Raw genomic sequence first — 72,089 nt, forward strand, 5'->3', positions numbered from 1 at the left:
AGTGCTTTTTTTGGAGACCATAAGAGGAAATGATTAAACAACACAGCTCTTGAATGTAAGAGGAGATGCAGGAAAGAAATGCTCATTGGCATAATGAAGGAGAACACTTTTGCCCTCAAGAGCTCTACAAATGGAGGAAACAGCTTGGACCTAGATCCAACATGACCAGGACAGCAGACGTAATAATTCTCTTGCTTAATAGCTTTAAAAGTTCAATTTAATCTTATTTTCTCATGATTTCCTGCTCATGATCCTACTACCAGAGGTTAGGTATACCTCTGACCCAGTAAAATGGTATTGCTATTGCAGAGGTATTTAAGAAACATCATTCTTCCTCTTCAGGATCAGACTGATTGTTAAAATTGCCTCTAAACAAAATGTAAATGTACCCTGAAGTCTTGACCAGGATATTTGGTCTGTTTTGTAAAATGCAGATTCTTATCACTCTCTTTAAGTGTGGATAAACTGGATTCTCTCTGCAAAAATCCCAGTTTGTGCTAGGAGCTAGGATTTGTTCCCCTCCCTGTGGACAGTGGTGGACACTGCACCTATTATTTTTGCAGGGCAGAAATGTGCCTTTTGGTGAAAAACAAACCCAAAAAGAATCCCATCTGTTCATTTTTTAAAATCCCTCACTCTATTAATAGTGCTAAAGAAAACATTTTCCTGGTGGTTATGAAAAGAGGTTTAAAACTTTACAGGGAACACAAAAAAGCTCCATTTCATTTTTCAGTGAACAGAAAGCATTTCAAATTCTAAGTTCACTGGGATTGTCAGTCATGTCTTTTCTGCATGCATTGACATGGACAGCAGCATCTCCCTGTTAGTCCCCTCTCCCTGTGTGCCAAGGGTTGACTGGAGCCAGAAAACAGGACTCAGGAATGAAACCCCAGGCCCTCTGGTGCCAGCACAGCTCTGAAAATACAAAAGAAGACCCTGATACAAGTGCCTTAATCTGTGTAGCATGTGTACTGCCAAGGAAACGGTCAAGTCCAATGGGAATAACTATGAACAAGAACAGAGTCTGGCCTAATTTATGTCAATCTGTGCATGAATGCTTTGCTCCAAGAATAACAAGAGCAAGACAGCGAATCTTTCAAGCAGTTACATCAATTTCCTGCAATAATCTGAGATCTGAATGCTGTGGTTACAACATAGGAGCCCAACAGCAAACTGCTAGACCCACCCCCTGTTAGGAAACAACTGCACATCTCCTGGGGCAAGGTAAAGAGGGGCAGCACCTTTAATTCACCAGGTCAAGTACCCTCTTGGGAACATCAGGACACACTGCTGTCACAGACAGAAGACACCCTGCAAATGCAGGATGAAGACATTGGTGCTCTCTGCTGCTGCTGCAGTGCCTGAGGGTATGAGCTCAGTTCCATGGAAATCCTTAGCAGCACAAAGAGAGGCAGCCACGTCTCTGCTGGAGCCTACTGCAATTCAGCAGACTGTCCTTGTGCTAGATGACGGACACACACAGGGTTACTACAGCTCAAGCCTGACAGGTTTAAAGTATGTTTTTTAAGGTTGCATTTCAGCTGATATGTTCTTAGGCCTGGCTGACTGTTTCATTGCATAAATGTTTATGCGAGCAGAAGAGTGGGAACTGGAATACTAGGATGGGAGTTTCCCTTTGAGCACCAATGTGGGAACACAAATTTTTTAAGTGACAGAAAACCACTGTGGGTTTTTTTTTTAGGGAAAGCAACACATAGGAAAGAAGACATCTTCTTACTATATATATAACCTTGAAAATCAGACCATGTCCCTGAGGTTCCTAAATGAAAACTGAGTTCTTCGGAAAACCACTTCCCTTTTCTTTTCCATTCTCTTCCCTCTAGTAGGCATAACAACAAAACAAAGTAAAATCAAAGCTGAGTCCTTGGCAGTTGGGCAATATTACAACAGAACACAAAACTGCGCAATACAAGCTTCAGCCTTGTTGCCTCTGTGACTGTGATCCTTGTTTGTGGCTTAAGAATCTGGATGCCAGATTTCTGAGGGTTTTAGAGATAAACAGTGAAGTGCAGCAAGGAAGTCAACATGCAGTGAGGAAGAGCTGTTATGAGTGAAACCTTACTGGGTGAATTAGCATAAATAAAAAAAATTATCCCTACCCCTTCTGAAAATAAATTTATATAGGTATACAATTATTCTCTGCTGCTGCCTGTCAAAAAATGTCAGGATTGAACATCAAAAAAATGACAGGAAATGCCTGTCAGAAAAGGCAGCTGGAATGTGCCTTCCTAAGGGAAAGAAATTTTACTGTAAATCTTTCTTTCTTCTTTGAGTGATTGCAGAGTCTGGCTTTTTCCTCTAAGTTGCAAGCATGACTTTGCAAGCTCATTCCCCCAAATCTTTAAGCTAAAATTTGAGTTTATGATTCCATGTTTTTTTACTCAACAGTGCATGTGAGCAGTTGTTGCTGGCAATGAGGCCTGGGTGGGCTTTCAGTGAAAAGTTCATTAAGTGCTTTTTGGATAGAGATGGATTAATGGACTGAGACTCCAAAAGTGAGTGCAGATAAAACAGTTCCTGCATTTATCAAATCTTTTAAATAAATTCTCACTCACAGTTTTCCCTTTGGGTCCCATCCAGCTTTTAGGTGAAGGAGAAAGTGATCACATGTACTTGTTGAGATTCTCATTCTTCAAGTCCCCCCGAACCTCAGCTTTGCTCTTTGCTGGAGCACCTGTCTAGTTCAGCCTTTCCAGAAAGCTTGATCTGACAATGAATCTCAGAGCAGACCTCTGCAGTTCCCTGACCCAAATCAGAATCAAACAGCTCCTAATCCACTTACCAATATATTGTAACCTTTTGGTTTTTGGTAGAAGAAGTGCTTGATACAGTCAGAAAATAATAAAAAGTGGCAAAAACTCAATCTTCTGGAATTTAGAGAATATGGAGTTTATCTGTAAATTCATCTGTGAATTTACATTCTTCACTTTTCATTGCTAGCGCACATTTTGTATAAAACCTACAGATCTATGCTTTGTCACATGGATACAAGCACACTGGGCTTTTTTGTGGGGGTTATTTTTTGGGCTGCACAGTGTAACTATTGGGTTTAATGCAATGCCTCTGCACTCTTCATGGCAAGTGGAAAATACCAGGTTTTCATCCACCTTAAAATATTTCCAAACCCTGAGAGCAGAGAGCTTGAGATCATGAGATTGTAATATCCTTGTATGAAGGCTTGACCATCCCAACTGCTGATGAGAGAAACCTGCAAATCAATGACACCCTTAGACATCATTACATATATTTTCTTCTACTTTTTTTCTTTTTCTTTACTAAGTCCAGAGGGCTTTCTTGAACCAGTCTGAAAACTGGCTCTACTCAAAGGGAGCTCCCGGTTATTTTCAAGAGACTTTTTTTTCCCATGATGAAACAGACATGCCCAAAGATGTCCTTCCCATTTCCAATATTTTTGGATCCATTCAAGTGAGTTATCCTGAGCCGCCCTTCTGTACACATGTGGAAAAATTTTAAGCACCTTCAAAATTTGTTTAGGTTTTCTTTGTTTCTGCTATGAGAAGCTGACTTTGTTCGAATGCCACCTGACTTCTGCTGAGATCAACAACCATTATATGGATTTCCTCCCTAGCGCTCATTTCTTTTTCTTGAACAAAACAATTCTAAGACTAGAATATAAAATACATAAGAAGAGTTATACTGGATCACACCAAAGACCCCTGTGGTCCTGATTCCCACCCATGTACAAAGCCACATACTTTAGAATATGCATAAGGTCAGGACAGAACTGCAATTATACTGATCCTGGATATAGTTAAGTTTTGTTGCTCTGGAAACATCATAAGCCACAAGCATTTCTCTATGAATTAACCACCCTCCAGATGGAACAAGATGAATTGTTTTCCATGAATTTGTCCTGTCTCCTTCTGAATCCAGGTAAAATTAAGCCTGCAAAGTTTTTGGAGGAAGGAGCTCACTCCTACATATTATGTGGAGAGCCATGTCCTTTCCTTTGTTATGAACATGCTATCCCTTGGTCTGATTTGGGGTTCCCTAATTCTTCCAGTGTGAGAAACATTAATTTCCTTATTTACTTGCTCTGTTCCTGTCAGGATAGACCTCAGTTGTATTCCTGTCAGTCATCTCTCTGCTTGAACAATCCTGCTTTGTTCCACATCATCAAAATCCCAGTGTTATGCACGTACAAATAACCACAGGGCCCTAATACCAGTTGTAGATTCTAAAAGCTACAACAGCACAAATACTACAGACAGAAAAATTGACAAAAATCAAAAGGAAATCTGACTAAATAAAATCGAACATTGTTCAAAAATAGTATTACAAATAACTGAAGGAAGCAAAAAGTATGGAAAGCATGCATTCCTACAACCTTCCCTTCAATGCAAGGCAAAGATCGCTCAGTTTCCATTTGCATTTCAAAATATCTACTTTCAGAAAAATGTGTGGGGATGGCTGCAGAGCAGACATTGATGTTTTTCTACTTTACCAAACCTCTGGTCATTGTGACAAAAAATCACCCATGTACAGCTAAGCTTCAATAGAAAAGCTGACTCTGTTCTAGGCTGAATGCATCAGCCTTAAGTGTCCCACTTTTCCCTCTAGTGCACTATGTGGGATTTGAAGCACCTTGGAAACAGCAAAAAGTGAATCTCATTAATCATAAAATCCTCTTATGACTGGACTGACAGCTACTGTGAGAAATGTCAGCCTCACACGACAAAGACACAGAGAAGAAGATTGTAATGGAAAATCTGCCTCATCTGTAGCTAGAACATCATGTATTAGAGGCAATAATTGGCCTTACAAGCAGAGAATAATGTCATCATTATTCTTACTACTTGTCACTTTAAATCTTGGTATTAGATGATGTCTCTAAGATGTTCACAGCTAAAAATTTCTGGCTTCAGTCGATGTGAAGAAGTTATCCCCTGTCCATTTGAAGAGGAAACTGCAAACAGCCACCTCTATATAGGACCTCTACCTGGAGTGCAATTTCACTGTGAGAAACTGGCATGCTTTAACTATGGCTAAGCATACTATGAAGTCAACATGAAGCCCTGTGCACTATGAGTTTTTGATCACTAAAAGGACGATAACCTTAATTTTCCAGTTAGATTTTTACACACTGAGAATAGGCCCCATTACCTGGAAGAACAGAAAATCTGTTACATACAAAATTTTCTTTGTACAAGACTAGCACTTCAAATAATTCAAATTCTTAACCTGACAAAAGGAAAAGTGAAGAAGTGCTTAAATTAAACTTTGTTAGCACCTTCAGTACTTCTGCTGTGTGAAGTCTTCTACATCTGTGGCACCTGAGCTGCTCCAAACTCTGTAAACTGAAAAAACTTGCATTCTATATATGTTGCAAGTTCTTAAATGGAAGGAGTTAGGCACTGGAATAGGGATGGCATGACATGACGTGACAGGATGTGGTGCTTCTAAGAGTAATTTTTTAATTTAATTAGAACGTACCCTAGTGATACAGGAGCTGTTGAGTGAACTCACAAGGCCTGTTTACAGCAGCATTCATATTAAATGAGCATACATTTCTTCTTGCCTAGGAATCTACTCTCTGATTTGCAAAGACTTCAACATGGATGCAAAACACCAGAAAATACCTACTTTAGGCAGATGTACACAGCAAATGGCAGGACCTCACTTCTGCAGAAAATGGCTTAAACTCCTGATACTAACTAAGAATTTGGCTACAGAAATCAATCAAATGTTGGCCTCTTGTACAATTCTGGACATTGAGCTGATATCGTCCTCACTTTAAAGCTAATCTCTATACTCTCTGGGTGTCCCTCTCAAATTAGTGTATTTTTCTTTGGTGATGCCCCTCATTAAATTGGGTCTGGACAAACTATCCAAATAAAATTGTTCATCCTGTAAAGAGTCCAGATCCAGCCACAATACCTCTAAATTTGCCTGAAAAAAATTAATGGGAATTAACAATGCAGTCAGACCAGAATAGTGTAAATTTAATTTAGAATAAATTTAGGTGGTCAGGACTAAGGTATCACTTGCCAAATATTTGCTGTGATGCTTGGACAAATCTTATTTGTCCAGTGGATGCAAACTTTTTTATCTCTATCCTCCTCCCCATCTTTTGTTTGACCTGGCGCAAAACACTTCAGTTCTGGGTTGCTGGTGTTTTTTTTTTCTTTAACCATTTCCTGCCCTGTCAGTTTTCAAGTACTTTGGAAATAGATGTCATCTCTTAGTAAGAGGACAATGTCTGTCATCTTCCTTAGAATCTAAAGCCAATGAACTGAATCATCATGGTTTTCCTGGAATTGCCAGGTACAGAGGAGAGAGATAATTCCTTGAGCTACCTGCAGGAAGCTTGCTGTGTGAATTTTCAAACCAAGATGATGAGAAACATATTACCACTCTCTAGTCTCATCAGCCTGGCCATAATAAATTAAGATAATATAGAAAACTATCTTCCACCACTACCTTCTGATAGCATCATTAGTTTTTTTTGACAGGAAATAATATCTATTTTTTACTAAATGGGCTATTTCCTGACAATTTATGCTGATTTAGTTCAGATGAAGTTTTCCTATGTCTTGAACAAGGCCAAACAGCCCCTATTTTCAAACTAAATTATCTTCTTTCAGTAGTGAAGTAGCTGAAATTCAAGCAAGTCTGTACATAAAGAACTGGAAATGTAACGTAAAAGCAGATGAGGGGATTTAATAACAGGCAGCATCACAGTTACCAAATAATGAGTTCCTTTAAAATCTAATTGTGTTCCACGAATAGCAGGGAATCAAAAGTGGGCTTGTGTAACTTCCTTGCTTTTGTACTTTATTGGTTTTCCTCACTGAAATAAAAGGACTCCTATCTGATGAAATGCAATTAACCACAAGGAAAATTTGGGGTTTCTTTCAAATTCCAGAGAGCCACCACTTAAGAGAAAAATAAAAAGACTTCTGGCTAGCATTATAATGAACTTCATTAAAGTCAAAGCAAGACAGAGCTGCGCTGTGCTAGAGACCTCATCTCCAAGGTGGGCTCTGGCCTAGACAACAACAAGTGCAGTTAATAGGTTTTTGCTGGAATAAAGCCATAATGTCACTGGCCAGGCAGACTTGTTAAAGCAAAGTAAGAGGAGAGAGTGGCAGGACAGTGCTGTGGTACTTCCAGTCTTCTCCACTGTGTGACTTCTCTTAAGCACTTTACAAAACAGCAACTTAAATGGACAGCACATCTTCCTGTAGCAATGCTTGGTGTGTACCCCAGAAAAGAGACAAAAAGGTATTAATGAAGTAATTTTTTAATTGTGTTTCCTTTTATCTGAACAGTGTCTACAGTGTGTCAGACACTATCTAAATTAGGCCCACAAACATATAATATTTCTTTCACTTTGGGACAACTTGTGGTATGATAAGAAGCTGAGAACTGGAGCACCCAATTACTGTAGGCTCCTTTGGAAGCCAAGATTGTCAAACCTGAATTCCTGAGATAGCATTACTATCTATATAGTTAAAAGACGAGTAATTTTTCACATTTCTGAAAGCCTTGCCATTTGCGATTGCATAGCTGCAAACTGGAAAAATAAATCTGTTTCCCAGATGAAAAGGCATTCTCCAAATTCCTTACTGAATGCATTTCCCACAATGACAGCGTACTTTACAGCTGAAGTATAAACATCATTCAAACAGAGGAGACCAAGTTGGAAGGTTTGGGCCCTGAAAGTACAGTCTGTAGTGTAAGGAACCAAGGAAATGCCAAAACCCAGTCTGCCTCAGCATTTTAAGGGAACAGTCCACCTGGAGAAAAATTACTCTTCAGGATCTAGGGTGAGACGTGAGGAAGTTGAAATACAGACTCGCAGCATGAGTTAAATGTAGCCATGGACAGAGGCATAGTGCTAGTTCAACATCAGAGAATTTTCCTTCTATAAGCTGTTGCCTGTTTTTCTCACCTGAAAATGTTCCAACTAGGGTGACAGGTAACAGAAGTAAAAGAGATGGCTTTTATAATGGCTGCCTTCACATTATGCTGCTTTGCTGGCGATTTTGTAAAAGGCTGAGGATATTCTGCTATAATGCCCTTGTCAGAAAAGCAACAGGAAATCCAATCATGGACAGAACAGGGGCTTGTGGAAAAAAGAGCTCTTTGCTAGCATTCTTGAAAGAACATGCACATTACTGCCACTGAAAATAGTCTACCCTTCTTTTCATCTTCCTCTGTGGGCTCCCATCTCTTGTAAAGATCTCTTTGTCCTTGTAAAGCTAAATATAAGCTGCCTGGCTTTGCTCTTGCACACTTCTCAGAGCCTGCTCATGCCCTAATATTTACCTCATGACGTACCTTGGGAGCTGTGGCAGCTTCTCAGTGCCCTTCAGAATTCCATTGTAGGAGGATTTCTAAGGATTGTTAAGACTGAGACTGGTCAGATGAGGACATTCGTCCCATCTGCAGTCATTAACATCTACATAACTACCACGCTGTTCTCAGAACTCCCTTTTGCTGGAGTTATTCCCAAGCTGACCTGCAGGGATAACACAGCAATATTTGCCACACTAATGAAGTTGTCCCCATCCTTTGTGTCATCTTCTGGCTTGTCTGTCTATCCCTTGTGCTTAACACTCAAACTGGATGTCTTCTGGAGCATGATGCTTTATTTTGGGCCGCCCATAGACAGCTACACAGCAACAACATGGCAAAGTTCTTAACCCCAACATCCAGCAACTTTTTAATAGCAGGTCTGAATTTCAAATGTGGTTGGTGGTTGATCTGATTGTTTTCAATCTTGAGATCAAATGAGATGTGGAAATGTGTGAAAGGCGTCTTGAAAAAGCACACACACACACACACCCACACCACGTACATCTATATATTGATGACATGCTAAAGGCAGATAGCTAATAACCCTAAATGTGCACTGGAAGTTTCCTGTCTCACTTTTCCATAACCCAGCACATATACCCCTGTGAGTCTCTGGGTAAATATTTCTAATCCAACTCTCCCGTTCCCTTATCCTTTCCTCTGAGCTTGGCTAGTGCTCTGAACCACTATGTCCAGGTGCTGCCAGAGCCTGGAGAGGCTGAACCACTGTGCCTGCCTGCAGCTGGAGAGGGGTGAGCAGGCACAGCTAGCTAGGGGCAGAACACTCTGCTTCCTCCTCCCTTGACCAACAGCAGAGATGGGTCCCGCTGTTTGCAAGGAGACACACGGCAGCAGGTAGGGAACTGTCCATTCCTGTGTCTCACAAACAAGGTAGGGAGGATATTCTGCAGGCTATGGGCTTCCACTGGTTTTGAAGTTCTTTTTGTGATCACTGTGGAGCCAGCCACAGGCAGGGATTGATGGTGAGGCAAAAGGGCCATTTTGCTCTGGCTGCACCAAGAACCAAAGTCAGAGCCACAAAGGAAGGCACCATCCCTTAAGTCAGGCTGCAGCTTATAAAGTAGCTGGAGCGTGGCCAGCAAGTCAGAGAGGGCTGTAGGAAAGTGTTACAAATCTCCAATACCTGTGGAAAGTTCATATGACCGGGAATAAAGAGGGCAAATCTATGAGTTGCAGGTGTTTTGTAACATGGATGAGGGTGTCTGTGGAGAGAAGACCCTGATGGTGGCCAAGCCTCCCTGCTGTTGGAAGTCAGGCAAGGCATATTTGACCCAGGCTTTCAACCCCAACCACACTGGATTTTTTAGTACTATTTTAACTGTCCTTTCTACTCTGGAGAGAAGAGGGCAAGGAAGAATCAGATGCATATGACACACTTGGATGATTCAAAGACCCTTGAGAAGAACTGAAACACACAAATTAAATTTTTCTAATTTGGACAAAACATTCAACAAACTAACATTGTCTCTTGGCAGATAAAGATCTTCACAGTTCTCATAAAAGTTGGATCCCCTTAATACGGGCTCAGAATTGTTTTGGTTTGTGAGTTGACTTGCAGTTATTTGCCTTTTTTCTCTTTCTGGTTTTGTATGTGCATGGCGTGCTCAGCCTACTCTGCTGAGTCAGACGTAGTGGCAAAGATTTTTACACTAGACAATGTTCTAGTTAACCTTTCTCATGGTCTGAGGCTAAACTCTGCAGGCTCCATTGTGTTCTGAAAAGCTACTTCAAGCTATTGTGGCTATTTTCCAATTTCTGGCTTTTTTCCAGAAGCATGATTGAGTTTTGATTTTTAAGACTGCTGATATTAAAAAAAAAAAAAAAAGTAATAATTGCCAGTAATGAAGGGAAGTGCTTGAATTAGCACAGAAAGTCAAACTGGCGTTTTTAACATATAAACCAATCTGCAGTCAAGAGCAGACTTCCTGCTTTGTCTTTGTTAATTTTGATAGAGAAGGTTATAGCTGAGGGTGTAATTAATAAAGTAGAGCTCTACAAGTGCAATCAGAATTCCTGCTATAGTTAGAGAACACTTGGGTTTTCATTAGCAATAATACAAATGCAGAACAAAAAAGAGACCAAGATTCAGTTACAGAAAATATTGATGACTATGCAAAGTCTGCATTTAAAAGATCAAAGATACAAATTTCTTAATAATTTTGGGGATTTATTTTCATGCACCTAAGCAGTTGCATGAGCGAAACTAAACTATTCCTTGCATTAGCGATAAATTATAAAGGATCTTCATTTTTCCCAATTTGCTTTACTAAACAAGCAACAGTTATTTTCTGGACTCCTAGGTAATGCTTGTTTGATAATGCATAGTTAAACAGACTTTTCTTAACACTGTCAAGACAGTGCTGCGGTAGTAGAAAGTTAATTAGTAATATATTGATGTTGTAAATACTGAGTATGTTTTCATCACCAGAGTAAATTCCTTCGGGCATGCAGCAACATATGATGAATTCATCATTAGAAAAATTTGAAAGAAAAAGATTTGGGAGCTTTTACCATCCTTCACAAAGCTGGTTTTTATTTTACATTACATTTGCCTAGTATCCTGGCTTACAGAGCAACAGAGCCGTTGGAGTGGTTAGAGCAATACCAGGGGCCCGTGGTTTGACCTTCTGCATGTTGCTAGGTAGTTGTTAGGGATGAAACACTGCCTGGATACAGGGCAGATGCCATTTCAAGGGGAATCTGTGCATTAATGAAAGAGGAAGTTAAACAATGAAAGATCTGAAGGACAGAAAGATGATATGTGAGCTCAAAATTTGGAGATGCAAAGAAAGCAGAACTCACTGGACTTCTGCGTGGTAATATTAGGGCACATCACTATGCCCTAAATATAGCAAGAATGACTACAGGCTCACTGGAAATTTACCCAGTAGCCTATGCCACTACTAGAATTAAAATAGTAAAGCTAACTTAAAAATCTTATAGACTTAGGACACATGAAATACTTTAGTCGAATGGTAGCTCTCATTTAAGAAACAAAACAATGAAGCTATGGGTAACAAAAACCTGAACTTTAGCTGGTGTAACAAATTCTCTCTTATCTTCAAGTCTTAAAGACCCTAAAGCAACATCTTTAAACACCAACAATTTTATATTAAATTAGAATTTTCTAGGGTGTAACAAAAACCCTGTTAATTAAGAAAGACATAACATAAACAAGCAGTTCCAACTTAAAAGTTTAAAACAAAGGGGAGACCTGTAAAGTGCTACTTGACGTAAGCAGTAAAAAGTTGAAAAAGTTGTGAGTTGAAAAGAGAACAGAAATAGGAACACTTTATTGCTGAAGTCCAGCATGCAAAGACCTGCCTGTGGTTGCAGAGAATGTTTTTGGTGATGGAAGTAACTTCCCAAAGTGTATCATTAGACAAGTGAGGTTTTGGAGCTGTACACCAAGTAGTTGTTAAGTGCTCTAGCCTGAGAGCTGACACTGCTGGAGTGGTTAGACCATTATCAGAATACTTATTCCGTGACTCACTACGCTCATCATTGAACACTATGTAGGAGAGGTCCATGGGCCAAGAAGATGCCAACAGCCTGGAAGATGAACTCCTCTTCCGTCTTCATCCAAGAGGGAGGAGGGTGACTGCTTTGGGGGGCATCTGGCCATGGAGGACCTGCAGAGACAGCTGGGACCAAGCTCTCATGGCCAGAGCCATCACACTGAGCTCCTCTTGCCTGCTGAGAGCTCCACTCCCTCCTGAGGAAAGGTGAGGTACAGGTAACTGCTTTTACCTGACTTTGAAGTGTTCTTTGCAGCATTAGCTACTGTTTCACAGAGGCACTGAGCACACAAAGCAGCCTCCGGGCCTGCTAGGGCCCCGTGGAGGGAAGAGGCTTAAAATGCCAAGTCACGGTGAAAAAGCAAAAGAAGCCCCTCTCTTCTGCCTTTTGCACCCCAGTTTATATCTCTGTAACCCCACATGTCACTTCTCCTTAACCCCTGCTATGGGACAATTTCTGATCCCCTCTAGCCCGATAGAATGGGCTGCTTTAGCCCATCCTGGCCAGAAGAGCCATCGCTGGGACCCTTCACAGACCCCAAACCATCGCTGTGGAACTCCAGAGCTGCCTTCTGCTCTCTCACATCTGCCTCCCGGCCAGCCTGCAACGGTGCCTTAGCAGCAAAAGAGCTGAAATCATAAAAGATAAATCACTCAAGAGCTGATATCCTGTAGGCTTGCTAAGGTTGCCTGCGGCTAAGAGCGGCTTGGGTACTCGGACAGTCTGTCCCCAAAGGACTGAGCTACCCGGCCCGTGCTGCCTGCTCGGGGGCAAACCCACCCAGCAGGGAGCCAGATTAAACTGCTGTTCCAGTTATGGCATAGTAATGGCATTGTGCACTTTATCTGTCCTATCCATCAGTTATGGCATAGTAATGGCATTGTGCACTTTATCTGTCCTATCCATCAGTTATGGCATAGTAATGGCATTGTGCACTTTATCTGTCCTATCCATGACACTACATTTGAAACATCCTACACAGGAGCAGCACCTCCCCACAGATAGAACTACATCAAGTGTAGCACACTGCTCAATGTTATAATTTACAATGCACTTTCCATAAAATTTATAATTTCTGGACTTTTTTCCTTGGGTGTTTTTTTTGGTTTTTTGGGTTTTTGTTTTGTTTTGTTTTGTTTTTTTGGGCTTTTTACATTTTAGATTTACATGGCCTCAACTCTTAATCTGAGAGATATACAAAACAGTCAAGTGGGGTGAATATTTAAAACTTTATCTTTTAGCTGTAGGTATGAAGGCAAAGGTTATTCAAGTGATTTATCCAGGGTCACAGAGACAGTCTATGAAACTGATGCTAAGCCTCCTGAAACATTGGGCTGATTCCTAGGTTGTCACTGAATCTTCTTTCTTTTCACTTGCTTTTCATGTTCCACTTTCTTACAAAGAAATGTTTAATGAAGCTGTCACAAAACCAAAATAGTCTAGTTGGGGCAGGATCTGTCACTGTTTTAACAGTTTAACTTGCAGATTATTCATCTCAACTCAACTTTCAAAGCCAAAACAAATGAGAGACATTAAACCTACATTGACCTTTTGGACCTTTGTGTTTAACAAAGCAACTAGCGTGCAGACAGACTGTTGTGGCTCTCATATGTATTATTGTTTCTGTTGCCTTGAAAAGATACGTGTGTGTTCTTTCACAAATATTTGGAAAGGTCATTTAGACAATGCAGACCTCTGCATCTTCTGTTCACAAGCTGTTTTTAACTTCCTCAGACCACTTTCCTCTACAAACAATTGTGTATATAATAATATGGGAAGGTAATTTTAATATATCTCTAGGCATTTGTATATGCATGTCTGATATACCAAAATCTAGTATTGTCTCTCTATCCTCATGTGTGAAATTACATCAACAATTCTTCACATACATTTTCGAAGGAATCTCATTCCCTTGGAATGAAAAATATAGGCAAATACAAAGTAGCATTATGTTTAAACCCATCTATGGAAAAGGCTAAAGCACAACATGCTTTCATTGCAGCAGGAAGTTTCAGACAACTCCAAGTGGAAGTTGTATGCATATGTCCTCTTTTGAAGAGCCCAGCCTAAAAGGTTCTACCTAAACCAGTCTGCTGTAATGCAAAACCCTTCCAAGAATATTTCTTCTTTTCCCAGCTAGCTATTTTTTGTCTTCTTTCCCTGTGCATGTTTACTGATCACTTCTCCCTTCACATGTGTTTGGTTTGGAAACCAGACAACTTAATTCCATGCTTTTCCCATTGAGATTTTGCTAAGATATTGCTAAGATGAGAAACCTGATTTCTTCACAGCTGGTCCTCACAGTGCTCCTCCTGTGACCAGAGTCACAGTAGCTAATAGTTACATCTCATATACAGATTGTACAGCCTTTCTATAATGCTGAATATTTCTTAAGAAAGAAAGCATCTTGAAATATTCAGAGAATATGAAACAAAATATTTCCCAAAATGAAGTTCCTCAAAATCAATAGTACTGAAAAAATAGTGAGTAATAAGACCTGGGGAAAAAATTACTTCATACAAATAAATTCTGTCCAGGTGATTGCTCTTCTGTTTGACTTTGACCCTTTTCTATGCCTTGATTTCCTTTTCTCTCTCATGTCTAGCTGCTGAGCCCTGCAGTGGAGGGATGCACAATGTCAGGATCACTCTCTAGGATTCTCAGAGTTTTTGCAATAATAGTGTTTTCTTCTTTTCTAGTGGCAGAATTGTCTACACTGTGGCTTCATTAAACATGAAGCTTTAGGGTTTTGTTGCCTGTTGCCATTGATAATCTCAGAAGGATCTGCTGGCTTTTTTCTGTGTAGCTGACACTGTTTCATTTTTATTGCATGGAGAATTCATCATTGGATTTATCCCGCTGTCAGCCTGTATCTGTAAAGAAAATGGAGCCTGGACTCTAGCAGAACATAGAATGATGTGTTCATTATTGCTTCACTCCTCTAGAGGGAACTCTTACTTTAAATCTCTTCATGCATTTCTCTGTAAATGCAGTGGGCTGACCAAGATGAGGGAAGACCTACAACCTCTTTTGCCAGAATGAAACTTGGCAGAAACCAGCAGTGGTTGTCTTCAGGTATAATGATTTGCAGTTTTACCAGAGCTCCTTTCTTAGCATGGCTTGGCACTTCCATCCCCAAGAAACATGCAGGACACAGTCTTAAGGATGGCCCAGAGAGCTGGATTTGGATCGTTTCCAGTCCTGACATTGAGTGTGCAACATCAGTTCTTTGGAAAATTTTGTCCTGAGGGTTTAATGTAAGAGATTGCCTGGGGGAGTGGGGAGAGGACTGGGGAGAAGTGCAGAGTACAGCAACTGTACTGCAAACACTTCTAACCCACACCATCCATTTGTGAAGCTGTCCTGTTAGCTGCAAAGGCTGAGGCCCATTTTCAGACCTGAGTAGGTTTGAAGATCCATGGCTGGCAAATAAAAAGAAGAGGATTCCTCTGTGGGAGGAACAACTTCTGCATTCAGAGGAGTGTGCAGAGTAGTCTTGTGGATATCATGAGGTCTCTGTTTTGGGCTGAGCTGCTCACAGTGGATGAGAGCAGTCCTGTCACAGGATCTCAGAAGAGTGACTGGGTAATAGGACAGGCTTCCTCCCACTATCTGCTCCAATTCTGCACCTTCCCCAAAGACCAGTGTCAATCTGCCAGCTTCTCTGATTACCCTTATATGGAAAAGTAATAAATCACCACTTCTGTTCATATTGCCTTGGTGCAGTGCCAGCCTTCCTACACTCCCCAGATGTCTTTATAGGGAATAAGCCATGACAGAGTGCAGATGCAAACCCATGAGTGCAACATTGACTAGCTTACTTCTAGGAAAAGGGAGAGCCATGGATATAGAAGAGCTATGTTCCGACTCAGCATCCTCAATAGCTGTGTATTATAAGAAACAAGATGGAGAAAAGTGGATAACTAAGTCTGTTGGCACTTCACACATTGTCTGCATTTTGCAGAATTCTCCAGTCCACTAACTTGGCCCTCCTGTGTGAACTACTTCCAAAATTCTCTAGGAAATAAAGAACATGCCTACTCATAACTTCAGTTATGAACATTTGCAGCCTCCCCCCTCCACTGGATAGATCAGTTGTGCTGGACCCAGAAAGGAGAATAACAATAAAACCACAGCATTTTGCTCTTTTCAAGTATTTAGGTAAAAAAAGTTTTGCTGTAGGTAGGAATTTCTAATTTACCAGCATTGGTTCATTAGGGAATGGCATCAAAACAAGTTAGCCAGGCAAGAAAAATATGACAGATCAGAGAAAAATTGCCCATGTTCCTTGTTGTTAGGCAGCTGTGAGGACTGACTCATGCCAGTGCTGCCAAGGGGTCTAGTGTGTGATAAATTCAATTGTAATAACAAAAGTAATCACAGGAACTAATCTGATTCCACGAACACTTCAGCTGAATAAAGTGAATGATCAAGGAGTGGGTAAGGGTTATTCTAAGCAGCATTTATACCATGCCTAACATCTCAAATTTTCTGCCTTCTGATTCCCAACTTCTGTCTCATTTGTTTCTTCTGTATGGGTCCCCTGAAGATCTTGTGCATGTACCAGAGGGTGCCTAGTTCTCTCTTACTGCTGAATCCAGCACTCTTCTACTCTGCTTCATTGCTCTGAGATAATTCATGACAGATACATCAATGCCAGAGGAGTATGCTCTTCTCAGGGAGCGAAAATGGATTAACAGACCAAAGGTGTACCAGAAAACTGACAGTCCAGGGGAAAAGTTGCTTCTTCTACTTTAAACTGGTTCTGTTCATACTGCCTTTACAAACAAGGATAGGACATGAACCCCGAACCAGTCCCTAGCTGGTGTAGGTTCAGTACTTTCTGTGTGGAATAGTTTCATTCTCAACATATATTGGGACCTTATCCTCAGGGCTTCTCAAGCAATTGTTTCATTATTTCTACTGTATTTGTTCTGGGACAGCCATTCCTTTTCTGTGGCAAGAAGGCCCTTTTTGCAGATCACCATGACAATGCCATACTGTCAGGTAGCACATTCGTGGGGGAACAAGAGCACATTGCTCTTGTTTGAGCATGCAAGCCTGCTGAGACAAAGCTGAAGGACTCTCAGGTATGGGCAGCACAGTACAGTGCAGCATACACAATTTAGAACAAACTGTGCTCTCAACAGTTTTTTATTTTCAGAGAAAAGTCGAGAAGCTACATCAAATGTATGACATGATCAGTGAGGGCTTGAGCCCAGAAGTTAAATGGGAGAGAGCAGAGCAGCCGAGTATGTACAAGCTGCTAAACAGGCACAGGCGTACATTTTCTTTTCTATGTCAGAGGCAGCTGGCTTGTCTTTTTGCAATTGCAGTTTCTCTGGAAAGCCTTGCAGAAGCAGGTGACACGGTGAAGTTCGTGTTTTGCAGCAGCAGACAGAGCAGTCATATATGCCATTTCTGGTTTGGTGCAATTAACCTGTCCTGCCTGTGCTTGCATGGCTGTGCCTTCCTGAGGATTACAGCCTACCTCTATTCATGGTCCTTTAATGAGGACTTCTAATGGTAAACATGAGAAGGCTGTTGTCTAGTCAGGAGGGAAGCAGAGGGGGGAAGTCCTGTCCTTCTTCTGTTTGGGCAACCCCAGAATGCAGCTTGCAGAGTGCAGGAAATTCATGCTCTCAGGATTTATGTTCTTCTGACACAACATCATATCCATTATCAGAGCACCTTCCTTCTCTAGCACAGGGGAAGAAGAAGCCAGAAAAACAGAATAATCTGCAAAACCTAAGGAAATAGAAAGATGCTGGATTATGAATCCCAGTTTATCATGCAGCCTGCTACTAGGCAGCTGTACAGGACATTATCCCTACACCTTCATGGGGCCCAGCAGCTCTGCCTGCTGGAATCAGAGGAGAAGAGGGCACCTCTCCCATGATAGCATCTGTTACCTGGCACTAAGAAGTCTAAATTTATAGCCTTTGGAATGTGATGACTGGTCTTCCAGAAATACAGTGCCCCTGCCTCAGGAGCAATATTCCTTCAGCACGGAACAAATGAGAAAATTTTTCATGAGCTGAGAAACCATTAGGCAAAACCCACCAAGTGTGAAGACTAAACTGGTAATTAGCCTCTGTCTGTCTCGTCAGGGTCTTGAGATCTGAGATCCTTGAAGTCCTTGTTTACCCAGAAAGATACTTGGGCTGTGTCTACACTGTAAGACAGAGTGGCTCTCGCAGGGAATCTTGGTACACTGAATTGCCCTGTAGGACCAAGAGAGAGAAAACCAGTTAAGATTCATTAAAAAGCCTTAGCTTAAAATCTAACTCGCTCAACATGTTAACAAATGAACATTCAAGGACAGTGTACCTTGGTCTTCTGTATAAACAGTTTAGCAATAGATAGTATCATTTAACATAACTTTGTACCTGCATACAGTTGATATATACCCTTAGATACAAAAAATTTACTTCATAGTTTATCCAGAACTCTTCAATTTTTAAACTGAAATCTTCAGTGTCATTACTGAGAGTTTTGAATTTCTGTTTGAGCAAAAAGTATTTAACTTGTTAGAACAGAAAAATCAAAGTTGTTGCATATCTACCCTCCAGCAAATCTCAGGTTTTCAACAAAGAAAAGAAAAAATATCAAAGGGCTCACCTACTGCCCTCTTCTAGGCACAATGAGCAGAGAAAATTTACACACAATTTATTTTAACCAACTCCTTAGGGTAAACCTAAGGACCAAGACATTAAATAAATCTTGTTTATGTGTGCTAGAATTGCTATAATTTGAAAGGTGAATAATATGAAAATAGGACTATTGGCTGGAATATGTGAGAATATCTAGACCAGGCTACAGTTTTACCAGCTGGTAATCTTTCTCTGACAGTGAATAGATGAAGCACCTGCCGAAGAAAGCAAATGTAGCAAAGATTCCAGAAGATGATTTCCCAGCCTGCAGTCATATGATGCACAGTTATTTCCAGTACTACAGGCAGTATTGCTGTGCATGACAGGACTAGACAGACTTTTCTTCAGAAGTGATATCTGATCACTGCTGAGCCACTTACTCTTGTGTCAAGGTTTCCCACCTTTAAACTATATTTTCTGTGAAATATATCCCTTATTTTGTCTTCAGATTTTGGTTATATCACAGATACATTGCTGTCACCATCTGGACTGTAGTTGCAAGGAGGGAAAGTTCCCACAAGCATCCTCAGCACGCCAGGCTACATTCCAGACTGCTGCTTGGTGAACCTGCTACATTTGCTGGCCACATGGCATGGATATTGTGTATTGTAGAGAGTAGGATCACAAAAATATGTCCATTTTCCTTCCAGACAGGAGCTCCTCACCTGGCAGCAGCATGGCTGGGAATGATGCTGTGAAAAGGCACAGATAAGGAGCCTGCAGGACCTTTTCTCTACCTCCTAGGACTGCAGTCCTGGGACACTCTTGAGATCCAAGGGGCAGGAAAATCGTTTCAGGTCACTGCAGAGCTGTTGACCTGAAACAGTGGAGCAAGGACCGGGAAGAAGTAGGAAGAGCCCCTGTCCAACAGTGAGATAACCAAAGCACCTGCCCAAGTGTTAAGCCTAAATTTCATTCAGGAATTACCTCAAGGCACTGTAGAGATGCTCTTCTGCTCTCCTCAACACTGCAGGGTTCAGACTTTCGGACTCTGTGTTGATGAATCTAGGAAATTATGGAGTCACCCAGAGTGAGAAAAATGAAGAATGTCAAAAAAGAGTATTCCCTGCTCTGTTCCCTTCTCTTCCCTCTTCCTTAACTTGATCTTGAAAGTAAGCTGATTTTTACCATTGTACCTTTATACAGTGATCTCTGGTTTTGACACACTTGGATCTGAGGTGACTGCAAAATTCTTTTCTCCTCTTAATTACATTTGAAGAGCCAGACAAGAAAGAGGCTAATGAATTAATGTTTATGAGCACTGAGAAACCTGCTTAAAATTTCTGAACCATCCATGGTCTGTGTAGGTGAGTTATTTAATCTACCCCACTATCTCTGTTCTGCATTTCTTAAATATACTCTATTAATGATTGTTGGACATGCAAGCTTCAGGAGGTTGTGGGCCCACAAGAACCTGGATAACAAAGTGGAGGGAAAAAAATTGGAAATAATATGCTAGTCCAAACCCATCCTAACTGGCAGTATCTAAGAAAAAAAAAGTTGGTTTTTGAGCTCTCTCAAAAGTTATTCTCTCAACCTGCCTGTGTCCATGGCCAAGAAAATCCTTTCAGAAATGTTACTTCCCTAAATCAAGTTCTCAAACAGCCTAGCATCTTCCTTCAGCACCAAACCTTGTGCTCCCTCCTGCAAAAGGAGCTGTCACTTGCAAATAGCCCTCCTGGCCCTGCAGCAGGAAATTGTCTGAAAGTAACCTTTCTCCATAGTGTAATTCCCTTCTTGTGTTAGTCTCACAGGGGGCTGCAGCTGTAACAAGGGAAAAGCTGAGCAGGGAAAGGAGTTTAGACGAGTCAGTATGCAAATATATATAATTATGTATATTCTTATAGATTATGTGTATATGTTGAGGTTTTAGATGGAGTAGTACTGCAGCCCGCTGATCTCAGAGACTTGAAGCCTTGTTTTCCCCTGGAAGCAAAGGAAGGTTTAATTTCCATGTGGGAAGAGATTGTCATGGGTGCTTTGACAGGTACTTGTACATCTTACTCTTTACTCCTCTGTTTTTCCCCAAGTGTCTCATTCTGGGAAAGCTTCTGCAGAAAGGAAACAGCTAGCCTGAAGATGTAAGTGGGTTGGATTGAGACCACAAAGGAGAGAGGGGTCAGGAAGGCACTGGAAGGAGCTAAGCATTTATTTGTATGCTAGGCACAGGGGACAGGATATATTTGGGAAGGTGGGTAACATGACAGGGATGCAGTGAGTAACTCCTCACCACCCACACATCCCATTTGCATACCATTTTTGCCCAGCCTGTGTTGCTTTCAAGTTGCTGTCTCTTCCAAAGCCATAGGCTGGCCAGTCTGCCTGCTGGTGCTTCCATGTTGGAAGGGAAAGGGAATATCTGCAGAGACTGTGGTTTCCCCAGGGTTGGCAGGTACCCCTGCCACTGTTAAAAAGAGCAACTGGCACTTTAGCTACTTTTACACCTCTCAGAAAGCTCTAGATCTGTTCTTTGAGAATTTCCCCCCCCCCTTCTAGCTCTCACCAACTTATCTCCTCACCATGGGGCCTCTGAAAGAGACAAACACGTCTCCCAGGAACTGATAATGTGTAAGGGCCATTTTCAACATATGGTCAGAGGGAGACATGAAGCCTACCCACAGCTCTGTGGAAATACCCCAGGCTCAGAGCCTCTTTTCTTCTTGTGGGAAATGTGCAAAGGAGGTCTTCTAGGGAGCTGCAATCAAGGATTGATCTCTCAGAGAGAAGCAAACGCTTCTAAACCTGTCCCCCTGATTCTGCCGTTTACCAAGAGAGCAGAAATTGCTCCAAGTATCTGAAGCAACCCACTAGCAGCTCTGTGCAACCTGAAGAGCTTGTGCAGAGATGCTGTAAATTTTGTTTGGCCATGGCTGTCAGGAAATGGACACAGGTGTGTGTGTACCTTACCTTATATGCACTGTATAGTAATTGAGCAGAGATGTGATGAGAGGTCCAGCAAAGGGGACTGGAAATCCATTCCTCTCATACCAGCAGGACCTTACACATCCACAGGGATGTTACAATGCCAGGCTACTGCCCCACCATGCATATCCCCAGGAGCATTCTTGGTAATGCTGCAAAAGGACATTTTCACCCCCAGTTCTACTCAGAGGCGTTTTTCATTCAAAGATAAAAATTCTCTGATCCTAGAAACACTGCCTGTCAATTGAAATTTGTGAAAAATGAAAACGAGAAAAGGATCAGATTCCTGAGTTTACTGTTATGTCGTTCATGCTTTTAAAGAAAATGGGATTTTCCTCATGCTTCCTGAGGGGGAAGAGGAAGATCTGGGGTTAGTAGCAGTCCAATACAATATGTCTGTATTTGGTAAGGGATTTGGTAAGAAGCTGAGGAACTCTGACGTAGCTGTGCTGTGACTGAGTAAGAAGGACACTGCCTCTGCTTCACAAGGCTGGGAGGGTGAGCATATCCCTGTACTGCACAGCAGTGACTAGCTTATCTTCAGCATTCAGTCTTCAGGGTACTGACTTACTAGGAAAGCTTTCTTACCCACCCCCACCCCTCTTCCTCTCTCTTTCCCTCACTGTTTTTCAACAAATGTGAAAGGTGCTGATAAATACTGCAAGTGAATGATACAGTATTTACTTGTTTACGCTCCCCTTCATTTGTGAATTTGTCTCAGCATTGTTAAAGAGCAAGGATCATTCTTTTATTGCTTTTTCACACAACCTGAAGCCCAAATATTGATCAGGGTCATCTTCTCCTCTCTGTTAACTTTTGTTGCTTCCAGCTGCTCAGAGTTTTACACTGGACTTTCATTTATTTATGGAAGATTTATTCTGAGGTTTGTACTCTGTGGTGAATTTGGCAGAGGCAGCAGGAACACAGCCGTGTTTCTAGTCAGTCTCCATGTACTAAAGAGCTGTATGCCTGGCTACTCTGCTTTGCTACACTTCACACCTCTCTACCTGGTGACAGTAGCGTTGACAGATTTTCTTCTGCAGTAGAAGATGGTACGGCACTGAAGTTACAAAATCAACGAAAATGCTTAGGTAAAGACAACAGAAATATTGTTCACAGGAGTTTCCTTGTGATGTGCTTTACTGTGTCAATCTTTCACAGAAGTATGTGGTCACACTTGGTCCTGGATCCAAGCTATTCCTTTTTAAGTTTTGCATCCACTAAATGTTTTCTGAGATAGCTACTGTCAGCTTGCAGCCATCTTTCCTTGAGGCAGGGAGCTGTGCAATGTCTTTCCCAAAGCAGTGCCTGAAATCCCTGTATTGAGTGCTATATCAATGATTTAGGTGTTCCCACACGTCAGGATGTTTCACTTATGACTGACTGAAGATGTGACAGCTGGGTACAGCCTTGGCTTCAGTGACGTGGTGGAATTCAGGATCCTGCATGGAAGAAACAAAGCAACAATCAGGACTAGTACCCTAAATTTCTGGAGAGCTTAACTTTGGCCTCTTAAAGGACCTGTTTGGAGGGATCACATCAGGTACAGATCTAGAAGAGAACAGGGCCAAGAGAGCTGGTCAGTGTTCAAGCATCACCTCCTCCAAGCTCAAGACTGATGAATCCCCAAGAGCTCCCAGCAAATTTTAAATGAAAGAAATTATAGGATTTATAGGATGTGGAGAAAGGGACAGGCCATGTGGAAGGACTGTAGGAGAATCTTCATAGTACACAGGGATGTGACAAGGCCTGCTTGGAATTGAGTCTGGCAAGGGATATCAGGGACAACAGGAAGGGTTTCTTAAGTGTATCAACTGCAAAAGGAAGAACAGAGAAAATGTGGGTGCTGCTGCTGAATCAGATGGCTGTCTGGGTGTTGGAAGACACTGAGAAGGCAGAATTATTTAATGCCTTCTTTGCTTCAGTCTTTCCTGCTGAGAACAGCCCTCAGGAATCCCAGACCTCAGAGGTAAGAGGAAAAGGTTGGAGAATGGAAGACTTGTTTGTAGAGGGTTGGGTTAGAGATCAGCTAGGCAGATTAAACATCCATAAATCTACAGACATGATGGGATGCACCCATGTGTGCTGAGGGAGCGAGCAGATGTTGCTAAGCCAGTCTCCATTATCTTTGAGAAAGCACTGAGTGGGAGAGATGCCTAATAACTGGAGGAAAGCCAGTGATACTCCCATCTTCAAAAGGGCAAGGAGAAGGACCTGGGAAGCTACCAGCCAGTCAGCCTCACCTCCCTCCCTGGAAAGGTGATGGAACAGATCATTCTGGAGGCCATCACCAAGCATGTAAAAGAAATTAAGATCATCCTTACTCAGCTTGTTTATCAACAGCTCAGATGAAGGGATTGAGTGAGCCCTAAGCCAGTTTGCAGAGGATACAGGACTGGGGAGTGGCTGGCACACCTGGAGGCTTTGCTGCCACTCGGAGGGACGTTCATGGGCTGGAGAGCCGGGCAGAGAGAAACCTGATGGGGCTCAACAAGGGCAAGTTTAGAGTCCTGCACCTGGGGAGGAACAGCCCCAGGCAGCAGCACAGGCTGGGGTGGCCTGCTGGAGAGCAGCTCTGTGCAGAAGGACCTGGGGGTCCTGCTGGACAACAAGCTGTCCCTGAGCCAGCAGTGCCCTTGCAGCCAGCAGGGCCGGTGGAATCCTGGGGGACATCAGGAAGAGGGTGGCCAGCAGGTCAAGGGAGGTGATTGTCCCCCTCTACTCCACCCTAGTGAGGCTCATCTGGAGTGCCTGTCCAGTTCTGGGCTCCTCAGAACAAGAAAGACAAGGAGCTACTGGAGAGGGTCCTGTGGAAAGTTGCCAAGATTATTTGGGGCTTGGAGCATCTCTCTTATGAGGAGAGACGAAAAGAGCTGGGCCTAAGTCTAGAGAAGACAGAGAGGGATCTCAGCAAAACATGTAAATATCCCCAGGGTGGGTGCCCAGAGGATGGTGCTAGACTCCTTTCAGTGATGCCTTGGCAGGGGGCTTGGACTCAATAATCTCCAGAAGTCCTTTACAACCCTAACTATTCCTTGATTCAGTGACATATATAAACCAAGAGACTGGAGTTAGGGATCTTAACTGTCTCTGCTTTCATATGATGGCCCCTCACTGCTTGCTTTTATTCATTCTTTCAAAGTTAAAATGCGTAGAAAGTCTCAAAAGGACTTGCATCATATTAAGTAAAATGTTCAGGAAAAGTATTGTTGGAGTTGTTCTCAGCTCAAATGCATCACTGTCCAAACTTGACCTGCAGGGAGCTCACAGTTAATCCTCTTCTCCTGGAGTCAAACAGGTTTTAATATAATTCTGGGGATTTATTAATCAAATTCCCGTTTCATATCTTCAAGCATTTCTTCCACAAACAGTTGAATTTATTTCCACTCACCATTGTTTTATGTAATGTAAGAAAGTCTAGTCTGGTGAAATGGTAGGAAACTTGTACTCAATATAATGTTTATTCTATGGACTGTCCTTCCTGCCATCCAATATATAGTATGCTACTTAATTGAATAAGGAAAGTGTTTCTCTTCAAGGATGTAATGTTCTTTGTCTCATCTCTAGAAAAATTAAATTAAGAATTTAAATACATCTATGTAAAATATATATTTTGGGGTTTTTTTCTGACTAATGCTAGGCAAGCATGTAAAATTGAATCTTCCCAGCAACATACACACAAAACATTGTAGAGAGAATTGTGTTCGTGCTCAACAGCACTGTGTGTACATCAGCAAAGAATACTGTAGAAAACAGGATATGGAATAAAGATGATTATTTCTACAGGATGCAGATCCAAATCCTCAAGATGTTATTGTGGCACAGAGGAAGGTCCAAACAGGAGATTTCTGTTATTTCTTTAAATGGACATACACTGCAATTGAGAAGACAGTTGCACAGCTAGGTCCAGTCTGATCAACTTATGGAGGACTTTCAAACATCTATTTTGTTGTCTTGATACAGTACCTTTTTCTCCCCATCTGTGGAGGCTATTAGACCACAGGGTGGGGTTAAATGAAACCCAATAGAATAGGCAAAATAAAATGTTGAGGGATCCTTAGAGAAGTAGCTGATGCAGGCTGATCTCCTTTCTGGGTGGAGGCAGGGTAGTCTCGCACAGAGTAGCACAAATTTACCAGGGTACTATGCAGTCATGGGGCAGGGAACACAGGGGTGTTGGCAGGAGGAAGGATGCTGAGTTCTGCAAACTTTGCCAAAAGAGAAATGAAAGGAGAAATGGAAAACAGGATTCAGCAGCAAGCTAGGATAAGTTTGGAGAGAAGGTCATAGAGACTTAGTCATACCTACACAAAGATGTCCAAGCATCTGGTCTAAGCTTGGTAAGAAAATATAAGTTTTCCTCTCTGGTTATGTAAAAGGTACTTGCCAGAGCTCTTTGCCAACTTAGTTACACTTTGTCTAGAAGAAAATGCTCCCATGTAACTGCACTTATCCCTACCCCTGAGATGCCCAAGGAAGCCTTGAAGGGACTATTACCTTGACAGCTAAAGGGGTGCCTTCATAGGGATCCTGTCAGAAAATGACTAAAACCAGAATGATGGTCAGGGACTAGTCAGTTAGAAGAGGCACCACTGAGTAACTAAAATGCCTCAGAGAGGGTTGCTGTAACACTGACAAGAAGCACCAAATAAACCTAGTACAGAAGTTCTGCCCTCTTTCACCCCCCTGATGCCTCCCATGCAAATTCAAAATTATGCTTTCAAATTCAGGGGCAAAAGAGGGACATGACACCCAGTTTTGAATGTGACTGAGTATTTCAGCCTTTCATGAAAAAATGTCCAGCCATGAAAATGCAATTTTTTTTTAGTTTTACACAAAGTATGCAAGGAAAATTACTGTCAAAAGAATGTTCCCCAGCATTTCCCTGATTTCTCCCCAGGGTCCTTAAATTTGCTGATGTTAAAAGAAAAACAAAGAACTACAAAAATGCACATGAACACAGCTCTATAAATAAAAAGGGGGGGGGGGGGGGGGGAAGAATGAAAGCATATTTTGTATTTTGAACCAGGCATCATGTAGACATTTGCTTACTCCATCACTGCTCTATGCTCAGGACATTAAAAGAAGACTGATACTGGAAGGAGTCTTTCTCTTGCATTGAGTCTGACCTGAATTTCCTTTCTAAGGCCTGGGAAATAAAATCAGAGAGACTAAGATCTACTTTTTACCCTTGTACTGGAAAACTTCACTAGCAAAGGGCAAAATTTTTTCCAAGATAAACAAAAAATTTGGCTTGATTTTGTGTCTGGGTTATAAATACATTAGAAAGGGGGAAAATTAGTCATATGAGCATATAAATAATAGCTCAATTACATTCAAGAATATGTGGGTGGGTGTCCTGGGTGGAATAATTTGCTAAAGCAGAGTTCTTCTTCCTTGCTTTTCCTCTTCCTCTTAATTTATTCCTCTTTCTGAATATGTGCTTCTTCTTTTTAACCTTTATTTATATCTTGCTTTTTGTTCTTTAATCTTAGGGATCTTTCTATAATGGGTCTATACACATTTTTCTTTAGGGTTGGTATTTTCAATGGATACCAACACAGTGTAAAGTGCTTAAGGGTTTACCTAGTCTCTGGTACACACTTCTATTTTTCTGATGTCAAGAAAATGTGTATTTAAAATCAAAGGAATGCTTAACAGTTCTGCTGTACAAGTCCTGGTTTGGCTGTTTTCACCATATTACAGTACAGTACTGTGCAACCTGCTGCAACATCAAAGACCCCCTCCTTCCTTCTTTCCTTTTCTTAGACATTTCTGCTCTTGCTTTTTGCTGCTTGTTTTGATTTTGTTATGATTTCACTTGAAACTGATGCTGACACTGAATAAAGTTCTCCAGCGCTTAGATTTCTGTCAAGCCTCGTGGCTGATCAAGGCTGTCAAGCTGATCATCCTGCTGATTCAGATCCAAGAACCAACCACTCTAGCTAGGCTGCTTCTTTTTGTGCAGCTTGGCAGCAGTGAGGAATTTAAGAGTCAGTGTCACCATGCCTAGCTGTAGAGCAAGACTCAGCAAGGATCTGGAAGGACTAAACCACCTGAGAGAGGTGGTTACTGCACCACAGGGAGCAGGGAGCTGGAGCTGTGTGAGAGCATTCCTGAGATGCTCCTACTGCCCATGCTTGCCTGCAAGGGAAACACTGGAGTTTGCCTGGGATTGTGCTGGTCTCATACCTTCCTAGGTGTTGTGCATGTCTTTCTCTCTCAGGCTGTTTTTTCTGTTAGTTGATTTGTTTTCATTTTTATTGGGTGCTAATTACATCACGGCACTTGTGTGGTTTGTTCTGGTGTCCCCTAAATAAAAATATTTTTACTGCCAAGAGATGCTGGCAATATTTGTGAGAAGACACCCAGAGCCAATATTTAACCTAGTACCTGAGCAGATCATGACCTAACATTTACATGCACTCCCTTAGGAAAGGCTGCGTTTACAGCATCCAAAACAACAAAGTTGTAGCTGCGCTTTCATTTTGAAACTGGGATCTTGGGCCAGGTGTTAGGAAAACATTCAAAATTCCACAATGTCAACAAAAAGATTTTTCCCAGGCTCAGTGGAGTTTTGATGGTGTCTCTCACTGAAGGCAGGGTTGGCCCTTTCACCAGGAGCACAGGACTGGTAGCCCTTTCCTTACATACACAGTTACGCTTGGAGAGCTTTCTAATCCAAAAGATTAGAAGTGACTCCAAAGGTAGTTTTGCCCGGCAGCAATCTCTCGGGCCATGGGAGCAAGCCTCAAAAGCTCCTGAATTAAGCCTGCCAGAGGAAAAAAAAAAAACAAGGGCTGACCAAAGCCTGAGGATCTGGCAAGCAAAACTTCAGAAGTCTTTCTTTTTCAAAGTTTCTTTTGAACAAGTGTGAATATTCTTAGCCTATTTTCAACCTGTTCTAGCAGAGGAATCTGTTCCTACTGCTCCAAATTTCCATATTTTGAGTGTCCTTTCACTATTTGGAATATTCCAGGTTTACAGCTAATTGTGGGTAAAAAAATCCTTTGGCAATGGAACAGTATGAGATATGCTCTCACTTCCTGGCTCTTTTGAGGACAGTAACCCATGGCCAGGCAGGCTGTCTTACTTCCCACTGAATGGTTCTATGTGGTGGAGTGATGCACAGCAGCAAATCATCTCCAGTGTCACTGGCAAAAAGTGGGACTGATGATATTGGGTCACTTCCCACAGGAAGGGCCTACAATTAAGAACATGGTGTTTATCTGACATGAATGGTTGGGAGATGATGTCATTGATAATGCACTGCACCACCACACTAGCGCCTGCTATATCCAAGGTGGTCCCCATTTAGCATCTGCATTTCTGATGTGGATGCATTGTTCTGTTTGAGTTGACTTGAGCTGTTTTAGGGAAGCATTCTGAGTGTTGCTGAACAGAGATAGCACCACACACGGATATAAAAGCATTGTTAAGACCAGCTTTATATGGGATGTTCTGCCAAATGGTTCCCTTCCCTTCCTCTTCTCATTTCCTTGTTCTCCTTTAGCCGCTGGAGAATGGTAATCCCTTTATTCACTTACGCGTAAACTGGTGACTTTCCAGACCTGCCACAAAAGACATTTGACTAGATGACTTCTCTGGAAAGATGCAGCAGGAGGAGATGGAAATGTCTTTCCCAAGGATTTTAATACTGCTATGTTTGTACTGACAGACAGAATATGGAGAGCCTTGCACTGACAGCTGTAAATAAAAAGGAAAATACTACAGCTAGTTTCATTCTTCCCTCGTACATAAACTTTTTTTCAATATCTGTTTCTGACCTTTAGAAACAACACATGAACAATGTCTTGCTCATCCCAAGCAGCAAGCTTTGACATTTTGTTCTTAACAGACAAAAGAGCAAGCACACAACTATATCTAGATGGAGAAAGCATGGAGACACCTATGGAGAGCAAAGTCATTGCTGGTTCCAAAAGTTTCTCAGGGTTAAATATGAAAATTAAAATCTAGGCATTAGAAACCTAAGTCAGGATTTCCTCATCTTGTAGGTACACTGGCTAAAATCCTTTTTCTTCACTCTTTCCTTCCAGCCAAGGGTGTCTCTTTCTGTCTGCCTACCCACTGGTTGACTGCTGGACAGACAACTATCCCTGCAGCCCTCTCCAGAGACTGCTGGCAGGATGAGCAGGGATCATCACCTTTTCTGATGTGGAAGGGCATTGCAGAGCAACATGCCTGAGTAAAGGGCCCCAGGGATGGCTCTAAAGGTGGCTCTAAATACTCACAGGAGACACCTGGATTCTTGTCCCTCCACCACAAACTATTTCTCTGCTTTACCTAAGAACACATTTAGTGTGTTGAGCCTGCTCTGATGTTTAAGGAATAGTTATACCATGGTGTTTTTAGGAGATGTGATGCCAGGCCTTGTCTTGTACAACTGTAGGGGTCTTTCTAGTTCCCTAACCCAGACACTGACACAGGGGATAAGCAGTGTCCCTAGAACACCTAATTTCAGACCATTCCAGTCAGCAGATTGGATTCTTCTTTCTTCCATTGATTCCCTTCCCTTCCCTTCTTTCATCCCTCCCTCCATTCATCCTCTCCAACCATCCATTTTCCCTGGCATAGCTTCCCTTGCTTTCCCAAGGAATGAAGCTCTGCTCTTGTCAAAGAGCAGACAACTTTCACCAAGGAAGACTGATGAAAGCAGAGTTCCCCAGGTCAAATGGGAACTGCTCCAATTACCCCTAACATGATTTCCCAGGTGCATATCACTCCAATTCTCCTCAGTTCCAGCAATCCCTCTCCATTGCCTGGGTGGAGCCTTGCTGTATATGCCAGAGCAAACTGTTCTGGTAACAACCACTCTTGAGCTCCCCTGCACTCATAACAGATGGCTGAAAGTGAATTTTCACTGTTACTTCCTTAAGCAATAGTGGTGGCAAGAGTCTGGTGCTTTCCTCCTGCACCCACAGGGTCAGAACATCTCCATTTTGGTAAAACATGGAGCAGAAGCATAGTTCTGACACCTGCCAGAAAAAAAAAGAAAAGGAAACAAGCCCTTCAAAGTAAGGACAGTTCTTGGACTGTTCTTAAAAGGGCCTGTAACTTGAAAACCACAAACTGCAGATGAAAAGCTACTTCTTTTATGATGTGGGATACTTTGTTCCACACAGTGATTTCTTGGTGTCTTAATACATGAGTTTTGCATTTTCCAAAATGATGTGGGGGAGAGCAGTGCAGAAATCACACATTCTTTTTTTTTTTTCTAGTGTCTCATTCCATCTTTTCAGCCCAGAATTCAAGGATAGACTCTGGCCTTCACATGAAAGGTATACAGCAGATGGTTTCATCAAAAGGAAAGTAGTGACTTCAGATTCAGTTTGAGAATTTTATTAAAACCATAGGTTTCTGTTCTATACAAAACTGAGGAGATTTCAAAAAAAAAAAAAAGTATTAACGACATTGGAAACAGTGCAATGTAAGTGGCTTGTTGATAAAAATCTCTGAAAGCTATATACAGGATTAATACTACACAACTGTATTAATGTAGAGACTGTCAGCAACTTTAGCAATATATACAAACTACCTTTACACGCATAAATATCTTATTTACAGCTAATAAATAACATTCAAAGCTAAATCATGTTTCCTTATGAAAAGAACCTTCACTATTTTGCATCCAAATTCTAAATGTGTTTGTGTTTGATCCTGTATTAAGAGCTGTCCAGACACTTCGCTTCTGAGGAATTTAACTTTTAAGAGAAAATTGCAACAAAATGTGGAATCTATAGGGAATAAATCACTGTATTTATTTTTAGAGGTCTCAAAGGCAGTGGCTCAATACTCAACCCCACCCTCAGTGACTCATCACATCTCTGCTGTAGTTTAATCAAATGTGAAATCAAATGTGAGCAAATTCAGAGCTATTAATATTCCAACATATTGCACTGTTTAAGACTTTTATCCCCAAATATACTAGCAGCTACAGTTGGAAATAAGAAACAAATTGTGCACATAAACACACACTTCTTTTTCTTTGCTTTTAAGATGGGATGATATTGGAGAAATCACCATCTCCATGCTGTCTTGCACATGCAGGAAAAGACTACAACACCCAGCATCAACAACTAACATTACACTTCCCCAAATGTCTACCCTCCAGCCCTTGCACCTCCCCAGCATTTTGTTTACTCTCTAGAAAGTTTAAAGAGGGCTACTGCACCTTTCAGCACACCAGAAAAGTTACATGTTACTTAAAAATGGGGAAGCAGACTGCCTTCAATGTACCTATTTTTTTAAACTTGCAGCATGGCTAATTTGAGTGTTTTTCAGAGCGCTCCTTCTCGTGGAGCACACAACCAGGCTGCTTTTAATTGGCTCAGCTCCTGCTTCCTGCTGAATTCCATCTCATGGCAGAAAACTAAGCGGCTCCTAGCACTGTACCACAGCCAAGAAACAAACTTGAGGTGGATCACTGGCAGTCTCAATCCCAGTACAGGGAAGTAGGAGCATCCTTGTCAGCTATCAAGTGGATTCACTTGCACTGAAAACTGCACACAGCAGCCAGGCAGCTGCACGACTGACACTTGGTGTCGGAGAGCAGAGAAACTGTGACAGTTTTGGCATGCATGACGCAAGCAAGCAGGGAGAGGGTGGAGGGTGGGGGGATATATCTGTTTCCTGCATTTTCTGGTAGCTCAACTCCTCTGCAGCTCCATTTTCACAGTGTTGAAGGCTAGACAGTTTCATCGCAATAACTGAAAGCACAGATAAAATATTAAATGTCTGCATAAGATGCTGGCATTGCTGCCTTCTCCTAGAGCTGTTATTTATTCCAGGGTGAGTGGCATAGAAGTATATAGCTTAATAGATCATACCTATTGCTAAGCAGCACTGGCATCTACCCCCAATTAAATACATTCACAACCACAAACTAAAAAATTCATCCCCATATTAAGTCAGTCCCTGACACCTTCTAGTATTACACACAGCAAAGGTGGTATTTTCACATGGGAAACCTACTTATTTGCTAAACACACACTTGAAAAATAATGAACTCTCTCCACTGAACTGCCTGAAAATTCAATTTGCCAAGACACAAAAATATAGTTTCAAATGACTTGTGAATAGAACAGAAAAACCCCACTAATCAAAAAGACAACCAAAACCAAACAAACTAAAACGGTAAGATAAAATAAAACCAATTACAGGGCTTTGTATCTTTTCAACAAATATTTAAAAATTGCAATATAGGATCTCATGTCAAGAAACCTTGTCACAAGGCACCATGATTAAGCAAAATTACCTATATCTTTTCAGCACTTCAAACTTTGGCAAGTAGTTTTGCAGGTTTCTCTTGTTTTTAACTATTTGGATAATGTATCTTTATGGTTAGTAACTTCATATGCTGAGACTTTTTTTACAAGAAGTCTCTAAAATAGCTAGGAATAGCAGGCAAAAATCCAGCAGCGGATAAATATTTCTATATATTTGGTTCTGAACATCCAGTCCACAGGGATGAACAGACTCTTCTCCTCCCCAGTGTGAAAAATCTTTGTTCTTGTCACTTAAGCAGATTCATGAGCCGAATTTTTTTTTGAGGCTCTCTTGGCACTGTGGAGAAAAAAATAAAACATTAAGGTGATGAGGAAGATGTAAGATACTTGTTCCACCATGTCTTATTTTTGAGAATTAAGGTTTCAAAACGCCCTACTTAACAGGAAGATAAATTACGTGCTTAGGCTTCTCCTGGCTTCTGCTTGATTTTATGTCAGATACACACACAGAGGTCTCAAGGCCTGTCCAGGTCATTGCCCCAGCATAACAGCCAGCACATGTGCATTTTTATGCAGAGCTAGATCTCAGTACAGAAGTGTCCCCATGAGACCACTCACACACAGTAATTGAACTAAAATAAATATAACCACTTCTCTACCTCAAACTTTAGTGGATAAAGTCCAAAGACTGTCCCCACATCTAATCTGGGTCAGGAAAATTATTGATAAAAAATATTACAGTGCACCAAAGGGCTATTAAACAAAGGCAAACCTCTGGTCCATGGAGATGAAACTCTCAGGGATTCACTCACCTGTTGGCTGCCATCAGAAAGCAGTGTGCTAAGAAGAGCACCTTCACATGCCCGCTCTGTTCCTGTACCAGCCTCCAAATCTGCTGGCTGCCAGTACAGAGGGAGGGCTCTGAGCTGACCCAGTATGGAAGTTTAAATGTTCTGCAGCTAAGGGTAAGCGTTGAGACAGAGATGTGCTTTCTCTTGGTGCTAGTGCCTTGTCTGTAACCCTCCCTGAGAGTCCCTCACACTTGGCCAAGTGACTGTGAGAGGCAGTGACTAGCACTCGCTTCTCAGGCATGCCAACAACCACACAAGGATGCTTAGCAGAGGAGCAAGCCAAGAGCTGTTAAGCTGCCAAAATGGCCATAAGCAAACCTCTGGTTAGTCTGAGCTGCGATGCTTTTGAAGCCCTGAGAAGACTAGCAGACAAGTCAATTAAAGGGAAAGTTTAATGACCACTCAAATGGTAATAAAACAATCTAAAACCAATAGTGATTACTCGTACCCTCCTCTCTTCCTGTTGACGGGCTGCTCCGAGCATTTCACAAATACTGCTGCCTCTTCTCCCCTGCTGAGATGTGAAGTGCCATCTCGAGAACAGAACACCACTCTGTGGAATAAATATTGGAAAAATCACAAGACTGAGCCAAACATCCCTTTTTAATCTTAGAAAGAAGGCTGGTGCTCGGAAACAGTCATTATACTTTATCACGTGGGGCACTGCTACTTTGCAGGCCTGTGAGAAAGTTATTTTTAAAAGAGAATTCTGTAACAAAAGAAAGACTGTGCAAGAACTGGTAAATGAATTATACATGGGCATCAAAGCATAGCCATAAATTTCACTGATTCTTTGCAAAAAAAAAATCTTCTTGTGGCTAAGATAGCAGAAGTTCTATCCCAAAGTCTCTTGGATCTTTATTTACACCAATCTTTATGTCAGGTGAATGAACTTGGAAGAAAGCCATACTCCCTCACATGTGTGCAAACAAAGTAGGTTGCAATTTCCAAAAAACATGAGCACTCACTTTTCTATTTATCAGTACTTTCCCCACCCCTATATTTGTTCAGCTCTGATAACTGTTCTTTGATCAAGTGACTGACCTGTTTATTCAAAGGAGGAACTTATTATTTACTATACCATACATAGGACACACATACTTTGTTCTGGGCCCATGTTCTGCAAACAGATCTTATGTTTAGTGAATTTGAGTATTTCAAAAGATTAATGTCGAAGCACTTCTGTTCAGGCTTTGATGTTTCAACATTCATGCATTAGCAATGTCCTGCAACAGTCACCTGTTTCAGTTTTCACCCACCATTCAGGTATTAGACCCCTAAGGAAATCCAACTTTAAGCAATAAATTCTTGTGCTAACACACTTTTGGAAGGATCTCTAAAAGCCTTCATCTAAGCATGCTCTTTGTGGCAAAAGCTATGCAAGAACCCAGCATGAAAAAGGAGGACAGAACTTGCAAACACAATCAATGATGCCGGTTCATGGAGATATGCTCCTGCATATTATAACTAACCTTGAGTAGATACAATAGTGGGATACAAATTAATATGTGGGAGGAAGACTACAAACTGTAAATCCCAGTGGAAGTAAATGACTGAACCTGGCTGATAGAAATGGTGGTTTGATACCACTGGAGCCCTGATTATCATTAATGCTGCACCTATTTGTAGCTGCTTAACACGTCTGTCCCAGTCCAAGAGATACCAAAAATCAGGGAGCACTGTCAGTTAGAACTAATATAACTTATAACAAGCAGAAAAAGTTACTTTTTCTGAGTTTCCCCTGACTTCATTCTGATTCTCTGGATGTCAAATGTAAAAGGAGTCCACCAGTCTGACCAGCTGAAGAAGGTGTCTTTTTCCCACTGCAGCTTCACCATAAACAGGTCTCCAATATCCACTTCTGTGTAAATCAGGAAGGAGAATGTCTTGTTTGAGGAGACTTCAGGCCTGTTGGTAGGAGCATAAGACAAAAAAAAAAACAAACAAAAAAACCCACCTGAAATTCTTGTGCAGAAAAAGAAAATTAAGGAGCAATAGAACCTGGAATTTCTGTACTCCAGAGTAGTACAGAAATTCCTACCTCCACCTTTTGTAGAGGCAAAAGGAAACTTCTTTCTTTGGCAAGGCTGGTAAAATCCTGGGACAGTCTGCCAGGCAAGGGTTGTCCTCGCCGGTGCTGGTGACTCTCAGAAAAGCCAGACAACCACCACCCATAAACAGCTTACATTCCTCAGAGCAGAAAACAGGCTTTGGTGTTTTCCAGCTCCATTCCCTGCCAGCCTGTGTCTAGGGATGTACACACAAACTTCTGCTTATTTGCAGAGCTGTGAAAGCAAATCTCAGGTCTCCCTCAGCTTCTGCACTGAGACCTTCAGATGCCTAAGTCCACTTTTAAGAAGATTTAACATGGTATAAAGATCCTGAGAAGAAAATAAGAAAGCACAGGAAACACTCTTATTAAGCTGTGTCACAGGTCAGACTTCATGTTTCCATATTTCAGATGTCTTATCAAGAAGAGCTCCTATAGGATTTGGTTCACTAGTTTCCAAAGCAAATGCAACTCCTTGATCAAGGACAAAAGCAGATTCTGGGACCCAGTAAGATTAGTGTAGCTGAAGCCAGAACAAGTTTTTCAGATGAGACTTTAACAAATTTAGGCAAACTCAACAGTACTTTGCAGTTGTTTTTGTAGCTACTCACAGTGTGAATTCAATGTTCTCACTCTTGTCTAGAGTGCCGTAGAGAGAGATCCGGAATGGCTGGTTTGTCTTAGTCATGTTAGTCTTTCCAAAGAAATGAATCTTGACCTGGTAATGAAAGACTGAAAGAATACAAAAGAAAATGCCATTAGGAAAACTCAATTTCCAAAGAGACAGTTGGTGACAAAACCACCCTGCCTCACCTCTGAAAATCCTAGGCTGGAATTTGCCAACTTCACTAAAAGGAGTTTATTTCCCTGCAGGTGTCCAGGGAACTATTTTTTTGCAAGAATGTAAGTATTAGCAAGCAAGGCAATCACCATTAAAGAGCACCTTTGCAGTTCTTGCAGCTGAACTTTGCCACTATGATCATCCCAGAGTACACAGTATCACCTTCAAACCTGCTATTGAACGTGTAAGACTTGCTATACTTGACCTGGAAAAAGTGAGCTGTGCCCTTCTCTTACAGGAGGCTTGGTAAAAAAAAACCCAAAATCAACCCACTGACACTGCAGGTTAAGCACCAAATGCCAACAGAACACCAGTCTTGCAGCTGCTCTAACAGTGCAGGAATGTGCCTTTTGATTGCTGGTCCATCACACAATGCACACCATAAGAATACCAAGGGGTACAGGCAAAGCTAAGGAGGAAAATAAACTAGTAAAATCCAACATTATTTTCCTAGCTGCAAAGAAAATATTCTCCTCTCAGTTTTCTCCGGCTTTGTCATTCTCAGACCTACCACAGCAGCAACTAGAATCAAGAAGTGCTGTGATATTTTAATGAGGGCTGGTGCTCCTCTAGCAAGTGCACTACTGAAGGCACAAGTCTGATGCTTGCATATCTTTAACTAAGATGCTCACCAGACTGAGTTCTGCTGATTATTTCCCCAGCAGAAAAAAGTAATCATTTGGATGAAAAACACTGAAAAAGACAGCTTCTGCTGCCCGATCACTTGGAACTTTTTCAGTGGTTTTCACTCAAATGATTGCTTCAGCTACTTAGAAACTTGATACAAAATACCTCTTTCTTTTCGCACCCCACACCCCGAGTAAGACAACACTTTCCTCTGAGACTTGCATTCAATGGCAAATTACAGGGCAGCCTCACCCCTGCTCACACAGGCACCAAAGCAGCAATATTCTCATCAGCAGCACATGCCCATCGTGACGCACAGCTGAGCCCGAGTACCAGTCTTGCTCATCCCTCAGCAAGGAGCACCTACCTTTATAGGGCATCTGAGCCCGGGTTTTCAGGTACATTTTAGTGTTTCTCTTTGTTCTCACTCTGTTGACCTTGTAGCCCAAATTGTTGCAGCGGTTCTTGCGGCAGCTCAGGCAGAGACCCTTCTCGAAGGCCTCCTTTGTGTTGCAGCGGTAGGCCATGCTTGGCTTTTCTTCGTTCAGGAGAGAGTCAATGAAGAGGTGGATGGATCGTTCATGGGAGCATTTCACCAGCTGGTCCACATCTTGAAAGAATGAAAATGTGTAATATGTATACACATGTGCATATAATGATATTAATCCCTAAGCAATGCTGTCAACAGGCAGGATCCACTATGGCAGAGCTGGGCTTTACAGGATGACTTTTAAAAGCACTTGAAAAAAGATATTCCTGTGCCTCTCAGAGCTCTTTCCTTGCAAGACACCTTGCAGGGCTATCCAGGTTTCCCTCAGAATGTTATACTGTTTGTTTCAGAGCAACCTCACCTCCAAGCCCTTTCTCAGCAATCAGACGCAGTGCTTCTCCCAGATTGCAGCCCGGCTGGAAACCTCCACCATTGGGATAAATATCAATGTGTCCAACAGGCTTCTGGATCCCAATGCTGCGGTCTGGAGAGCCTCGGGTGTAGGTGTGCAGGACATCCACAAACTCAGCGTCGTCCGGGGAGAGGCGAGTGAGCTCATCAGCATACTCAAAGGTAGGACCAGCAGGATCCAGCCCTTTATGGGGCAAACCACAAAAAAAAAAAACCCTGATATTATTGTCTGCCAAAGATAGTGACACTGATAACTCAAGCTGCCCCATTGGTCTAGAATATTGAGTTTTCCTGCTGACATTACAGATGGATCACTTAAATACCATGAATGTATACAGGAGAATCAAATGCATTACCTTGAAAACTGTCACTGTTTAAAAAAATAAAAGTGTAGGCAAACACATGGAAGGAAGCCCAGCTAACTTCCTCAGAGCTGTAGCATTTCCAGTGTATGGGAGAAACAAGCTCTTAAGTATTTTCTCAAAGCCTTCCTTTCTTGTCAAGAACTTGTATGTGAAGTGTCTGAAGTATGGAAAAGTCTCGCTGACAACTTCATGCCAGGGGAGCAAGTGGGAAACATAAATGAGGGCTTCACTGTCTACATACCTAAGGGGAAGGGGATTACTAGGGTAAACTGTCAAGCTGCAGCAACACTAACATCAAAAAAACCCAGAGGTGTTCTGTCAGTGAACAAGTACTATCTCCTGTTCAGACAGCTCCCTGAGAGTCGGCTGCAGGGACAGCCCTCAGCTGTACTGCTCACCCCCTGTTAGCTCCACCTGGCCTGAGCTGCCTCCCCCTCAGCGGGGAGGGCTTCAGGGGCCACATCACATTGTTCCCTGTGCTCTTCCCAGGGTACAGTTCATCCTCAAGAGCAACTGTGGGGGAATAACAGAGGGCTACTGACGTGTAAGTGATTTGGCAGCCTCAGTGAAAGCAGCAAAGCTGCAGCTTAGAGAAAGGAAGGGCAGAGGGACCAGTGCTTTGGCCTCCTGACTTTAATCTGCCACCTCTCAGGACTTGGCCTTTCCAGATGTGACTGCTGCCTAGCCCACCTCCCAGCATGCCTGCGGATCTGGGATCACAGCCAGGCTCAGGTGAAAGAGTAAAGAGTGCCAGGAGCTAGGCTCCCTTCTGAATGGTGCTCCCGAGCTCTCTCAGCAACAAAGACACCACAGATGAGCAATTTTCTTAGCCTCATTTGCTGATGCAGGCAATTCCTTTGTCAATGAGATCAGTGCTAGTGGCTCAGCTCTCCAGGTGCTGGGTTGTAAGCCAGCCCCAGAGCGGCCACGCACTCTGCCTTGTCTAGCAGATTTCTCAGGTTCCAAAAATCACCTTAAACAGACATCTAAGCAGACATGGCAACAGGGAAAATACGTCTTCCCCAAATTCTCACAGTGATATTTCCAGCCTAGAGTATTTTTTGAGTCTGTAATGATAAACTTTGTAATAATCCACACCGGATCTCTTCCGGTTATCTGTCCAGTCTCCCTTTGCGCCCACATAAACTTCTCACATCTACCTCATCCCATGGCAAAGAGTTCTGCAGGTACTAAACTTGCTGGAGCTCCCATCAGCTGAAAGGAATGACTGCCTGGATAAAGACAACCCACTGAATTTCTTGTGCTGCAGGAGATACTGTGACTTTTGCCAAGCCACACTTTGGTCAGTCCCCACCACAACCCCCCAAACTACTTCTTTATCAGGGCCTACTCACTCATTTACTGTAAAAAAGCAAATAAAGGTTTTTCACTCACTACCCTTGTTGTTATTTTCTGAATATTTTTCCAGTTCTGCCCCAGAAATATCACCCCTGCCGTTTCATTAAATCATGAATACATAACCAAAGTACTGCCAGCAAGCAACAATTATTCTGGTGATTTTTCAATGGAACATAATATTTCAGTATGGAAGAGATGCAACTCTCCACTCTACAGTCACAGGTTTTCTTACCAGTAATTCTGTTCACCTTCTTTTTGGTCAGATTCCCAGCAATCCCAGCAGCATGGGCACCTAGACTGTAGCCCAGCAAGTGGAGATTGTTGAGAGGATAATTGAATTCCTCCTGCAGAAGAGGACAATTTGTTTAAAATTCGAAACCAAACACAAAAAACATAAGAAGACACTAAATAAAATGTTTTGTTAATACTGGGATTTTTGTATGAGCCATGAATAACAGAAGAAACACTATATAGTTATCATAATTTTGTGCCATCGTAAATTTCTTGATCTAACTAATTTATGGCCAAAATCAAAACTGAGAGAAATGCAAAATAAAGGGCCGAACACAGGGCTGTTTATTTCATAAAGGTTTTCAACCACCCTGTCCTAAGGCAGGGCACATTTCCGATTCCCAAGGACTGGCTTCTGTATAACATTTACAGGAACCGGTCTTTCACAGCTACCTCTCAAAGAGCCCTCAGAAATACTCTGGACCCGCAGGACCCCACAGACCACGAGGTAAAGTCTCTGGAATGCAGTACAAAAGGCCTCTGAGTCAGAGATAGCAGTAGACCAAAGCTGGAATTTTACCAATCCAAGACTTTAACTCCATCTACCCAGCAGGGGATGATTAACATAGCTGCATCATTGCTGTTTTGTCTCCTATGACATTACCTAGAACATTAGACATGTCTCCAGGTCTTACCTCCATCCAGTCAATAAACATGGCAACATCCTTCCCCACCAGCCTGGTGTAGGCAGCCGACACCGGGTAGTGCTGCTGAGCTCGAACCAGCCAGTCCACCACAATGACGTTGGAGTCAGGCTCCCTCTTGTACAGAGCATCCACCAGCTTCGGGACCCAGCTCTCATACATCCCTGTCACCTGTTGGTGATTTTAATTAAAATAGGAGATACAGTAATATACCTATGAGATGCTCCTGCACAGTTTATTGGAAGTGTGGCTAGCAGGGAGATCCCTCCCCCTTTGTCTTACCGTCCACCCGTGGATCACCACAAAGGTTTTACTGGTATGGTTGAAGTTGCACTGTGCCAGGCTGTTCACCTGCCCAGGAACCAGGTAGCAGACATCCTCATCGGGCTCTGCAGGCGTCCGTAAGGAAAACTTGCTCTCGATTCCCTCAAAATCGTTTTTGCCTTCTTCTGTAAGAGCACAAAAAACATATAGCAGTGTTTTAGGAGTGCTAGGACAAAGTCAGAAGGCACAGGTGCAATGTTGGAGAGATATCTGGAACAGTCGAGGAATGGGACAGGTGGTTTTCATTTCCTACAGCACTCAATGGACACACAACAGCCGTGTAAAGAGGGAATCAAAGGGGGAAAATTGCTCCCCTTCCAAGGTCCTGCTAAAACAGTAAGCATCTGCTGAGCTGTCAGAGAGGTATGAATAAATTTTGAGAGTCAGTATTTTCCCTGTCACACTAAGCAGGAAACCTCTTAAGTATCACAAGAATACAGAAAACTGCACACGACAGTCACAGACAGTCACCCAGGAAAGCAGAGAGTTACTACCATACTATTACATATTTTGGTGGTGTATCTTCCACATCACCTCACCAGTAATCACTGCCTAACAAGGCCTTTTATAACTCTGTGTAGTTGCAGTGCATGCAAAGCCGTGAAGTCACCGCTGGCTTACAAAATACTAGTTTTAAGTTTTGAACAACAAGCAGCAGGTGAGGAGATCAGACACCCACCAGAGAAACTGAACTAGCAAGCCAGCAGTGCATTTTGGAATACATTTTCAGATCATCTGATAACTACCGAAAAATAAGCTGCCGAAAAGTATCTTCCTCAGCCTGGAGCAGAGGGAAGGAGGGTGGGGAAGGAGATGAGATCCTGTACTGGCAGTAACAAAGTATGTCGTGGCCTGCAAAGACCACCCCTCCGACTTCCAGCTTCAAAATTTAAGAACTCCTTTTCCTGCCAAGACAGGGAAGCAACTATAGGCTTCATATTCACCATTTCCTTTGGGAAGAAACTTAAATGTCTCCTCTTTTTATGTCTGATTCAATTGCTAAATGCCTCTACGTACAGCGCACCCTGCAATTAACTTTTCAAAACCCATGCCCCAGTTTGGCAATTGAGCAAGGCAAATATTGATTGCCTGTCTCTCAAGTGCAGCTGAACTTGGGCCAGCTCTGTTCTGCTCAGCATTGTCTTTCCTGGCATCAAGACCACCAGCCTTTCACAAACTCCTAAACACGCATTAATGAATGGCTCCAAGCCACCACAGGGAACACAAATGGACAAGATAAGGACCTTATACTGGGCATGCAAAACAGATTTCCACTCCCTTTTCCCCTTGCAGAAGAGTTTTCTGTGATAATTGGTAGATTTGCATTTCCTGCATAAAGTTGTGCTGCATTGCTCAGGTGATAAATAACTACCAATTCATTTTTTTTCCAAAACCGTTTTTCTGGTCTTCTCATTCAAGCTCCCATACACAACAGGGCACTGATTTATGCCTGACCTCACCTCAGGGAGCTCTAAAAAGTCTGGAAAGTTCTTGCTGTGCTTGGAGGGTCACAAGAAATCAGGGTTTAACCTCCCTCATCATGTCTAAAACCAGCACAGAGCCTTGCAACAAATGCTTATGCAGCAGTCTCAGAGAAACCTGTCAGCCATAATCAATGGCTTAAAATTGCCCAAATTCAGCAGAATTTCTCACCTGTCAAAGCACATACAGGAAAGCAAGAACTGTTCACTGAACAGAGGCAGTACTCAGCTTTAGGTTTTGACCTTGACTATGCTAGGCTGGCTAGCTAATCCAGGATAATTACACTGAGGGCCCCCTTCCTGCCTCCTTCCTCCTAAAGAAAGGTGTTTTTCATAGACCTTACCCGTCCTTCTACCAGTACAAGCATTCACATAATGGTCAATTTAACATTTTACCTACTAATGAAAGCTAAATTTACCAAACTAACCAAATGCTTGCATTTTTTCTCTATTTCTGCATGTTCAAAATTTCTTTTTGAAATTTTGCAGAAATTAGCCAACGGACAGTATAAAACACTTTTTTGGAAAAAATTTTTAGACCTTTATTATTTACTTCAGCCAGAAAAAGAAAAGTCCCAAAGGCTGGTTGGTTAAATTTCAGCTATAACTTTTCACTCAGCTGTGAATCACTAAAACCTTGAAAGGAACAAGAACAGCTTTCAATTGTAAGGCATACAATGCTAGGACTTTCAATTATGTATATTCCCTTCTAGTACAGGAAGGCAAAAAAGAATAGTCCACCTGCTCACTAGTTAATAGTGCTTCCTTTCATACCTAGATATCATTTCCCTTCTGGATTAAACTTATCTGATAATCATCCAAAATCTAAATTACATTGATATCCTGTCTTGTAGTGTGTTTTCAATTACAAACACATGCTAGAATTTGCATGTAAGTTCAGACCACAGCTTTTTGAAAACAAGCTCATAGGAAATTTACAATTCAAAGTGTACCATACCTAAGGGTACCCTTGGAAAAGTGCACAAAGCTTAGAAAGATTGCAGTACAGTGGCACCTGCCACCAAAGACGTGCTAAGTGCTTCACGCATATTTGCGTGTTTTAATCTAAAAATCCTAGATAGGGATTTGAGAACAGAAAATCACTGAGATACAGTCACCACCAAGAAAGAAGCAGCTGCAAAGCAACAGCCCATGAGTTAGGGAAATGGCAGGCAGCCACTTTTCTCATTTTATCATGTTGTATGAGGATTAGAAAGTCAGAAGAAATTACTGTTATCATCTTATGCCCACAGAAAGTGTCATGTTATCTTATGTCCACATATGGTCAGTTCCCAGCAGGCAAGAAACCCTTTGGATGAGGGAAGTGTGTGTCTAGTGGGGTTTATTACAGACTCCTTCAGGGTGTGCTCATCAAGAAGGTTTCCGTGGAATTTGCCTGAGTTTGGCTTTGCAAATTCCTTACAGCTCTGAGCAGGAGATATCTTGTCTACACCTAATGCTGTGCTGCAGGCGTGCTGCAGGACCACCTCCCATCCCAGCCTCTCAGAGCACAGGAACACACAGTCTGCACACACTCACCACGCCACACCTACATGTACCTGCTTTAAATCTGAAGCAGACAAGTTCAGCAGATCACTTCAGAAAACAAGCATTTCCCACTTCTGCTTTCATACCTCATTGTATTTCTTGGTCTATTAAACAAATTATTCAGAACCAAACTTTGTCATTCATAGACTTTCACCACAGACCTTTTCCTCAGAAATTTAAAGGGAGAAATCTCCTTGAATCATGTCCTGAGCCAGTGAACAATTGGGCCTCATTCTTACAGTCTTACACAAAGAAGTGCAAAGACAGCCAATGTACTACACACAGTTTAGTTAATAAGATTGTTTTAACTCACATTAATTAAACCATGAAAACCCCAAAATAGGTAGTTTTCAGCATGTTTCTGAAAGGTGGACTGAAATTTACCTGAATTAAGATTTCATTTTTCATAATGTAGATACAGAAATTAAATATCAAGAAATATACATACATCAATGTTGAGGTAATAAAGTAGCTTTTTTATGAAAAGAATGCAAGTTCCATTTCTATACAAGGCCTTTGAATAAAACAGACTGGAAGTAAACACATGCAGAGAAAAAAGAAATCCATGCTTTTGCTAAAAACTCTGGTTTCCCAGACATAGTTCAGCAAAGGTACAAAGGCATGTGTTGTGTATTGCCAAAGCTTCCAGGAACACAGTTACAAATACAAGCACCTGCTCCAAAATAAAGTTTTCTGTCCATGCTGTGTGCTCACAGTTAGCATGACCTACAAATGGATTATTTAGGGAACTGAAGCAGAATTAAGAATTAAATTACCAATTCCAGATAGAAGTTGGCTTTTCAGGCTGCATTGCCAAAACTTCACCATTTTGTCATGCTATACAAAGTTTTCTGATGCTTTTCTTACACCCCTGCTTGCACAATATGAATTGCCATATTAGAAAAAAAAAAAAAAAGCTATCCTGTGCAGCAAGATAATGAAAACCTCACAGAACTCAAAGAAAGTGGGTGGTGGGGGGGAAGCTTACAAACTGGGAAGTCAGTAGTTTTGTTTTTCCTGTCCAAAGTTTGTGACACTTTGGACTTGCAACTTGTGAAATTCCGTTCAGTTAGGGACTCCTATCAATTATCAATTTTGAAAGCATCCCACTGACTTTAGGCACTCTGACACGCCAATCCAGAGAATGCAGTCTCAAGTTTCTCTCACAGGAAGCCCAGGACAACTTGGCTTATTGTGAAACCATTTACCACTGGTCAGCTGGGTGGAGAATGTGAGTCTTGAGGAAGTAACAACATCTGGAATATTAATCAAAAGTTAAACTGCCCACATCGCACAGGTTGCCAAAATATGATAACAATGCATTTGCCAGAATGAGTGCACCTAAGCTGTGGTTTTAAAAATGGAATCTTTGATAAACAACAATTTCCTAGCATTATGCACTCAGAAATGGAAATAGTATTAGCTAGGCACAAAGATCCTTAGAAAGTATACTGCTAGGCTGTGTCTTCTAGAGCCCACAGAGACATGCATGCACACACATGCGCAGCAGCAAACATCTGCACCTAACATCAAACGTTCACCAGCTGTAGTTAACTGGGCTAAATCTTCCCTCAGCCAACATTCAGCAGCATTAGGAACAGCCATCAAGCAGTCGTACTGAATTCCTAAGAGTTCTGAAGCAAACCCACAGTCAGTTGTAGAAAAGGGCCTATATCACAGAAAGGGTTATAGGTTAGTTTGAATTTCACTATAAACTGAAAGCAGACTACTGTGTGTTGCAATCCCAGGAAACCTACCTCACGAGTCAGGTTATTGTTTAACCTCGCTGCAAAAATATTACAACTTCATGTTTATTTATGTATTCCTCAATGGCAGAACCCTGCGAGTACGTTCTGCTTCACTTCCCAGGTGGGGCCAATGGAAAGAGCAACACCTTTGGAAAGCTACTGGGCACAAGTTCAGAAGCTAAGTGAGAGCCTCCCAGCTCAAGTTTTGCAGCAGGCAAACTGCTGTTCTCTCGCCGTACACAGGGGTGCCCACCCCTCTCCGCGGTACTCCCTGACAAATCTTCACTCAGCTGCAGCTGGGACACTTGCAATTCAATCCAGCAGACATCTAGCCAATATCTGCAATTAGCTGAAGACAAAATGCCACCACTGTCAGACTTTGCAGTAATACAGAGGTAAGGATGCATGAGAAAGTCCTACCATGCAAGTACTTCTGCACAGAGGAGATTCCAGCAAACTTTCAGGAGTGCCAGTGATCATGCTAATCTCCAGCACAACCTGAGGCCTGACAGCCTCGCCTCTGTGCCTTCTCAAAAGGCATTGTTTCTCAAAAGGCCGTGCCACAGCTGCCCTGGTATGTCTATCCCAAACACAAACCAAAGAAAAAACCAGCATCTCACACCGCACAACAGTGTAAATATGCTGACTCTGGATTTACGCTGGTAAAATAAGGATCTGAATGTATTCCTAGCAATGTTTTTATCTTTTCTGGGAACACCAATGTTTTCTTCACCTAGAAAGTCTTTTTCTATGTTGCTTTTTAAATACTCCGGATTCTTGGAGGGCTGGATCATGTGTTTTCTGTGGTTTCAAAAGACTTTTTACTGCGGTGTGCATGGAAAAGTGTGGAACTAAAGCTTGATATGCTTTAGGATGAGCGCACAACCTGCTTTCATATAATCTGTTCCTAAGAAGAAATAATGAAATTATTGGCAAGTCTGTGGCAAATCAGTTCCTGCAGGGATGAAAGCTTTCCCTGGGAAGACAGTTGTTTTACTGTATAGAACTGGGATACTGTGATGAAAACTGGTTTTGATTGTCTCTGATGGCACAAGATTGGATTCAAAGCTAGAATACATTCCTTTTGCTGTACCCTAGCACCCCATCCTCTTACTTTTGAATACTTCCCTTCAGCTTCCTTGTACACAAAGAAGTAACAAAGGCACCCACAGCAGAATAAACGGCAGTTTATATATTCTAGTTTAGGATCACAAAGCAGCTCTAGGAGCTACAGCCACCCTTTCTTCTAAGGCCAGAAACTTTTAAAGACAGATAGTATGTGTGGGAGACCAGTGTAAGAAAGTAAGCCTGTGACAAGGCACTGCTAACAATATTTAAGAGCTTTTTTTAAGCTTGAGGAGTAGTGGTCTCCTAAAGCTAGTCGATTTGTTCATAACAGCTTCAATTACATTGTGATTAATTGAGAGAGCATTAGTAAAAATTTAGCACCATTTGCACATCTTCACTTCCTGTAGCTTGGACAGGATGCCTATGCCCAAGTGCAGGTACAACAGGCAGAGTGCAAACACAGCATGTTCACTTTTCCCCTAGTGCATCCTGCTCATTACAGGCTTAACTACATCTCGAACACATTACCAGGATGGCGATGAAACTCAGCCTTGCCTTCTCTAGGATCAAGAGCTATATGAAGCTGGGATGGATGAGTCCCACAGAAGAGGAAGCCTTACCGTGGTGCTACTGCTGTGCACATCCCTTGCTGGGGCAAGGGACTCCCGGAAGCCACCTTGTCTCTGGGGAAAAAACACATCCCAAACCTCAACAGGTCGCGCCACCAGCCCGGCAGGTTGTGCCTGAGTTTCGGCTGGGGAACAGGCTCCAAGTCTCTCCTAACAGGATGGAGGTTCCCCCCCAGGGTCGCTCTCCAGCGCCTTCCAAGCCCACTCCGCGACCCCCGCGTCCCGCAGCATCCCAAGCTCCGCGGGATAGCTTCACAAAGGAAAGATTGCAAACTCCCCTTTCCCGCCACGCCGGCAGCGCTTCCCCCAAGCCCCCGTTTCCCAAAAGCAACAGGCAGGCCCGGCAGCTCCCGTGCCCCCCGTGTCCCGTGGGCGCTCCGGGCGCCGTTCCTGCCCCCGTCCCGGGACTCACCGCCGAGAGCAGCCCCCCAGCGCAGGCAGAGGCACACGGCGGCCAGGAACGCCTTCCTCCACATCTCGCCTCCTGCCGCGGGCACGAAAGTTTCGGCGCGAAAAGAAAAACAAAAAATTTTTTTAAAATATAGAGGTAAGTAAGTTTTCTTTCTCTGAAAACTTACGATAACTAAAACAGAAGAGCAGCGCCGAAGCGCAGCGATGGACAGGGCAGCCCGGGGAGCGCCCAGCACCGCCGACGCCGCGCCCGCCCGCCCTTATGTCCCGGACAATATGCAAATACACAAATAAATATGCAAATATGCAAACGACGAGGCGCGCCCATTGGGCGAGCGCCGAGGGGCGGGGCGGGGCGGGACCGGGCGGGACGCGGGGCGAGTTCGGGTTCGGGGCTCCCGCGGGACGCGGGATGCGGGATGGAGCGGAGCGCCATGGGACGGGATGGAACGGCACGGCCCCGGCTCGCCACGGCGTGCAACCTTGGCTCCGAGCCCTCCTTGTGCCTGGCTCCCACCGCCCTCCCGGAGCCCTCTGACCAGCCCTGTCTCGCCTGGGGCGACCTAGCTCTGCTGTGCCTCTGGTGGGGTCTTCCTTCCCATTCCTGCTTTTGCACCAGTAACCGGTAGCTAACTATTTTCTGTGCAGTGCTTGCAAGGGGCCTTCTGCTGTTCCCTTGGAAAATCTTTGCCAAGACCTTGTTTTGCCAGCACTCAAGGGGATACAAGTTTGGAGAGAAAAATTAATTCACTGGAGATTGCATCTGTGCTCCTGAGAAATAAAAAATTGATTCCTTGAGCTCTTCAACTCTCTCTGCCCTCCTCTCAGAAATGTGGTTTGCACTGAGATCTGTGTTGGCAGCCACTGGGTGAAAGATCAGTTATGTAAGGACATTAATTTAATAACAATACCAGTTTTCATTTCATTGTGCAGTTTGTTGCCAAAGGCGCAGCTTCATAAAGAAGCTTATTACACAGGGAATGAGGACTCCCTGCAATGTGAAGCAAATGGGATTCACTTTAAGTGTAACAGATCTTTCTCATACCAGACACCTTAGGAGACTAAAACATGTCTGGTTTATATTAGTGAGATTGTTCAATAAGAGATTGCTGAAGTGTAGAAGTAATACTGGGTCACCTTTCCAACTTCAGGTTCCACTAGAAGACTAGCAAGATCTGTAAGTGAGAATACATTTTCCCCCAAGCCACTAGAGTTTCCTCCATCAGCAATCCCTATTTATAGCCAGAAGGCATCAGAAGAATTTAGTGAGGGTACAAACTGTTCATGCTGAGACTTTCTGAGACAACTGAGTGGCAGGAAGAGGAGGGGGCTAATGCAGTGGGTGAGGCAGGGAGAGAGGCTGGGACTCCGAACAGGGGATTGGAGATGAGGGAGGCAGGAGAGACCAGCCTTCCTCCCCAGAGGATGGTGGCGATGTGAGCAGGGAAAAATATGATTTGTGCTGCAGCTTGCTAAGTACTGAGCATATCCTCTGGCACACAGGGTTTGAGACCCTCTTGTCAAAACAATAGCAAGAACTTTTTCATGTCTTTCTTTTCCCCAAGTGCGGACTAAACAATGCATTTCTCTTGATCTAATTTGGTTGAAACTCTGTAGCACAATTTCCTCCTTAGAAATCAGCCTGACTCTATGTCGGGTCAGACATCCTTCCTAGAAAATTTCATTCCCTGATGGCAGCATAAGGCAAAATAAAAGAGCAAACACTTTGAGGCAGGCTGCTGTTAGGGGGACTGTCAGGTCACCCTAATCACAGGTGATGCAACTTACCAATCAGAGCAAAACAAAATATGAAGTCTTCTGATTTGCACAAGTATATGCATGCCTACTGCAGAGGAAAAAAAAAAAAAAAGAAAAGCCTACAATATTACATTAATTATGTGGGAAAATAAGTAGTGTAGTTTTAGCTGCTTATAGGATCAGGTAGAAAGGAGCAATGGCAATGCTTGATGCACCAGCCCTGGATAGATTGCTGAGATTGCTGGCTCTGACTGTAAATCCACAGGCTGTAATCAGATTTACAGTTAAGTTCCAATATTATTTGTGAAACCCATCAATAGCAAGGACAGGCAGCAGATTTACACAGAATGAAATCTAATTTGTTACTGAAAAGGCCTGTTTGCATAATTTTTTCTTCATGCCCATGCCTCACTTTAAGACATAGTTGCATATTTAAGAAAGGGCAATGCAAAGCGTCCAAAAAATTACAAGAAAAAGAAAAAGAAAAGAAGAAAGATTAAAAACAAAAAGCTAGGAAAACCCTTTTAAGTGATGAAAGATGGGGGAAGGGGATAATTCTAGTTTCTTGGATCTTGAACAAATTGCCTACGTCTGTTGTAAACGCAGAGTAAAATAACCGGAAAAGATGGGACACAGCACATTTTCCAACATTTAATAACCTTTTTTCCCTTGCAGATAATTGTGATTAGGTGGAAAAGAAGCTTCATGGCATCAACTCAAGGTGCTTCAGTGCAATCATTAACTGGACTTGAGTTCCTCTTCCTCTGTGAAATACATAATCCCAGATGGGAAAGCCAAGCTCCGTCTGTAACACAGAGCCTGATGCACAGTGTTCACGGACTCCAAAGCGGGTAGAAGCTACTATAGTGAGGGCTAAAATACTTCTAATACTTCTACTTTCCCTAGTCCTTCTAATAAGGACGGGGAAAGCCTGGAGAGTGCAGAGAGAAGTTGCATAACTAGACTGGTACTTGCACCCACAGACCATGTAGAAGGTTAAAGCAGAAACAAGCCCAAAGTGTCTCCAGCACACCACGGGCAGCATCGCAGTGCAGCTGGGCTAAACCCCCAGCAAACTCACTGGCCTCACAACAACAAGCCAGGGGAGAACCAACCAGAAAATTTCATTTCCACAACAATGCTCCAAAGACAGCTTGAAGCACAGTGAGAAGGGAAGGGGGCTGACACAACGTGACACTTAGAATGTTTTTGTACTGCTTTAACATAAAAGATTTTATAACTGAGGGTGAGAAGTCTTCCAACAAAAGTATCTGCTTAGAAACAAGCAGAAAACATTCTGGTTTCTTTCTGAGCAGGAAATACAAGTAAGAAGACTTCTTTTTTTATTTTTCTTTCTGTAAATATTTGAATTTTTTCTTTCCCCACCTAGAAGAAAAATAGTGAAAATAAAGCCAAAACCTCAGCATATGCTTCCAGGTTATTTCTATATTAATAGTTCAAAGAAACAAACAAAAAAGGGATCCTTTTCTCCTACATTTGTTTTGCTCAAAGATATCAGTGAAACGTTTTTTTGAAATTTTTTTTTTCTGAAAATCAGCCATTTTCAATGAAACTCCAGTTTGAGAATAAAAAAATTACTCTTCCCTGCTTGTTTCTGTAACCACTAACTGGGCTATAGTTACTTTACATGCAGCAAAGTAAAGCTGAGCCTCTTTGCTTCAAGAAAGGAGCAACACCACATCAAAACACCCAGGGGCTTGAGGGTGACTCTTGAGCCTGTCCCACCCACACTCATCAGCAGGGCCCTTTTGTGGTTAAGTACTGGCCTGCCTGTCCCCACTACAGTGAGCCAGGACCCCTGGTACCCTTCAGGAGGGGCAGGGACAGCCCAGGGGCAGGCAGGAGTGCAGGCAGGTGAGAGCTACAGCTGCGCCAAAGCCTGTGCATGATGGTTATCCTGAATCTCCCTAAATGGGCAGATGGGAAAGGTGGCAGCAGGAACAACCTGAATGTCTGCTTAGGAACATAATATGTGTGCCTTCACCAGCACCTGTCAGTACATGGAGGAGCCCAGCTGAAGGCACAGAAATACAGGGAACTATGCAGCAGCTGCAGCTCTGACTGCAGTAGACAGGACACCTGTTCCTCTTGCTAGCTTTTCTGTTCTGCAGAGAGGGTCTTCCAGTCTTTGGTGTCACATAGGAAACAAGAGGAGGCTTGTGTAAAACAGCCTTTAGCTGTTGTGTCTTGCCATATTTGTCCATTCTATTGCTGGGATATCACTTGCTGTTCTGTTCCCAGGTTGTCTTATCTCACAGACAAGGTCCTCTCACTGATTAGCACAAGGATTCATTCCTCTTCATCCCCCTCCAGTGCACTGTGAAAGCTACTAATTCCTTTTTTAAAAAATAGAGATATGGGATAGAGCAGGATGCCTTGCTCTGGTAGTGAGTTGTGGATCCAGTTGTGGAGTAACCTCGCACTGTGATTTTCTCAACTGCTCTTTAATTAATTATCACACTAACTGCCGTGCCTGCCAAATTTATCTAGCTGTCTTGCCAGATACATCTTTCAAAATGCAATGCCAAGGGAGAGACACTCCAGCTCCCTGTTTGGGGTGGTGTGCAGGGGAGTGTAGTCCCAGCCCCCCGTTCATTGGCCATAGGGCTGGTGTTCTGACCAGCTCTGGTCTCCTCTCGCTGTTCCTCACGTGGCTGCCAAGTCCTGCCTGCAGTAGGTTAAAGATGACGTTGTCTGAAACTTTTGTGAGGTTACGAAAATGTGCAAGGGCATGGGGGAGAAGGAGAGAGAGAAGAGATTTTGCCTGACTAAAAGTGCTCGGTGCTAGCAGCGCTCAGATGTCGGTAAGGGCAGAAGCAAGTTCCTGCATTTTGCCAGCAGTGTGCCTAGAGGAGAGACTTCCCCATCCCCTGTTCTCTCATGCTCCTCTCCTGCAATTTGCTACATCTATATCTTTAACCCTGGGAAGAGAGCCTTCTCACTCAGGTCCCAGCCTGGCAGCCTGTGCTCCTGCTTGCCAAGGAGAGAGTGAGTAGGATTAGAGAGCAATGCACAGCAATGCCACCATGGGAAAATGAATCTGTCATTTCCATCGCAAGGAATGTATCAGGGAAGAGAATCCACTTCTCTGGCCTCTGGGCTATCCAACGAGGGAGAGAATAATTGCAGGCTCTCTGCTCTTCCTTTATTTCACTCTACAAGGGTGACAGATGGTGTGTGGTGCAGCCAAGGCTGGATTCCAACTTGTATCTCCTTTAGTAGCTTGCAACTTACTGAGAACAGATTCATCCTTGGGCTGACATTTCCATCTCATCCCAAAGGGGATTTGTTTTAATTTTCATTTAAAGTTTTGGCTGACTTAGCACTGCTTCTCTGGAATTTTGCAACTGGTAAGTTAAAACGCCCCCTTGGCCCCACACTCCTGCGGTGGACATCCAAACCCAGTGCTCACGGAGGGAGGGTGTGCTCCCCAAAGGACAGTTCAGCCCACCTGCAGTCAAAGCACACTCGTGCAGTGCCTCCAGGAGCTGCAGAGAAATCCTGCAGTGATTTTGTGCTCCTAGCCTTTATAGGTATCAATTTTGCTTCTGATGGAGGTTTAAAAGATTTCAAGCAAAGCCTGAGCTCAGTTAGTGATTTGTCTTCAAACTATGCCCAGAAAACAGGCTGAGTTTACATACACACAGTAAAATTCCCCTGTCTGATCTATTCTATTTGACATAAGCAAAAGAGAAATAGTATTTATTTCCATCTACTTCTTTCATTGCATTACTTCACTGTCTTAACATGTATGCTGACCTTTTCAGGAGCACAGGTAGCTGCGATCACTGCCCCAGAGATACTCCTGCCAAAACTAAGCCATGGCAGCAAAGAGGAGACACAGAGAAGAGGAGAAGGGGAGAGGAAGGACAAGGGCCGCAGCAGTAAGGTCTCACTATTCATCCATCAATGCCAAACACAATGCAAACTATGGGAGATATCTTAAAAATGGCAAACCTGAGTCCCTGGTCATGAAGGTCTTCAGATCCCACAGACAGGATTCTCCAGACTGGAAAATCACATTTTTCCTTGGGAAATTTTTTGTTTAGATACAGTTTGTGAGGGAAGTACATCGACTTGGCCTTCAGGGCACTAAATGATGCCGTGATTGTCATCTACAGAACCTGACAAAGCTTTTTTCAGTTTTTAAGGTTGCAAAGTGCTCAGTTTCTCACATTCACGGCACAAGTCACGTGCCTGTCATTGAAGACATTGCCACATAGCATACCACAGGAAAGGCATGTTTCCAGCTCCTGCTGGAGTCCAGGGGCACCAGCTCTGCACACCAAGGGCAGCCTTGGAAGCAGGAAGTACAGACAGCCACTTCAGGGTCCTCTCCACCAGCCGGAGCAGACACGGAGCCGATGGAAACTTGGCTGATTTGATGGTGTCTGACACCAGCTTCCTCCTGGCTCACTGCAGCTGTGCCTCAGCACTCCCCTGGGATCCTAGCAGACAGCAGAGGGGATCTGGGTGAGAGTCAGCCACCCCCTGCAGCCCCCAAGACCATGTGTAACATTTTACAGGAGAGAGAGAAGCTGAGGCACCAAAGATTGAAAAGGCTTGCCCCAAGGCTGTGTACAAAGTGAGGGGCATAAAGATACCCAAAGCACAGGCTGCCCTCAGCAGGGCAGGCCCTCCACTGAATGTCCTTCCTCAGGGATGTAAAACCAGGGGGAAAAACAATGGAAAGGAAGGAAAAGTATTTTCTGCCTCCATCTCCTCTGGAAGTCATACACATCAGACTTCACCACTACCTTAATCTCCTCCACACTCCCATCTCCCAGAGTAATTCTTGTTTTCCCATACAGTGGTGAAAAAGCAGTCATGTGTGTTTATACACAAGTCTGCAGTTGTGCAGATGGTAGGACATCAAACAAAAATGGTTATTCTTATACACCTTCCTGTTTTCCTGCTAGGGCAGCCACCTGACAAAATGTCTCTGTCTTTAAAGTTATAAAGAGGCCATTCAAGGGATCACTAAAAAGCTTAGAAATCTCCAAGGATCAGACTCCAGGCATGAATTAGGTAATGGTCACATTAGCAGAGCCTGTTTTTCCAAGGCAGCTGATAACATTGTAACTACCAAACTGTGACATAAGTTTGCCCCAGGAAACAAGCAAAATAGCTCTGTGGGTTGTTTCAAATTACTTATCCTGCAGGAATTTAAAGAATTCCTGTTAAATAATAAGGGACATGTGAACTTCATTTTCGATATGTCTGATGCCATGAGAACTTTGAGAATGCAGCTCTTTTAATTTATTGGTTCCTTTGTTATTATTATTATTTCTTCCTCAAATTCTCCAGTGTCAGGATTTAAAGTTGTTCACATCCTTAGGTATTATTTGATATTGGTGTAAGAACTGAGGCTTCCAGTCCATTGCACACAGGAACATAAAAATGCCTTTTTCAACCTAAGACAAAAAAAAATAATTTTTTTTTTACCTAAAACTCATGGGTAAATAAAATCACATGAAGTTCCTAGTGAACACAGTGAGGGCACTCAGACAACTGAGGTGGGTTTTCACAACAAAGTAGTGAAAACTCACTTTGACTTAGTGGGAAGGTCCCAGGAATGTGGAAGGGGGCCCTGGCACCAGCCACTCACCAGTCCCCCCAGACCAGAGCTGAGCTTTGGCAGGGCACAGGAGCACACCAGAGGTTAGGTGCTGCCTCAGCCAGCACAGCCACGGCGCACCAAGGCTTGTGTGCTGGAGCCAGGCTTTTCCTCTCCAGTGAAAAGGAATTATTAACTCTCCACCGCTGATTTATATGCTCCTCCAAGCACTTTCCTGAGGCTTTCCTGAGGCCACTTGGATGTAAACCTGACAAAATTTTCTTTTGAACAACATTTCCCACAGACTGCCAAGCAGCCTCAGCCTTCTTGGTGCTCGGTCTTACTGCTCAGCTCCCATGGGATGCCTTAACTTGCCTCCAGTCCAGGACCCAACAAGCACTTTCCCACCCAGGAGCTGTAACACAGATTTTTATGCAAAGGGCACTTTCTATCTCTTCCACATGCTCACAGGTGTCTTTTTCCAAGGAAATCTGCATTTACCAATCACTCTGGAGATGCTTGGCTGCTTGATGCTGGAAGGCCAAAATGAGGGCTCTCTTCAGTAGCAGTCTTGACCTAGATGTGATCCTTAGTTCAGCTCTTGGAAATGTCACTAAACCTACATGAAGTGCTGCTGCAGAAAATGTGATGGGAGGCTGGGAACAGGATGGCACTGCCCCTTCCCACTGGAGAGGCTGGCTGTGCGTGGACCCAGCCCATGCATGCCTCGTGGTGATCCACCCCAAGGAGAAGCAGAGGTGCATGCAGCTGTAGGCATATCCTGAGGTTTTCTAGAGGTCCTACAGCTCAAGAATGGGCTTGAACTGACAGGCCTGAGGAGAAACTACAGAAACTACAAACAGCAGAAAGAATGAATACTACTGAGTCTAGCTTAAAAACTGCTAGGCTTTCTTTGTTTTGTTTCAAAGGACAAATGCTGGGGTATTTTTTATTTGCCTTCCGGTCTTTAAGGTTTAACATTCTCAACATCAAACCCTCCTTTGTGGCCATGAAGGCTAAATATTTACTCATCTGTAATGCAAGCTCTGACTCGCAAGCAATGGCGGGACTGGAAGGAGAGTCGTACATAAACTACCTGCTTCTATAAAATATGCCCTCATTCCTGAAAGATTCAGCCCCTTTGTGGACTAGTGAACAGTTCATAAGCTGCCAGTGATTTTCTCTTGCCTGCTAATCTCCCTCTTTTATCATTTATTTATGTTGATGAGCAAATTAGTGGAAAGCCACTCTCTGACTCCTTCAGTAGTTCATATCTGAGTATTGTGGTTTGTCATCTCAGCCAAGCAGGGTTGGATTATTTCAAATTGTTGTATTTATGCCTATATTTCTTTTCCTTAGCCATCTTGAGAGAAAAGAAAAAGAAAAGAAAAGAAAAGAAAAGAAAAGAAAAGAAAAGAAAAGAAAAGAAAAGAAAAGAAAAGAAAAGAAAAGAAAAGAAAAGAAAAGAAAAGAAAAGAAAAGAAAAGAAAAGAAAAGAAAAGAAAAGAAAAGAAAAGAAAAGAAAAGAAAAGAAAAGAAAAGAAAAGAAAAGAAAAGAAAAGAAAAGAAAAGAAAAGAAAAGAAAAGAAAAGAAAAGAAAAGAAAAGAAAAGAGAAAAAGCCTGAAAGGAGCAACCATTAGTGAACATGGTAAAACCAGTTCCTATATAAAGTTTATAAATCTTTCCTATCACGAGGGAGATTTTAAAAAATTCTTTCCTTGTGTTTTAGGGGCATTACATGACTTTGATTGAAGGGAAAAACTACCCGGTGAGTTGCTTTGCAAGCAATTGAAGAGGACAGTCCTCCACTGTTTGGTTCTGGGCTGTCACCTTTATTCCTTCCCGAGATAAAGAAGAGACAGACAACAGAGCAAACAAAGCTAATGGATTAAGGCAAATTTGGGGCTGATTAGGCATGGTAAAGGAAGGACTCAGTGCTCCATGGATAATTCCCGATGAAACAGCTGCAGGCTTCTCTTTTGAGGCAGAAGTAGAGCTCAGCAAAGTATTTTCAGCCTAAATTGTTCTTGGCTTTGAAAAGTTAGGCTATGACTCAATCACAGTATTTTGCACTTTTGGGTTGAATTAACTAAATTGCTCAAGACTAAAAAGTAATTCTGTCCAACGTTTTTGTTTTGACACTTTAAAAGCAAAACAGAGCTTTTTAAAATTTTCTGGTTTATATTATTTTAAAATTGTTTTTAAAGAGTAAAAATGGAAATGATCATCCAACCCTTGAAATTAAATTTGAATAGAGAATTTTTTTTTACTTTATTTTATTTTATTTTACTTATCACTGCTGGTTTTAAGAAGTATTTGTGTTTGGTATCAGGCAGGAATGTCAATTTTTTTTTCCTTTCCAATTGACATTTTTCTGAAGGAAAAAAAATGGTAGCATTTTTTAATATATTTTTTATCAAAATTGAAACATATATCCCCAAAAAGTAATTTCCACAGTTTTATAATGTCAGCATAAATTTCAAAATTCTGGAAACTGAATCTGAAAATGCAAATACATGAAAAATATAAATGATAATATATAATTTGGCATCTGTGTAATTGCTGCATTTTCTCTCTATGAAAAAGTACTTTCTTCTGGAATAACACATTAAATACCATTTAAGTCAGCTGTAATTAGCTACTGGTAACTTTGCAATATGTGGCAAAGAAGGTTTCCTTACAGCAAAACAAGACCTTTTACTACATGGCTTTTTTCCTGGCCAGACTGCCCTCCTTCTACAATGACGGCTTTACCGGTGTGTCTTTACAAAGTCTGGTACCTCCTTGAAGAGGAATTACTGACTATCCCAACTGGGTTTGCAAGGGAGCAGGCTCACTCCTCCCAGCCCAGCCTCTGGGTAGATTTTGGTACTGTTGCAGCACAGGGCTGGGAGCAGGGAGCAGGGAGCTGAAATGTGTCAGCGCGTGTATCTGTGCCTGGTTACTCCTTCTGCTGCCCTTGCTGATGCTCAGTGAGAAATGCCCTTCCCCAGTTTTTTTTACCATGGCTGGATGCAGGCATAGGGAGCAAGAGACTTAGAGCAATGATATATTTCCTCACTACCTGTCATCTGATGGTCACAGCATGCATGGTGGAAGCTAAGTTTCCAAAACCTCTGTAGGCTGGGTGGCCCCGGGAACAGGAGAAAGGAAGCAGTCGGGAGGAAGAGACTCTTCCATCCTGGAACTGCAAGTGAAATTTATAAGGACAGTACCCTGGGAGGTTATGGCCTCCAGGATCACATGAAGTGTGTGAAACAGCTGGTGAGTCCAGTGTGTCTAGACACACATATTCCCTTGTGTCAGCCAGCTAACTAGTGTTAGTCAAGTAGAGGGATGTACCTGCCAGCCTTCCCCAGAGCACCTGGACTGTACCGAGGGTGGTATCGCCTGGTTCATGCACCAACCCCTGCTGTGTGCAGCACTCCTGTAACATCCAACCCAAAACTCAAAGTCCTGAGGTGCACATGCCAACCCTTGTGAAACCATGAAAATAAAGATTCTGAAGTCCCAGTAACTCCAGCCCTACAAAAGATACAGCAGATTCATGAGACGGCTGCCACTTTCTATGGGAAATAATTCTTACAGCATCTGTACACCACAAAAGTGGCTTCCCATCTACCCAACAGGAATTCAAGTAGGATCAATTCACTAGCTTTGTGTGTAGTGGCAGCACTAGCTGGAAAGATGTCTCATCTTTTAAAACACTCCAGATATGTGGTCAAACCAGGGGACATGAAAAAATATTTGTTTCTTGCTAAATTTAAAAATTCTGCTGAGACTAAAAATATTGTAAATTCAGTTTTTAAGTTCTTCCTCATGTGACAAACCTTCTTTAATCTGTTCTCATAGAGGTCTGAATTGCAGGAACACACCCATTTTTCTAATATTTTCTTGTGCTGATCACTATTTTCCTGCCTCATTCTCACCTAAGAACACCCTTCTCCTTCAACACAGTAAAGTCAAACTTGTGCTTAAGGGTCTTTGCACTTGGGTAAACCATCTCAGTAAAAACTGCATAATAACCCAAGAGCAGAATCAGGCCTATTCCCCTCTAGCCTGGAACTTGCTTAAACCCCAGCCTGATGTTTTGTTCCAAGACCTTACACCATCCTTTCTCTATCTACACCCACATTCATTGGAAAATTAACCTCTTCCCCAAGGATAGAAAAGGGCTATCTCAGTCCCTTGGGACCCCAGTCATGACCTTTTTAAAAGTTAGAGGCTTTCCTGCATGACACAATACCCTGGAGAGAGTACACAGTTGGAATTGCATGAACTGTGCTTGCACTGCAGCCAGCCTTGCCAAGAGATTGCTAAATGTAACTCAACATCCACTGCAGATGATTATCTACATCCTGCAAACACCATCTCTCTGTGGCCAACCTGGGAACTGGTGAGGCTTTGGAGACAAGTATTTGAGGCAAGGCTGATGAAGACACACAGACTGAAAACACTCCATAGTAAAACTACTCCTTGAATACAGCTGCAGCATGTCTGAGACCTCTCATTAATTTCTTGGGTCTGGGCATTTTGATTGTCCCCAGTGTTTGTATCTGTTTCCACATAGGCTTATTGGGGCAACTCACTTGGTTATCAGATACCTTTGCTGGGAAAGAAACTTCATCATGAGTTTCAAGGAGGGCCTTCAAAATGCTTCATGCTCTTATGCAGAAATGTCCTGGTCCAGCACAGACGTACTACAGCAAAGCACTTCTGTGTGTCCTGACTGGAAACACATCTACCTTGTAAGAATTTGGTTGGCTGAAGACCAGCCAGCGAGGTCTGCTGAGAATTAAGCAGAAAAGCTGTCTGAGCATCATGTCTTGCATGTTTTCACCCCTCTTCCCCCACAGAGAGCCTGTACTCACCACTTTAATTCCCTCCAAGCCCCGAAATGCCATGGCAAGCAGCTGGCACTGCAGCCCTTCCCACTCACATGGTCAGCCCTGCAAACCCTGAGAGAGTCAAGTGGAACAAGGCTCTGGGTGAAAGATGACTCTGCTGCTATCCCTCCACCTACTCAAGTCCCTACCACCAACTTTTGGCAGTTGCCTTCTAAATTTTTTCCTTGCTTCTTGTCCCTCAAGAATATCATTCAACCCCCAGAAAGTCAAACACAAACTCTAATTCAGCAAGAGGAAAGTTCCAGTTGTTTTTCTTAGATTACACACAGCATTTGATGAACTGGAAAACAAAGCAATTTTAGGGCCTCAACCAAATCAGAGAGTTCTCCCACTGTACTCTTCTGTGTGAAACTGGATGTCAAGACACAAATCTCCTACTGAGAGACAAGAGGTTTCACAGTTTCTTAGGGGAACCCTTGACACACATTTATTTCTAAGCTGGGCACCTAAATCCATCAACTATTATGGACGAACTCCACATCACTAGACAGTATCAAAAGCAAACAGGAAAAAACTGTCTGCAGGACAAGCATGGAAGTTCCTGCATATTCCAGGCTGGGTGTTCCAACATGAGTGTTAAAAAGACATATAGCTCTGGAAAATCTGTTACTGATTTTCCATACCCTCAACAAGGAGCTGAAGAGCATTTTTGTTATACCAGGTGAGAGCAGGGGAAATACTGAGAAATTAAAAAATAGTTTGCAGCCCCAATACATACATCATTGGCTACAAAAGATAAAGGAGGAACCCTCTTGGCAGCTACTGACAATATAGCAAGTTAAAGGCAAAGGGGGTTCAGGCATTCCATTAAGTCTGTATCCCATAAGCAGTGAAATGTGAAATGTGAAAGAGGAAACAAAAATCTTCAGACAGAAGACCATCATTGTGCTACAGAAGTATCCAGACTGTTGTGAAAATCCAGGAAAGGACTGCATGAATTGGTTAATTTTGCAATAGGACATAAAACTCCTACCATTCATCCCTTGTGTACAGTTAGGAAAAAGACAGTATTACACAAATTACAAAACATATTGCTAATCCTGATCTATTTTAAATTTTCTTCATTATTACTTAAATTAAATGCAAGCTAAGAAGTTCAGAAATATTTCTTAATATGTTTTTGACTCAGGAAGGTCATCTGCTGCAGGAGAATGTATTCCAATGGGGTTGATTGGTATCTAACACACACATTGTTACAGCAATTTACCATTTTACATCCTGTAGTTCTCTTTCACCCGTAGGTTCTCACTATAACCAAATTGACCCTAGAAAACTTACTATACTGTGGACAAAACAATGTTTGAATCTTAAAGCTACTTGAAGCAAGCAATCCCTATCCTAAAGCAAGTAATCCCAAATCCTACCTTCAGTTCAGGTATCATGTTTGACATTGACATTGTAAAATTCTCTGAAGGAATTCTGTCTCATGTCTTTTCTCAGAGGTATCCCCTGTAGGCCTTGGTTGTGGGCATTTCAGGCCCGCAGGAAGAAGAGATGTGGCTTTTCAGTGAATATTTGGTATTATTTTTGTGGTGAGCTGTTGAGGAATTTGTGGCCCTCAGGAACTGAAATATATTTTTACAGTCCTAAAGAGGTGCTGAAAGACCTCATATGACACGACCCTGGAAGGAGAAAGGATAGCATAGGGCAAATCTTAATTTCAAACTTAATCTGAAAGACCTCACTAAAACAGCTGACACATCATGCTGACACATAATGTTCCTTATGGACAAAGATCTTGTACCACTTTCTCCCACTCTGGGGCCAAAAACAATATCAAAAGAGGTGAAACACTTCAGTATGCCTCAGTTTCCTCCCTTGGGTCTGTCATCTGCCAAACTCCGTGGGAGTCACATTGAGATCCACAGCACTACACAGCTGGGGTTCTTCCCCAATTGGTATTTCTAGGAGAAGAACAATCACGGGCTTACTCAATGTGCGTTGTCACCCTGCTCTGAAAACACACAGCTCCTGGCCAAACACAGCCATGGCAACTCCTCACCAATAGCTAACATGGCCTTAGACCGACTTACTCCTGAACCGGAGGAGAAAACCCTTGAAAACCAGCTCAAAGAAACTCCACTGCTAATGCCATGATTTGATAAGAGGTTGGGTCTCTGGTTTTGTGCTCAAGAAAACGAGACCTCATGGACATTGAAAAACTCTTCCACTATGTGTCTAGCATGTGAAAACAGTAGAAAGAGGACCCTGGCGTCAGATATCCCCTCCAAGTTCCAGCACAGTGCAACCAGCAGCATCTGGCACAACTCAGGTCAATGCCAGTGTGTGGTAACAGGCTATAAATGGAAGAAAAGATTTCTGGAATTCATTGCCTAGAGGTACAAAAAAACCCCAAGGCCCTTCCCTGTGGTATATCCTAACCAGCGTCTTCTTTCTTCTCACGAAGACATACCCCTTGGCTGCAGATGCAATAGTCACACAGTCTTCAGGGACACACACAATGTTAGAACAATTTGTCATTTCGTATCCTTTTCCTGCCGCTTGATGCTTTGTTTTTTTTTAACTTTCAAGACTCAAGAGAGGTCCTAAGAAGCTGTATATCCTGGACCCATCAGACAGCAGAACAGGCTCCCAGCCAAGTCTGAGGAGGAGACATCACATATTTTGTGCTGCTGCTGCCTCAGAAGGACTCTCCTAATCAAAAGAATAGGCCTGTCCACAGCAGACTGACCAGTGAGATTTGCAACCAAGACTATTATGGCCACAGATGGGGGAGCTGGATTCCCTAGCTGCAGACAAAAAAAAAAAAAAAAAAAAAAAAAAAAAAAAAAAAAGGCATGACACAGAATATGGAAATTATGAGCCAGAATATGGAAATTATGACTCATAAATCCTGCGATGTCAGAGGACAATAAGCAAGAGAAAAATAATAATATATATCAAATGGCTAGCTACCAAAGCTGTACCCTGTGGTCAATAATCTGTGAATCCTGCGGTGTCACACCAGATCAGCCTATTTTGAGTGGAGAGTTTGGACACCCTAGGAACATCTAAAATGTTACTGGGTACATGTGTTTAGGAATCTGAATCACCCTCAAATTTTCTTTGAGAGTCTGCAACCAAAAATGGTAAAGTGACTACGTAAGAAGACAGTCTGAATCCACTCAGGAGAACATCCCACAGCTTGTCATACATCACTTTCTGAGAAGAATAGGCTCCAGTGCTTTGCCACAATTTAAAAATAAATCACGAAAATGTAATGTAAGTAGGCTCCCTAGAAATTATATACAATGGATTTAAAAATCTTTTAATTCACAGTGAACATCACCCGATGCTAATCATATTCGTCACTCAAGAATCTTCATTCTGGAACAAAGGAATATTATGAAACAAACGGAAAGGTATTTAATAATGGTCATCTGATATGTTAATGTATTCTCCATGCCTTGCTCTTGCTGCACAGCTGATGTTCAGGGGCCAAAATCACCTCTAGTCAGCAATTTGAGGCAAGAGGTAGAACATACAACCTTTCAGGTATGGGTGAAGAGAAAAAGGTCCTAAAGTCACTGTCTGTGTCCTCAGGAGTTCCTGATGGGGTGTTTCCCACATGGCTTAGGTTCCCCTGCCAGATAAGCCATACTCCTACTCCATCAGGACCAAGAGTGGCACCTCACTGGGATAGATCGAGGATCCCAGTGTCACAAGAGAGACTATGTAAGGTCTGGTCCATTACATCTATTTGAACTCCTGAAAGAGCAGACATGCACCCCAACAAGCCATTCCTAATCAGAAAATAGGGACAGCATGTAGTAGGAGATCACTGTGGAGCCAGGAATGGCCTGTTTGCCTTTGCCATGGGCAGATTGCATGATATGCAATCAATATTCCATATTTGTGTCTGATGCCATGCATAGTTCAAAAAATAGTGGTCTACCTGCTGCACAAAAAAAGGCAGAGTCATCCTGGGTACTGGAGCTGGAGTGCTGGAATAGGGTGCTGTGCAGTGCTCCAGAGCCAAGCTGCTCAACCTTTCTGTGCACTGTCCTCTGGCAGCAGGTGAACCAAGCAGTCTCCCCTCAGCGTGCTCAGAGCATAACCTATGAGCAGGTGCAATGTGCACATCCCAACCTGCCATGTGATGACACAGAAATGATTGGATAAAGGTTGTTCCGGACCTCCATCTCCCTGAGCCAGCAAGCAAGATGGTTAGCTCTTTGCTTGAGACAGGTGATCTTGGGCATATCACAGCTCCTATCCATTTCAGCAGTCCTCTCATGAACAGAACAAGGATATGTCTCTGCTCATAAATCCAATCTGGCGGTGCTGAGCATGCTGAGTCCTCCAGGAGACTCCTTGCTCACAAAGAGATAAAAGATGCTGAAGTTTACCCTGGAGTCATGTATGTGTCTGTGTAATTTTTTCCTGGATGCAAGACAACATTGAAAGCAGTTTGCATTTAGATTTCCAATTGCCTTTGTGCTGCTTGCCTTTCTCCTCATACACCACCCCTCTCCCAGGAGCCTGTAGGGAATCATCTCCTGTGATGACACCATAGCCATCCCCAGCCTGCCAAGCTGTCTTTCCTGGAGTGCTGATTCTCAGCAAACCTGCATTTGCAGCGCCAGGAACTTTCAACATCCATTTGGGAAAGTCTCTCCAGACTTATTATGATGAAGACATGATGTCCCATGAGCTATATTTTCAGGACAGGAAACAGTTATCCTTTGGGAGAAAGACGGCAAGGCCGCACCTTGGTCAATCTGTGCCACGGAGTGACACAACATGATTGCAATCAGGGTTACAACCCAGCACAAGATGGAGCTGTGATTGCCAGTGGCATGGCTCCATTGAGCAGACTGCATCAGCACACCACTGTAGAAGTGCCAAGATCATGGACTGCCATTCCATTATTTCATAGGTAATCTTACATGCCACCGTGTTCACAAATTTATCATGTTATGGTATAAAACTACCTAGCTCTCCTGCTACTGTTATTTCACCAAGGAAGAACTAACACACCTTCATTCCTCTTGGGGCTACAAACCAGGCTGATTTCCAGCCAAAATTTAGATGCTGGATTTGGAAGCTCTTGCACTGTTGGGAAAGGCCATGACTTTCCAACTAGGTACTACTTCCAAAGGCTTGGCCAAATGTTTTGCTTAACTTTTGGGCGTTTAAGAGAGTAAGCAATGCCACCTACTGGCATCAAAAAGGAAAACTTAACTACTCCAGTGGGTTGGTGCAATGGGAAGACCATAAAGGAGAAGGCTGTCAGTGTTCTTCAGATGGTCTTTTGCAGCTGAAAGGGAGGCAGTGGACAACAGGAGCTTTTCTCCTCACAAGTTACTCAGTTAAGCTCAGTAGGAAACATTTGAGTTGAGTCACTTGCTTTCACCATTTGAGAATGAATAACAAGAAAAGTAGCAACTAGACCTAGTGTTGATGTGGAGCCTGCATGCCAAGGCAGTCCTTGAACTTCCCCAGAAGGTGAACATGCAATGATTAGGTGAAATTCCACACTTGCCTAACGATATTTGTGGATGAGTGCAAACTGGGCATAAGAGAAGCCTCTGAGGAAGGCAAGAATCTCATACAGTCTCAGGGACTGAAGGATCAAGACTTCATTTCAGAAGGAGAAGTCATAAATGGAAATTTTAGGCTATGTCTCAAACACTTAATGGCTTGGTGGATGGGCAGGTGAGTAATTCCACTCTCATAATAACATGGCGCAGAGAGACTTGCAAATAATAGGCTTAGAACACATGAAGAGAAATAACAAAGCCTGCAACTAAACTGCAGGATATCCTTGAGAAAACCACCACTGTTTGTGTGGGTTCCCCCATCCTGTGTCCAGCTGTAATGTGCACTGAGGTAAGCACTTACACAAGAGTTAATGCGTCAGTGGAGAACATTCCCAAGGTGTTGATTGTTTCCCAGTCCTGCTCACTCTGACATCCAAGGAGCAGAGGATGCAAAAACCCAAGAGACTACTGCCAGGAGCCAAGCCAGAGAAGGTCAGCTGAGCCCTCTGGCAAGGAAAAGGAGAGTGCCACTACTGAAGAAGCCCTGGGAGGGGCAGACTCCCTACTTTTCCCTCAGCAGTGGCCATCCTGCTTTTCCACGACCCTGTTAAAGGTAGCTCTGACCATTTTGTCAGCCCCTGTTCTTGCAGGCACAAGTGGTGCCACAGACACCCATCCCAGAGCCAGTCCTATGGCCTGGCTGCACCCAAGAAGGACTTTCCCCCTGGTTTGCCAAAGTTTCCTTTTTCCATCCATCTTTATGCCCATGGCATGGATAGTCACGTTGCCACACAAAGCCAGCATATGAGCACAGGACTAGAATGGGTTCTGCATTCCTACCTCTGACTCACTTGCTGAGTGAAAGCACACAAATATTTGTCCAGTTTCTGATGCACAAAAATTAGTGTCAGGTCTAGAAAAGGGTGTTCTTCTTTGCCTATCTCCCATCTTCCAGGAGATGCTGCTTTCTGTCCCCCCAATGCATTATCATAAAACAGGGCTTTCAGTGGGTGTATTAAAACAAGGGATACTAATGCTGCACAACCAAACTCACTGACTGTGCCCCATGCTCAAACAGAGACAGGCAGCACCAGACAGTTTGCAAAGATATGAAACAACTGGAGACACACTGGGGAAGGGGTGGCAGTGATGCCAGGGCTGTGACCAGACTGCTGCAGAGGTGACACACAGAGCACAGAAGTGCCTGGACTCAGTGATCCTAGAACTCAGTGATCATAGAGGCCATTTCCAGTCCAAAGATCCTGTGAGTCTATGACTGCTTCCAAGAAGATGCACCTGCTTTTGTCCCTCTCAGTCAGAGGCTTATCAGCATTGGTCACAGCATGCCAGAATTCCTTACTCCCCAGAAGTCCTTCTGGGTGGCCACCATTCTTCCAGTGCCTTCAGGTCCCATTGCCTTCTGCTACTGTCACCAGTGAGGTTACATTGTCAGAGCTGCCTAGAACACCTGGACTAAAGCAGCAGCCAACAATGATGTACTACCACCATGAGGTAGTACAAAGGTTTTTTCCAAAAGGTTTCCATATGGTGAGCTCTGGGAGTTCCAGCCTGAACAGCCCTGCTTATGAAACCTTTGGTCATAAACCTGTAAGGACTGCTCCATCTTCTGTGCTGGCTCCTCTGCCCCATACTCTCCTTGTCCGCTTCTGTGGCCTGGCCAGTTGTACAGCTAGAATAATCAGTAAAAGTGCTGCTAGGTCCATGGAAAATCCTTCTTGTTGCGTTTTTGGCACACAGAAGATCAGGCCTTACGGCATCTTGCTAATGTCTGCTGGCATTCACATGCAACAGGAAAAAGCCCTGAGGTGTTGCAAGCAGTGAACTCAGAAGCACATACAGCAAAATAAAGCATTGAGCTGTGACAGTGACGTGGTGCCATGGAAGCAAAGCAGAGCAGCATGTGGTACATGAGACCCAACTAGCTGCTGTCAGTCCTTGCAGCCGGTGTATCTTTGGTTCCTGGTGTACATTCTGCTCTCTTTCCTGAAAAATTAATGCTAGAATTAAAACACCAATACTTCATAGGTACAGGTTTTCTTCTTCCAGTACCCTGGCTGGATCCTGCCCTATGCTTTTTCATAATTTTTCTGCCTGCCCTTAATAGGAGAAATGAATAATAGTACTGAAGTAAAACTGGCCCCAAGGAAAAACATAGAAACACTGAGAGACCTCAGTGACTAAAAAGACAGAGTAACACATATGAGGTTACATCATTTTACACAGTGCAGTGTCTACTACAGCTATAATTTAATAAACTGAACTCACAGTCAAGTGCATACAGATAGTTTGTTGTTGCTGAATTCCCTTTTCAGCTCTTGTAAATATTTTGTGATACTAGACCCTACACAAGGTAATAATAAATTAGAAGAGAGTACAATTAATTGCTGTTTAAATGGCTGAGATTGAAGACATCTCTATAGAAGCATTCACCTTCTTCCCTGCCACCTGTTCCTGAAATAATTAGTTGCAATGGGAAAAAAGATTAACAGGCAAACAAAAAAAAAATCTGAAAGAATACAAGTCACAGCTTTGCTAAGACTGCTTTATTTTTATGCCAGCTTCAGTTCAAATTCATTTAAGCACAAGCTAAAATTACATTGAAGCCAAAGGAGTTGAAGTCATTCAGAATCAGCAGCCAGAAACACTGTAATAAAATAATTTACCCATGACATGAAGTGGATATAAGCAGTGGTTTAGAAGAGATGGATTAATTTTCCTTCTCTGCCATACTATTTCCTGCATGGGCTAACACTCCTGGACATAATAGGATGTGTATCTAACAGTTGTTTTAATGCTGCTTCAAGTCATTGGTGGTGCAAGATGAACTGTGCCTAAATGTACTGCTTCATTTCCAGCCCAGTAACACCTTCCCAGGAGATGGACTGGGCATCTGACTTATGACTAATAATGTCATAAGTCACCTAAACCTAAACTGAAACCATATCATACAGAGAGTGCAGGTTAGCAGATGTTTGCATACTGCCAGGATAAGAAATAAAGTAGTACAGTAGTAGAGAAAAACCAGACTAAGACCCTCACCAGCAATGGAGACAGCATGCCACCAGAGAAAGCACAAAAAACTCTCCCTGGATGCAGGGGGAAAGGAACAGAAAGATCCCCCTTTTCCTTGCCCACAAGACAACCTGGCAGAGCTGTGGCTCACCAGAGCTGCAGCAGAGCTCTCCACTCATGGTCACCATCCAGGCCATGGGTGATGTACCTGACACATACCAGTCTCCAGCAAAGGCACTGACTCTCAACAGCATTCAGGCACAGGCTCCACACATTTAAACAATTATCTCTTTCATCACAGCTTGTTGTGGGTAACCCAAAATGTTGTTGGATTCCATATCTATCCGTGCCCAAAAATTTTTAGTCTCTCTAAGACTCTGTAGCTAGGAAATGGAACAGGTGGAATGGTTGGAACTGAGTGGGGGGAGGGGGCTGGTGTTGCAGGCACTTTAAAAGTCTGCTCAGGCAGGCAGCTCGGCTTCTTGTGCCACATTATTTCTGCTTTTTTCACTTATATTTGTTCCTTATTGGTGGAAAGGGATTGGCTGAACCTCATTTGAGAGTGTTCTCCTTTAAATTGTCTAAAACCAAGACATAGCATTATGGGCAGGAAAATCCAGGCTATTCCCCTAAGATTAGCCTCTGCCCAGCTGTGGTGCACTAGGGTCCACCCATCTTGCTCACCTGTGAGGCCTGCCAGTGTACTGCCTTGTTGGGCTCGTGTTTATGGATGTGTTGAGCTGCTGACAGACTGAGCACAGCACCAACTGCAGTTCAGGAACTCACTCGTGATCTGGCAACACCAAATTAATTCCAGGAGATGGGAGATGGCATCAGCTGCAGGCTATCAAGTATACATTGCCCATGGAGAGACTGAAAATCATGCACGTAGACACCAAAAATCATGCATGTAGAGATGTCTCCAGACCAAACTGGTAAGCCATTCAGCCTTTACAAACAGCCAAGCACAGGCTTATGCTGATTGTTTCACCACTACATATTTTTCCTGAATTTGGGAAAATATTTCAGTTACGATGCAAGAACAAGATCCGCATCACCTCAGTTCTTTGGAAAAAAACACAAGGAATAATTAGTTCAACACACTGCCAGCAGAAATAATATCACCCACATATTTTCATTGCTGAGGGCAAGAAGAATCTCAGGGTCATCCATCTGGAGCAAATCCACCCAAAGGCCACTGTGGAGCCCAGAAAAAAATGCAATGTTCTGTTCTGGCTATCATCACCAACTATTAAGAGCAAGTTTTTCTGCCTCTGCAGCGAGGCAAGGGGCATGACAAGAATTGTGTTTCTGCACCCTGTGTGATGGAAACCAAAGGTGTAATTACTGTGTCTGAGAACACTGTGCTGTAATGCCCATGACTAGGAACATTGAGAAAACTAGAATGCGCATTTCAGGCTAAAATCAGAGCAGATGCCTAGTACTGAGAAAGGGTGAGAGCTCAATCTGTTTAGCTCTTCAAGAAACTAAATAGGCCGTGACTGCACTGCAAAAGCACCTCTGCAGGACAAAAAATTCTGGATCCTGACAGGCTGTTTAATCAAGCAGAGAAAGGTACAATAGGAACCAACAGCTGGAAACTGAAGTCAGATATTTACAATGGGTTTAGAAATATTTGTAAAATTAAGATGAAATTAACCATTTGTGGGAGGTAACAAGAGCAGCACATTTAGACCCCTTCTGGGAGTGCAAAGCTTGCTTGGCTTATTCATTGTACTGACATGTACATTATTGAGGCAATGCAGGCAGTGTAGTGCAAGTCTAAATGGCATCACAGCAGCTCCATTGCACCTTCCCCACCTTTGATTTCCTGCACATTAGGCACCACAGCAAGTGAGTGAGGCTGGACTGTTCAGTAGCACCATTACCAGGAAGCTTCTCTTCAGCCATTACAGCTCACTGTAGCACTTTTCAGTTATAGCATGCTATCTTCCTTATGGGAATTTCTTGATTTCTCTTCTTGCCTCCTTTTTTAAAAGGATGGAACACCTCCTAGAGCCCTGGAATCTTATCCATGTTTTTTTTTTTCCTCATGGCTCTTGCTATGCTTTCTGCACTTAGGAGAGCAAACCTTCATTCCCAGTTCAGTCCTAACAAGTGAGAGAAGGACACCTTCAGCTAATTTACATCTTAGTGTGCATTTGTCAGAGTAAAGAATAAAGGTCTTACTGTGCAAAATGGTTCCTGTGGCAGCACTAATCAATAGTTGCTTGATGGATTGCCTGCCAGGAGTCTTTCAGGCACATCATTTCAGCTGCTAGACTTTCTGCTTGCTCATTGCTTAACAAAATAAATAGACATGAATCATGGTATTTAACAAAAAGCTCCAACTCAGAATCAAAGCTGTTTAAAATGCACAGTGGTTTGCCCCACTCCATCCCTCTGTTCCTTTGCTCACAAACAATGTTAAGTCCCAGCTTTTCTGGAACAGGCACAAAGCTTGAATGATAATCTCTTCACCAAGGACTGCCTTTTCTTCTGCAATCAGTGACTGCATTCCCTATACAGCATTCCAATCCTCATTGCCTCCTGAAACAGGAGCCATTTGGAGAGGAAAGAATGGAGATGTATGTCCCTGTGGCTGATGGGAGGCTGATATTTCACATATGGCCTTCTTAGCTGCTGTGATGCAATGGCACACACTGTTCCCTCTGCTCCTGCACCCATTGTGCTACAAATCTGAAAGCTCCCACCACTCAACTGTCCCCACGTGCAACTGCATCAGATTTCAAAATATAAGAAGCAGCAAGGAGTCCAATTTTTCAGAAGCAAATAGCTTCTCAGTAATAATGAATAAGTGTTTTGCTGCCCAGAAGTTCCTATTTTTATTCAGAAATATAGTTTGTTTCAAATTTTTCTTAATCTGACTTTTAAATGGATAACGCTTTTCTTGAAACTCTGTACGCCTACAGACTACTAATAGCCTCAGAGAGGGTGAATAATCATAGCATCAACTTTTTTTGGCCAAAGAGCAACATCTAGCTTCATCTAGCAAGTGCTGCCCCCTCTTCTATCTTGCCAACCCCATCAACACCCTCTGGCACAACTTGATCAGGTGGGAAGCTTGAAGTGATGTAGGATGCATATTCAGGCTCTGACTCATGTCTTGCTGGCACCAACACCAACAAAAGACTTCCAGGCCAAGGCTTGGGGCAAAGGATGGAAGTGTCACTGCTCCTCCCATCCATCTCCTGCTTGACCTTGCCCCTGCAGTCTTTGTAAGCCTCTGCTCTCACTCCCTTGTCCTCTGACAGCCAGGAAAACTTGTCATGCTCCTCTGATCCAGATTGCTTCCCAGCACTGAGTTTTGGTCCTTGCCCACTGCTCAGTCCTTCAGCCCATTCTGCCTTTCAAGCCCTCTAATGGCAGATTTCCCTTGCCAATCTGCCACAGCACCACCATCCCTTGGACTGTGACCAGGGTTTTTTTATTCTGTCAGGAAATTTTGAGCTCTGCTCTGGTCCAT

General features: G+C 42.8%; 1 protein-coding gene across 2 annotated transcripts; it reads right to left on the minus strand.

Annotated features, from left to right (window-relative positions):
- Positions 1 to 30,802: 30,802 nt before the first annotated feature.
- LPL (lipoprotein lipase) lies at positions 30,803 to 48,042 on the minus strand. 2 transcript variants are annotated; one of them, XR_014616956.1, is made up of 11 exons: positions 47,844 to 48,042; positions 40,916 to 41,082; positions 40,625 to 40,804; positions 39,931 to 40,042; positions 37,925 to 38,158; positions 37,441 to 37,683; positions 36,217 to 36,337; positions 35,281 to 35,463; positions 34,004 to 34,108; positions 32,734 to 33,041; positions 30,803 to 32,185 (listed from the first exon to the last, which is right to left on the minus strand). XR_014616956.1 is itself a non-coding variant. In XM_084225986.1 (10 exons), exons 1-10 carry the CDS (start codon positions 47,905 to 47,907, stop codon positions 32,996 to 32,998), a joined length of 1,455 nt encoding a protein of 484 aa, XP_084082112.1. In that variant the 5' UTR covers positions 47,908 to 48,042; the 3' UTR covers positions 30,803 to 32,995. The 2 variants fall into 2 exon arrangements, 1 of the variants encoding a protein (XP_084082112.1); XM_084225986.1 differs by having other exon boundaries at positions 30,803 to 33,041.
- Between the last annotated feature and the right edge of the window lie 24,047 nt (positions 48,043 to 72,089).

Source organism: Fringilla coelebs (genome assembly GCF_963513975.1).
Source record: "Fringilla coelebs genome assembly, chromosome: Z".
Lineage (NCBI taxonomy): Eukaryota > Metazoa > Chordata > Aves > Passeriformes > Fringillidae > Fringilla > Fringilla coelebs.

What these genes read in the sequence shown, in the direction of transcription:
- LPL (XM_084225986.1), bottom strand. Translation starts at nt 47,907, where the DNA reads ATGTGGAGGAAGGCGTTCCTGGCCGCCGTGTGCCTCTGCCTGCGCTGG. An exon ending in CTGGGGGGCTGCTCTCGGCG is followed by an intron (nt 41,083 to 47,843) that starts GTGAGTCCCGGG and finishes GTGCTCTTACAG; the next exon opens with AAGAAGGCAAAAACGATTTT. An exon ending in GGCTCAGATGCCCTATAAAG is followed by an intron (nt 36,338 to 37,440) that starts GTAGGTGCTCCT and finishes GTATTCTTTCAG; the next exon opens with TCTTTCATTACCAGGTCAAG.